Genomic DNA, 72089 nt, shown 5'->3' on the forward strand with positions numbered 1-72089 from the left:
TAGGAAGAAATAGCCTTAATTTAATGCACATAAAACCTCCAATACTAATAATGATACTTATTATCACCTTCATTTACACAGCACTATTCATCTATGATGAAAAAAGGTGTAAAGATCTAAGATGTAAAGCTCGTGATAACACTTTACATAGATTGATAAGCACCATTTTCTATTCCTAAATTCAAGGGTTTTCACTCTTTTGGTTGGCTACCTTTAATCAACTGGAGAGCTTCTTTGGAGCGGTAGACACTGTTGCTGGAATTCTATCTGAAGAACTTAGATCTGAAAATCAGGTCTTAAACTAGTTGCAGTGATTAGAGAACTCTCCTGGTGACTGGAACAACATTGGACATAGAGGGAAAGCCTTGAAATGGCTTCCTGAGTGCCCTGGGACTAAGCACCTAGCAAGAGGTACCTTACTGAAAGGTTTTTCATACAGTTCCCTGAAAGTTTTGCCTGTGTGAAGACAGTGGGACTTTCCACAGAATGACTGCGGTGAAACAGATAATCTAATGATATCCTCAATCTATTTCACCAAGGAAGCCTATTGAATTAGAGACTGGCACAAGCTCACTGTTCTGTATGGTCCTAATGGCTCTGTTTAAGCACGAGAGGTCTTGGAACTTGATTTTGTGGTACGAGAAATTATAAAATGCTTTAGTTCGAATTGACTTGTCCCATCAAAGTTGGTCCAGATGGCAAAAATACTACCTGGCTTTGTTTGAGGTAGTCTTGGGGCGCAAACAAAACCTGATGCTCAGTTTGTGCTGGCTTACTGCTTAGTTCCATTTCCAGATGAGGTCGAGCAGCTCTTGCAGGCAGCTTCACTGTCAAACTCATCAGGGCTTTCTGGCTGAACTCCATGCTGGTGTAGTCACTCAGGAGTGGTACTGTAATGGAAATCATTCCTTCTTCTTCACTTGTAACTGCTTTTTCAGGGATTTCTTCGTGCCTTAGGCTTATGTCTGTGTTATTGCTAGGTTCTTCTGACTGGTCAGTGTCACTTGCTGACTTGCTGTCTTCCCCACCATCTGTAAAGAGGTCTAGCTTCAAAGGAGCCTTTGAATCATGCTCTATGACATAAAGGCTGGTGGTATCATTGTCTGACAGGGCCTGAAGCAGTGACCTTGAAACAGGTTTCCAATTAGTCTGCAAGGCAAAACAAGGAGAAAGAGTAATTTTAGTATCATGCTTTTGTGAAGTGCAATTGTGAAATAAATAACAGAAGAATAAAGCCAGGAGACAGACAGCTTGGTATTGCCTATATAATACTCTAATTAATTAATTTTATCCCACCTTCATTGGTTTTATTAACATAAATGAAAATATCTATTTCCCTAATTCAGAGGACCATCTTCTCCTCTCCTATAGTATTTAGGCAAAGTTTTTCTTGCCTTTATGTGTGCTTGGGACAAAGCATAGTGGTGACAAAAGGTAGGCTTCACAATGTGCTGTTCTGAGACTCACAGCTTTCAAAAAGTTTAACAAATGTGTTACTATAAATAGGCAGCAGCTTGAATTGAACAGCAGCCAAACAAGCTTTAGCTGCCAGCTACTGCAAGCAGTTTGTTATTCAACCTACTGCCATGTTGTGATTCATAGATTCATAGATTGGTCCAGGTCAGAAGGGACCTCCAAAGGTCATCTATTCCAACCTTCCCACAGTCAGCAGGGACACCCCCAACTAGACCAGGTTGCCCAGGGCCTCGTCGAGCTTCACCTTGAATATCTCAAGGGAAGGGGCCTCAACTACCTCCCTGGGCAACCTGTTCCAGTGTTCCACCACCCTCAGAGTAAAGAACTTTTTCCTAATATCCAATCTAAATCTCCCCTTCTCCAACTTAAAGCCATTGCCCCTCGTCCTGTCACTGCAGGCCTTTGTAAACAGACCCTCCCCAGCCTTCCTGTAGGCCCCCCTCAGGTACTGGAAGGTTGCTATTAGGTCTCCCTGGAGCCTCCTCTTCTCCAGGCTGAACAACCCCAGCTCCCTCAGCCTGTCCTCAGAGCAGAGGTGCTCCAACCCCCTGATCATTTTGGTGGCCCTCCTCTGGACCCACTCCATCAGGTTCATGTCCTTTCTATATTGAGGGCTCCAGACCTGCACACAGTACTCCAGGTGAGGTCTCACCGGAGCAGAGCAAAGTGGCAGAATCACCTCTCTGGATCTGCTGGCAACACTTCTTTTCATGCAGCCCAGGTTGCGATTGGCCTTCTGGGCTGCAAGTGCACATTGCCTGCTCATGTCCAGCTTCTCGTCCATCAGCACCCCCAAGTCCCTTTCCTCAGGGCTGCTTTCTAATACCTCATCCCCCAGTCTGTATTTATACTGAGGATTGTTTCTTCCCAGGTGCAGAACCCTGCACTTGCTTTTGTTGAACCTCATGAGGTTCATCTGGGCCCACCTCTCCAGCCTGTCCAGGTCCCTCTGAATGACATCCCGTCCCTCTGGTGTATCGACAACACCACACAGCTTGATGTCATCTGAAAACTTGCTGATGGTACTCTCAATCCCTCTGTCTGTGTCATTGATAAAAATGTTAAACAGTACCAGTCCCAGCACGGACCCTTGAGGGACACCACTTGTCACTGCTCTCCATCTGGACTTCAAGCCATTGAGTACCACCCTCTGGGTGCAACCATCCAGATCTAAGCGTACCTTGCGTTACAAGTTTTTGCAAATTCTGGATGATTAAATGGGGAACAGTTTGTAACACCAGGCATATGTCTTACCCACTTAGATTGTCTGCTGAGTTTGTCTACTTTTGCCATAGCATTTTTTTAATTATGGCCAGGCTGGTATGTTCTCCGGTATAACTGTTAGCTTCCCCCCACCTCCCTCCACATTTTTTTTTTTTTTTCTTTCTAAATGTATGGTGGGTAAGAAGCAAGAGGATTAGGTAGAGTTAGTTTAACCGGAGTGGTCAGTGAGGGACATCTGAACCCCAGCGCTGAGAACTGGAAGTTGCCTGGTGCTTGTAGGCAGGTCAATTGCTTTAACTGAAGAAAACCTTCCAACAACATCACTTTTGAAACTGACTTTGTACAACTGTACATTTGTACATCTGATCCTCCTTTGTTCAGTCTTATCTGGCTTTTGCAAAATGACTCTCTGGTACTACCTCTGAGCTTACCACTTCTATATCTACATTTGGGTGGAAGAATGGAAAAAAGAATGCAAGGGAGTCCTGATCTGGAATATAGAAAATCATATGTGCTCTGTTGAAGGAAGAAGTGCTGATGCTCAGCAAAACCTTTGATCACCAGCAGCTTGTCAGGGTCTTCTGATGATTTCAATGTGTGTCCTAGATTTGGACAACGTCTGGGTTGTAGATACCTTCCAGCTTTTGCCTGATCTTTGACTAAATAGATTGAAGTCTGCTTTGTTAAATCTCACAAGTTGGCTTGAGAAACGAGATCTATGAGTGCCAAATTAAGTTCAGGTCCACCAGAAAAATCAAAAAGACCTAAAAAGGAAAGAAGTTACTGTTCCAAAAACTTAACGGTTGGTGGTCTGAGACTTGGAAGATAAACTGAGGTCTCCTAGAGGACGGACTTTTAGTACCAGCAAAACTGGAGCAGAAGCTTGTTTAAAAGGGAGGAGATGAGGAGACGAAGATGCAAATAAGTCCACTAATAAGCAAAAGCGAATAAGATGGTCTCTAGCAGCCTCATCCTAAGAGCTGAGTTTCAGGCACTGCTTCAGTCCTGAAATACAGATATCCTTAGCAAAGCATATGGGAAAGCTGTGGGCAGGATTTGAATGTGCTGCTGAACCTTGGTGCCTGTTTACTAGTAGGTGCTCCTCAGCCACCTACCAGCTGACCAGCCACAGAGCACCTGGATTGCTCTGGAGGGGGTTAGACTGCGGGGTGAAGAGCAGATTTCAGAAAACACTATATACATGCCATCTATCATACCAGTTCTGCGGAATTAGGCCACGATGTGTTACTTTGTATTTTGACTAACTTGTACTTCATAATCAGTTCCAGTTGGTGAAAACTGAATGGGTATAAAATCTGAATTTCTCTCTTTAGACTCCATTCCCCCTATTCAGCTTTGCTTTGTTAATTTAACAACTGTACCTTTAAATAGGCTCTATAGTGTTCTCAAAAAAGTTTGAGAATATTTGTTACATTAAAAAGTGTATACAGCCTTTGTCTAAACAACAACCCTCCCCCATCCTTTATTTGTAATATTACACTAACTTCCCAGCTGTTGATACTAAACATTTACTAGGGTGAAGTGTGAAAAAACTAATAACTGACATTACTGATGAATCAGTAGGAAAGATTTCCCTTGTGTTAAAGGAGAAGTCACTGCCTGAGCATTCACATACCATTTAAGGAGTTGCACACACAACACCTGAGTCTTACTGATAACTAGCATTGCTGATTAGTCAGTAGGAAAGATGTCCCCTGTGTATTCTTTCACACCATCAGAAGAGTACTTGCCATATCTTGGAGTGCACTGCTGTCTCTTGGACTTGGTACACTGGGCCAGCATGATATTTTCAGCCTGTAAAGAAACATTCTAAATTTATTGTTAGGTTAAATGACTGACATTCCCTATGCATTTAAATTAACTACCATTTATAATTAACATTTTATTAGTATTTTCATGACCATCAAAACAAGATGTTCTACAATGACTATTAAGCATAATGCCAATTAAAAACTGAAGACCAAGCTTGGTAGTCTACACTGAAATGCTGAGTTAGTGGTGATTAGCATCTTTGTTTAAGAACAAAGGAGCTGTGACAGGAGCTGGTAATGTTGTCTCTTTTTACATGTGTAACCATTATATATTCATAATCCGCTATCATTTCCACAAAGCCTCCATCTTCCTTGAGGACTCTTGGACACATAGGAGGTAATTTGGTTTAGTAAGTATTTGCTCCTGAGCTTCCCCTTAGAAGTTTACTTTCCCTCAAACAAAGATCAAGCTATTGCTGTTTTAACTTCTGTGCAATGACACCAGAGGCCTGGAAGTAACTCTCCCTGGGAACTGCAGACCAGAATAGGGGGACAACATAGCTTCTGCTCTTTGCTGATTATTTTGAGTTTGGGTCTTTCTGGGAGCTATTCTGTACAGTATCTCACAATTTGACCTAACAAGAACCTAAACACACCCTTACAAAAAATTCACACCAGCTGCTTCTGCTGTAGAGGAAGAGGTTTGGAAGGTAGAATTGAGTTTGCTAGTTGAGCGGTTCAAATGGGTTTCAGTTGGCTACTTGTCCACAGACGTCTCATCAGAGCCCTTTTTTTCAAGCTCCTTCCTTGCACCCAGGGCCTCAGAAACAACAAAACTGGCAATAAGCTGCTATGCTCTCTAACGTCCCTGGTCCACCCCACATGAGCAACACCTCAGGCATTGTCCTCCATGGCCCTTCCTGAGAGGACAGGCTGTAATGGTGGTCTTTCCATCCCTCCTGCCACCCTGAGATGCTGGTGCTGGCCCCACGCTGGCTGAGGTCAGCTGTGATTTCCCTGCAGAGGTGCAGAAGTGGGGTGGGATTGCAATTTCAAAAGGAGTTTCGGCTGAGCTGACTGATCCCATTGGCATCAGTCACCCCCAAGTGCTCATCCACTAGTTCATGTGGGAGCAGGAGACCATCTCTCAGGCATTTTTGAGCTGATCACCTCCCTGTCAGCAGCTGCTCTCAGAGCAACCCTGGAGAGCTTTGGGCAATGACTCACTTCCATAGGAAAAAAACACAGCTGTGAAAGACTGTGGGAGGTTATGTAGCCCATCACTCTGCCTTAGTGTTGGTTTCAGTGTTGTCTGGTTTTCAAATCAAATCTAGACTTCATTAGCTGTAAAGCACTTTGACTCTGCTTAGGCTGTGGTTTGAGGTGAAGCCTGAGGCTGTAGAGTTACTGGATATCCTTGATGATCCTGTGAGGCTGGGTGTTTGGCTGGCTGGTGAGTCCTTTTTTGTAAACCAGGCAGGCAACTGAGATGAGGGGGAATCCTTTGGACCCTTCATCTCAATTCCAGCTGCTCAATATTACTACATATTTGATTGCTATTTTGTAGTGCTACACCTGGCTTCTGTGTGTTGTTTTTTTCAGTTTTTCAAAAGTTCTTTCCTAATGAGCTCAGACAATGAAGTCTGATCTTATCTTTAACACAGCGAAGTTTGCTTTAGGTCAAGACTTCTCAGAAGTTCTTGTCAAAAAGACTGGATCAGATATAGAGTAACTCAAAGTAAAATCTAAAAAGGAAAGTGCGCAGGAGCCTCAATGTGGAGTGCAGTCTGTTTCCCAAAAGCAAGGGCAGGAGTTTAGCCTCATGCATAAGCTAAATTGAGCTATGTCATGCCGTACAGCTTTCAAGCCACGGGTTGTACTGTCTATCTGTTCTGTCCTTCAGCAGCTGGTGCTTTCATATTCTGAGGCTGGTGCTTTGTAAAAAAGGAGAAAAAGGGAGGGTAGCGTTCTAGGACTTCAAAATAACAGTATGAACGGTTGTATGCAACTAGATTAATATTAGAACCCATTACTATGCAAGCCTTTTTTTTTGGTGGTAACGTATGCCTCTAATATTGTACCTCAGATTAATTTGGGAAGGGTGTACTTTATAACTGCAGAGAACAATTTCTGCTAAAATTAGAGGACCTCATCCATATCTCATGGGCTCTCTTGTTATTCTCTCTCCTTCCTACTCATCCATCCATTACTCCTTCTCATTATGTGCTTATGTGCATAATTTATACAGTTAACATCCAAATGTGCTTGCAGGAAACTGCTTGGATGGCAACATCAATTTGCGTATGCTGCTGGAGTTTATTTTTGTATTTCAATAGGAGAGACATGATTATCAGTTGGGAATGAAAGAGCAAAATAATCAGATGCATGCTTTTCCCATACATATATAACCTATTTTCCACTGTGAGAAATGGTCCTTGCTCTTTTCAAGTGTGTTTGAGACAGGAGGTAGTCAGATAACTGTAGCAAAAGCAAAAGATTATAGATTTTTTTGAAAAACAGTTTTAATCAGTTCTATACTGGTTTGTAATTGCTCTCCCTGTGTAAATGAGTGGGGTGGCTTTTGTGTTGGGTGCTTTTTGAGTTGTGTTGCTTTTAACTAGGCCCAGTGCTATGAAGCTTGGCATTAAGGAAAATGGAAGTGCTGCTAACAACTTCTGCCAATATTCCCTTCTTACCTTTTAAACATCAGAGAACAAGTGACAGGCGCAAAAATCAGAATGAACAGCATGCTGAAGCAAAGGACAGTCACAAAACCTTCAAATTCTCCTTTATCTGATGGGGAATAGAGAGACTGAATCAGACTTACAGTATCAAGTATAGAAAAGCTGTATTTGCTCCCCGAGAGAAATATTTTGAACAGAAGTCAAACTTCACACATGTTCTGTGATTCCCGTAAGTGAAATCTAGTTCAAAAAGGACCTGGGATTTCTGAGGGTCTGAGGTTTTCAGGTTTGTATTTTTAAGATACCTAGACATATGTGCTAAATTCTTAAATCTAACATCCAAACACTTTATAATAAAAGAAGTATTCCTACTCTCCATGCTATTATGTGAGCTCGAGCCGGCTTAATGGGTCAGGACCCTGATGCAGGTCTGACTTCATAAGAAACTATTTGAGTGGAAGTGGCTTTTAATCATTTTCAGGATTCACTAGTAGGGTTTGGGGTTTTTTTTGGTGACATCCCACTTGGTCCTGATAACAATAACATGGTTTGTGAATTTGGTAGGTGCCATGCTTCACCTGTTAGGGATGTTAAGACAGTTATATCAGCAGTCAGCCATTTGTCAGCCCTTCCTGCAAACCTACACCTCTTATTGCTTATGTTAATACCTGCTCGATGTACTTTCCACCACCAACAACCCTCTTGAAGGAGATAAGGTGCTTGAAAGGTTAATAAAGTTCTCAGGCAGTGAGAGCAGTGCTGCTAACACAGGAACCAAAGCAGCCTGTGATGTGAATTGTGGGTCAGGGTTGATGTGTTCCTTAGAGATAGCTAAATCAAAAGTTTCAAAATAGCGCCAGGAAAGTGTGGTCAGTACATGATTGTGTTGCTGATACTGACAAACCATATTTGCAAAAAGGCCGCTTGCTTTTTCTACCCATCCAGCAACAAACTTTTCTTTTTTTCAAAAATCAAACAGCTACTTAATTCTGCTTGTAAAGGTTTTTGAAAAGCTGCAAATTGCTTTGTTGCTGAAAAAGGCTTTTATGACAAAGAAATCTGAGGTTCTTCTAACAGATTAAGTAACTTGTGAAATGGGGGGGGGGAGAATAGTAAACATAATGTTTAAATTCAATGCAATTACTTGATTTTTTTAAATGTTGCATTGAATTAACTATGTATTTTTGTTATTTTCCTGAAAAATTCAATCTAATCCAAATATATGTTCAGTAAGATGCGTGGAATAAAGTCCTGCAGAAGAGCTCCAATGGAGACACTCTAATTTCTTGTGTTGAGAGGAGAAAGGAATTTGGTATGGGAGAGAAGGATGCAGAAACCCTGTTAGTTTGAAGGAAGATTTTTAATTTCTTTCCTTTTTCTTTCTGCTTCACAGTTTTGACTATTCAGTTGTTTGTTTTTATACCTCCTTCCTTAATGCAAAAAAGCTGTAGTGAGGAGAAGCCATTGCATATACTGTCTGAATTTCACAGGTTACTTTTCCTGTGGCTGATACCATCTTAGCCTGTTCTTTTCTTTCTTTATTTAGAAAGCTTCAATTAAGTAAAGCTCTGGTCAAACAAAAAAAAAAAAAAAAAAAAAGGGTCTTCTGCTGTGTTAGATTTAGTTTAACTGATAAGGTGTTAAAAATGTTTGAGACCATGCTTAGCCAACCCTATATGATTACAATATACCAGACTTTATAAATGTAACTGTATTGATCTTCTTAGCCCATCCAGGCACCTTTGGAGAAAGCAAACTTTTGCCAGTGTTATGTAATCATTAGAAAACAAAATAATTTGATTAGTTGTCACCCACAATAGGAGCAATTTTATTTTATTTTTTTTTTTACAGTTAATGGTTCAGGGGTCTAATAGGAAACCAGTTTACATGATTGCTCAGGATTTTGCCAAGAGCACAGAATACTGAATTTAACTAGTCATAGGCAGAACATTTAAACTGTTGAAATCTATGACAGAAATCAGCAATAGAAAAGATATGTGCATAAAGCTTGCATAAAAAGATCAAAAAATGTTTAAGAGATGAGGAACCCTAGCTAAGTATTTGCTGCATGTTAGGTAATGAAATAAAGGCAGAATTGTAGTGTGATGAATTGTTTACCTCTAACAAAGGAACATTTTTATGTGTTTCCTATCAGTAACTGAGGATTGAATAATGAATCTTGTGATGAGCTCTTTGTTATTCCTTGAAAAGCAGGAAAGGGTAAAGAATAATGCCACATACAGTGCTTAAAGCAGGGATTGATGTTGAGTAATGCATGCACAGGATTTCCACAGTACCATATTTTGGAGTGGTGAAAGGTTGTGAAAGAGTCAGAGGTCCTTCACCAGCATTAGTGAATCCTGAGATCTGCACTCGGTAGATGGTTTTTTCCTTTAGCGTGGTAAGATGGTAACTTGTGGTAGAAGAATTGAGAGTAACAGCTGAAATGCAAGAGGGGTTGGGGAAGGAAATGATTAGACAAACTCTGATGGCTGAGTCTGTATCAGCGTGGCTGACTGGGGAAAATGCAAAATTTCTCTGCCCTAATCCACAACTGCAGGAAGCCGCATTGTGCAGATGCTCTTTGGATGGGTACAAGATTTCTCCAAAATACTTATGTACATTTTAAATCCAGAGGTAAAAAGCACAACCTTTTAACACACCAAGGATGTTTAGGTGGTGGGTGCAGAAGGTTGGTATGCTGCATGATGGGAAAAAACCACCTAATTTGTTGAACAGTGGTTTTCAAGTTGGCTGTAACAGTTGACATAAGGACTAGACCCTGTCACATACTTTACCCTCACTACAGTAGTTAGTCACCTCAATTAATACCAGTGCTCTTACTCATCATTCAATACAGAAAAAGGGCTGTGCATTCTGCTTCACCTACTTTGTCGGGCTTTCAGCTCAACCTTTCTTTTCTGATGGTGCAGTGACTTTTCTCCTGGCCAGAATAATGCAATCAATGGTGCTGTAGTATGCCTTCAACAGGGCAAAAATGACTTTTCAAGTTTGCCACTGCCAATTTAAGATCTTCATAGAAGTGGAAATTGTGCTTTAGCCTATAGGCTTCCTTACCCCAAATTCTCCAATAAAATTATTCTTGCTGCCTGGAAAACATGCCAATCACGTATCGCATCACTGTTATATTGACTGATTAGGGCAGGGTCAAAACAAAAGAATTAAGTTCAGTCCTGGACACTCCCATTCTGTCTCCTCTTGCACTTTATGACAGGTGTTTGGGGTGGAATAGAGCCCCCTGAAGACAGTGCCAAACCTGCTGTTAACGCTGCATACTTGAAGTTCTTGTTACTTTTTATTGACCTGTGAAGGCATAGACCAGCATGAATTACAGAACCCTTGCTATTCTCCTTCATCAGGTCTTAGGTGCTATTTGTCTTCCATAGCATGTCTTTAATTTTATTTGAAAGGCAGTATGTGCAAAGTTAATGTATTATTATTTATGGCAAGGAGACTTTCCACTGCAGACCAGAAGAAAAATATTTATCAAAAGAAGTATGGGGATATTTTTTTGAAAACTCAAGTGGTTTGAACTCACAACTATTAATTTATTTCAATGTGTAGAGGTTTCACCCCTCGTAGTTAAACACAAAAGCTATCAATTTAAGAAAATATTTTTAAAAATGAAACAGGTAAGAAATATAAACTGTATTCCCTGCTAATTGAGTTTAAAAAAAATAAAATATATAATTTCTTAAGCCCTGTAGAAAGGCTTAGAGTCAAGGTTGGCTGAGCTGCAATGAAACATACATAGTACTGTGACTGAAATCTTAACTCCTCAGAAATACTGAGAGCATACAACTTCCTTTCAGTGTTACCAGAGAATTCTGCAGTAGTCTTAGAACTGTAAGTTTTAAGGAAATATTTTCTTACCAATATTTAATTTGAGATGATATCTAGAACATTCTAGGTGTTTGTAGGATGATCTAGAGCATTAAAACTCTAACCAGGAGCTGACCTTTGAGAGTGTTCAGTTCCCACAGAAATTTAAGTAACTAGTAGAGCGCTGCAGCAGCACTTAATGGTCTATATGAAGCTTTTCTGCCATGGCTCTGAGCTGCTGCTTTGTTCTGTGCAATGGGACTTACCCAGAGACTTTTTCCCCGATGAATCTGTGTAGCTGATCCTGTATCCCTGGAGAAAGCCCAAACAATCTTCGGCAGCTATTTTGGTCCACTTCACAAATGCAGAATGCTTTGTGACATTCAGAATTGTCACGTTAGCAGGACCTGTCCTAGGAACTTTAAAATTGGATAATAATTAAAGTTCTGCATTAATGCTTGTGCAATAGACTTACAAGATTGAAACCTAGCTGCTTCCTAGAGAGCTTATTTCCTAATTCTAGTTGTCATAAATATAACATAAAGGGTGAAAGAGAAAGTAGAAATCCCATAAAGTGAAAACCCCTCATCTTAAGCAATACCAAAGGAGGTAGAAATTACGAATACTTCTACTCCAAAAGCCACAGCTGTACTCATTTCAGGTCGTGATATAAGACACTACTGAATTGGGATTGGAAAATCTGACTTTGGCCACAGCTAAATTTGAGCTACACAGAGTAATAACTCCAAGACTCTCTTTCTTTTTATTTTGGTAATATCATTTGTAATAATAATATTCCTGTGGACCTGTCAGCAAAGAACAACATTGAGTTGTTCACTCAACTGCCAGTTGCATAAATGCTAGGACCAAAGGCAATGCTAACTGAGAATGCTGTTAAATCACCTGGAAAAGAAACTTCATGTAGGATTTCTTTTATTGCTGCAGGTAGGAACCAAGAAGAAATAAAAGGGATGAGGTTACATAAAGGGGAGGAATACCTCCTTCAACTGAGTAAAAGTGGGTCACTCCAAAAGTCTTTTCATCTCTTGTGAAACTCTCACACTGACACACATCAGATGCATGTACCATTATTTTGTACAATTTATACGGCTGAAAATTGTCTGGAAAACAAATAAAGGCACATCAGGGTTTACTGAAAAGTTATAAATTATAAAAAAAAGGGGAGGAGAGACAATAACTTTATAGCTTTTCTGTATAAATCTTACTAGCTGTGACTCAAAGCATAGTGTAAGTTTACAGTGCTTTACGTTGAGTACAAAATATGTGCACCTTTCTTCATTGTCTCTAGACACTTAATACAAACTACCTCAGAAGCAGAACAAGACGTAACATGGGTTTGCTTTTAAAAGATGCCAGATCTTCTTATAGTCTCCCACTGGAAGGCTTGAGCTGCTGAAGGAGAAGTAGGGAACTAAAATGGCTGTAGATATCTTAGCTCATGGACAGATATTTCCCCCTCAGCTTGCACATTTAAAACCAAGCAAAACAACTAGGTGTAAAGCGCAGGCAGCGCAGATGTTGCAGAAGGACGAAGGAAAACAGTGCATTCATTTATAGAACTCAATGTTCTCTACTGTACATAAAAGCCAGTTCTGAATGGCCTTTGCAAGAGTCACCTAAATGATTTTAATCATTTGGTTTGATGTAAAATGATCCCTGACTGCAGCTCATCATGCCTAGTTCGGTAAGCAGAATACTGGAGTTGAGAACTTAGGGTTTGACAAGGACAGCAATTGGGATGAAAAAAATTATCTAAGAGAGACTGTAACAGAGCATTTTAAAGTTAAGTTTACCTAGGAACAAGGGAAACTTTTTTTTTTTTTTTAAAAACCAGTAGTGTATAGGTCTGCCTGGAATGTGCGTAAGGAGAGACAACATGCCAGCAACAGCAGCTTAGCTGCTTTTCTTGCCCAACTGTGACCAGAAGAACCCTACTGAAAACTCTACTTTTTATCTGCCTCAGTATTGCTAAAAATTAGTTGATGTCTCAGCACTGGACAAAAATAAGAGTTGCACTTACCTGGTTCTTCAGTTTGCTCTTAAAAACAGGATGAAAATCCTACCACCCCCAACCAAAAATAACCAATAAATGAAATGGTGCCTCCATAAGTAGATGTGGTGGTGGTTGTTACCTAGCGTGAAATTTCCAGCAGCTGTAGTTACTATTTTCATGCGCATATCCCCTTTACCAGTGCCCCAGTCAACCACAAAACATTTTGGATTGTATTCTGGAGTCCAGGTGACAACTGCATTAGTTCCCTGGTGTTTGACATGGATCTGGCCAGGCAAGTCTGTGAACAAATACACCATCGGAAATCAACAAACAGGAAGGCAATTTTCTCCTCTCTTGCTTGCTTTCTCTCGCTTGCTCTTTTCTGAAGATTATTCATTAAGTAATTATCATTGCAGGTGACCAGTATACAGTAAGGTTTACACTAGTATGTCAATAAAGGAAACTTAGCATCTAGTACTTTGCAATGGTCTGTGAGAGCTCCAGTATTAATTGTTGTTCATGACCTTTAATTTCCCACAATCGGAAAAGGGGAAATGGCTGTTCCAAGCCTCAGGAAGAGGAAGCCTGATGTTGCTAAATAACCTCCTGCAGCTATTAACTGCTATACGTAGAGCAACTGCGAGGTAGTGCTTACCAGGGGGAGGAGGAGAAGGGGCTAATTATGGATTATAGCTATATAATTTCATATACTTTGCATTACCTGCAAGGATCTTAAAAATTTTGTCATTTTTAAAGACAGATTATCAAACTAGGAAAGACCTTCTGACTGAAACTAGGCGGGGGAGAAGAGCAGCTTGCCATTTTGGGGTAAGAAGTGGATCTTGTGGCAGACAGACAAAATATTCATTTCTACCACTCTAATGAAAGAAAGAAAAGGTGAGTACCTGCTGCAGAGAAGTCTGGAACAATGTAGATGGCTTGGGGAGATTCTCCTGCTTTGTTATAGGCGGAAATATTAACACTGTAATAAGCCATGGATAGATTTAGGAGAACATTTCTGTCCTTTAGAAAGATGTGATTTGGTGAATCCCTGCAACTATTGGGTATTCTTTCCACCTTAACGTAATACCCAAGGATGTTCTTGCTTTGTGTTACCTAGTAAGAGGAAAATAATTATTATTCTATAAGTGTTATTACGTCCTGTGCAGAAAATCAAGAGGAATTAAATTGTATAAACAAAATGTCACCTTTAATGATGGGGATAAAATCATACTGTTTTAATTAGGTTATTAGGAATCAATGAAGCAAAGCATTTCCTTAAAATTAAGAGCATGCTTAAAATTGAGAGGATTTAAGCACAGGATTAAGTGTTTTGCTTAATTGGGATCTTAGTTATGTGTATCCAATTAGTAATAACGGCAGTGAAGCAGCTGTAACATTCTCTACATTTCACTGGAACATACTCCTCATAATTAGGAGCTTGAAAGTTAATGAGAGGTGTTTAATTGCAATTTATGCCTCTGGGAATCTTCATCTACTAGGCTCTGTTAGGCATCTGGTCTCTTTGAGGATAAATGCTAGTAATTATTCTACAACTTTGGAACATGTTATATATCTTTTGATACAAATTTTTACGTGGTGATAGTTCACTCATTATTTTACTGTATTAATCTTCATGAGAGACTGGAAAATAAGTGCACAGAAATGGAATTACTGCGATCTAGATGGAAATGGAACTCAATACATGAAGGCCTGTGAACGCTGCAAGGATTACTTCTGATATCAAGCTTCTCTGTTATTTCTTGGCACAAAATAATTAGTGTGAAGATACCACAAAGCTGGGAGATTGGGTTATTTTAATGAAATAATTGGATACTTCTGGAGTAATATAGACAGGATGACATTCATTAATTTTAAAGGCAGAGACACATGTTGAGAGGAATTTCTGGTAAAACTGGAAGCTCTTAAAATTAAAGCAGATGGATTTCCCAGGATAGGGAGAGAAGAATCAGTGCCATTATTTTAATCTCTGGTAAAGCAGCTGGGGAATAGTCTTATGGTTCTCTCAACAGGTTTTCTAACTGGAAAAGGTTTCTGTGTAGGAGAAATAATTCCTAGAATATGTGAAATATGAGGTCTATCACAGAAGAAGAAACTAGTTGAACTTAGCTTTCTTAGCTAAGCAAAAAGAGCAGTGCTAGCCTTTTCCAGTCTCAATCTTGTGCATTCCTGCAGGAGGTCCTGTGTTATCTGCAGCCATGAAAGCAATATGTGTTGCCCGGTTGGGTGTTTAGAGCTGAGGCCAGCTATCTTGTGCCCATTGGTCCAAACTGTGTAGAGGTTACTCACTGAATGGTAGCAAAGGCAGAGGAACTATGGCTAGCCTCTAACATCTTTTAAGCTGTTTACTTTGTTTCAAATCAGCTTAAACAAGTATGTCAGCAAAGGCAAAGATTATAATTTTTTTTCTCTACATTTAATGGGTAATTATTGAGTGCAGTTCTTCCCCTGTCTCTTTGGTGTTCGTTGAAGCCATCTGGACTGGAATCTTGTTTTGTATAATAGACTAGTGTACGTGTTATCCTGAATGAAGGTCCTAGACCTGATCCCATATTTAATATCACCCTTTTTTTTTTAACTAAGGCATTTAGATGGAGAATAATTTCTTCTCCTAGCTTAACATTCAAATTGACATATATGGTCTATTGCTTTATTACAAAACGAATCATTTAATATGCAGCTTTACCTTCTTCTCGGGAGATAAGGGGAACAGGGGACCTCTCCTCCTTATCAAGAGATGTCTATTTCCTCTGTTGTCTTTTCTTTCCCTTAGCCAAAATGCAATCCATAACTCCAAAATGTTCCACATTTTCTGATATTTCAAAGCTCTGCCAGACTCTGTCTTTTCTGCCAGAGATTTCCTGTACGGCATTTCTCTCAGAATCTAAATAGAATTAATTAGTTTCCATACAAACACCTCCAGTAACCCCTTGCTCATTGAAATTGCCTATGGGTCCCTTGCACTTCTGAATTAGTAACTCAGTAGATTTACCAGGCTTTTCTAAAAGGTTTTGGTCTCTCAAGAATATGGATGCTCCTTAGGAACGTATGAAATACAAAGTGTGTCACTTGTATGTCCTAAAGATTTATGAGGATCTGTCAAGGTAAGCTTCATTCTAAGAGACGAATTTGAGGCGTGTCAATTTTTTTTTTAATGCAAGCTGGAAAGAATCTTTGTGCTAGCCAATTATTTTGAGCCCAAATATTTCTGTTTTAATAATTTTTCAAATTTCTAAATTGGTGTAGTTTTTCCTTGCTGGTTTCTAGCACCTAAAACATCACCATACAAATGCAGCGAACCCTGAAGCAAAAGTAGAATATTCAATGTCTTTTGCTTATACAGTGTAGCCTCAATTCAATGAGAAAGTCTATTTTTTTCCTACAAAGTAATAAATTAATAGCATGGACATGCCAGAAGGTACTCAGACTCAAAGTGAACATTACCTCCCACTTCAGAAGAACACTTCTTCTGCCTGGAGAGATTTCTGTAGTTTCATTATATGAGATCCTTGGCTTTTTTGTGAGTTCTGGTAAACATGGAAAAAGATGGAGACATGAACTCATATGAATCAGTTTGATCTTCATATTTTCAACAGTATCTGATAATGCTATTCCATATGACAGAAAATTTGAAAAGACTTTTACATTTATGCATATTCCCAGTAGGACAAAACTATATTTCACTTACTGTGAGGGACCAAAATCTCTTTACTCCAAATGCAAACACAGTGGAGCCCATCCTTGGCTATGCATCTGAGCTGAACAATGTATGAAGACATAGCATTTAAATTTGAAATGGTGACATTGACAGCATTGCTTTCTACAGGAACCTAAAAACAAATGATGTTTAATTTATGTGACAGCAATGAAACATAATCTAATATTAACTATTTTCTCAGCCAAGTCTTCTGACTGCAGTTGAAACTAGGGGTTCCTATCATCAAAAAGGAATTACTAGACATTTTAGCCAACATCTCTTCATTCTTTCAAGGCAATATCTTCTTTTTCATGAAGTTGATCTGCTCAGTCAGGACACGTAAGCAAGAGTTTAGGTCCAAATATTGCTTTTAAAATCAATTAGGCAATATATATACCTAATAATCACTTACTTAACTCTAAGCCTTGTTGGCATTCTGAGGAACAAGATGTCAAGGTCAAATCTAATATAATTTTTTTTTACAAAATTCCCTTATGCTCAAATATTACAGTATGTCTGAATAGATCCATGTGACTGATGTGGTAAGGAGCATGGCTGGATTGAAGATGTGGCTGCCTGTGCCTTAGCACCACAGAAATAATTTGCATCTGCAGGTGATGATGGCACTGGGGCTCCAGTGACTGTACAGGGAATGGAGATTGTCTTGAAAAAAAGACACCACCTGTGTCTAAGGAAATCCCTGAGCTGAAAACTGTAGGAGAAAATACGATAGAAAACTGTTGCTATATGCTTGAACTATTTTACACTCTTCCCCAGATGTCCATCATTGGCCACTATTGGAACATAGTATCCTGCATTAAATGGACCTTTGATCTGATCAGTTCTAGGTGTTATGATTTTTTTGGTAGAATTGCTATAGCAGACTGAACTATTTGTTTTAGCATTGGTCTTCCGTGAAGTTTTGGTTTCTTAAATACATGTATTTCCTAAAAAAAAAAAGAAAAGAACAAAAACAACCCAAACGAAAACCAACAAAACCCCACCCAAATCCCCCACTATTACGTAACCAGCTCTTCTCTGTGGTTTTCTGCAGCTTTTTGTTTTCTTATTAAAGTTGATTATATATTATTATATATATGATTATATATTATATATGACTTTGCAAATAAAACCATCCTGGTCACAGAAAGACTCCAAACCTCCTATAGAACAAGAAGGAGGTGAAATGGATTTAAGATCCAAGTGTTAAATTATATTACATGTACATTAATCATACACTTGATAACACTGTTTCTCAGCTAGTTTTATGTATCTTCTGGGCTTGTATGCCCACACTCACCCTTTCCTGCCATTCCCATTGTAAATGCAGCCCACATTCATGTGGTTATGAAGAGCTGACAGCCTAAGTTCACGGGATCAGCTGGGACATGGGAGGCAATGAATATTCGTGGCCCGCAGTCTTTCAGTACTCTGTCATTCTTATCACCCAGTGTGGCTTTCTCTACCAGTCCTTCACACTACTGCCTTGAATCTGCTATCTCCCCTGCCTCCAGAACCTGTAGGACATACGTTTTTGCTGCTCTTAACTCTGTTCTTCCACATGCTGCATACTGTCTGCACATGTTTATTTATCTATTGCACTACTGGTATCTGGCTGTCCTAGAATGGTCTAGGACTTGTACATCAATGAACAAGGGGACCCTTCCAAGACTTGCACATTCTTTGTACCAAGATGAAACCTTTCTTACATGGGCCTCTCATAGTACTGCTTCTGAAATGGCTAAACAAAGTGGCAGCCAGCTACAAGAGAAAGGGAAAAAGTATTATAGGACTGCTGGTATAAAGGGAAGAACACAGGACATTCTGGTGGTACAAAAGAAGCAAAGAGACTCCTAGGAGAGGAGAGGTGCCCAAAAAGTGGGACAGTTTTCTTCTTGGAGTTCTGTTCTACTTGATAAACACTTATTCTTCATCCAACTACAGATAACAGAGCTTGAAAAACAGATAATTTCAGGGACCAGGCGATAAAAATCACAAGTGTGTGCATACTGTTGGTGAAGCCTTTGCATGATATACTGGATCTGTATGCAGATCTTACTGAAATTGTGACTTGTTTTCTGTCTCTTTCTTAGTCCCTTTAGTTTTAGGTACTGCCCTCTTGCTGCACCACAGTCTCACTGTTGCACATCCCAAAATGCATCTAGAACTGATGTTGTATCTCAGAGAAATTATTTCCCTTCTTATCCAAGAAAGAAATCTGCAAAAGTGGTGCAAAACAGAAGTGTGTAAGGTATGAATTGTTACCTTAAAAAACACAGCAACCTGATCTCTAATCAGTTTATTTTAATCATACCAGCCAAAAAAAAAAAGCAATATTGCCCATCATCTAAAGTGTAATCAGGATTTGAGTTTGTATGGCATTTCTGATATCCTCTCCAGCTTTTGCATCACTGATGGTTGTAGTGTCTCATTGACGGATTAAAGAACCAGCTGTATGAAACAATCTTTCTTTCCCAAACAGCTTTGGATCTTTTAGAACAAGACTAAGAGACCTTTGTGACATTTGCCAACAACTTGTCTGCATGCTGTGCCTCCTTGCTATCCATGTTGTGTATGCTCTTCAGTAGCCTCCTGTTGGTGTCCTGCCGTACGTGCTATGAACTGCTGAGCTGATAGTAAGGCACCTCACGTTCTCAAGTGATTGTCATCTGGAAGTACTTACCAGCACCCACCGAGTGGATTCTGTGAATGCCTCTCTGTATCTCAGCTCATATGGTGCAGGAGTTGCAGGCAGGTCCCACTTTATTATTAACTGGTTTGTGATCTGATGAGCATTTATGTTAGATGGTGTTAAGCACTTTCCTAAAATGGGGAACATGCAGCTGTCATAAATGCAAGAGAAGCAGGAAAGCTTTGGTAATTATGTCTGTCAGGTGTGGTTTATGAAAAATTAATGACTTGGCATAGAATGCTGAACACTGATGAACTTTAAAAAGACTGGAAATAAATAATTGTCAAATCTTTATGGTATCAACAAAATGAGGTTGTTCCTCTTGCCTCTCTTTTATGAATGTTTCTACTGATTTCAGGAAGACCCCTTTTTCTAAGCAGGTGTTATTCTGAGTGAGTCTGAAAGGCAAAATCAAAATATCAAGAGTACCTACAATTGTGAATTCTATAAAAAATTTCCAGAATGTCCTCCAATTTCAGCAACTGTCTTTAACTATATAATTGTAAGTGTAAGTATGTTTTTTGTTTTCTCTCTAACAAATAAAAAGTGGCCAAGAGCCTCCAAAGGAGGTCATAGTGATAATTTGGGTTGTACTGGTAATGTCCACCAGCAGTGAGAAGCACTGTGTTTTTTCTTGGACCATGATTACTCTGAGAAGGGGAAGTTTTGGAAAGCTCTTAACATTATCTTCATGATCAGACAGTGTACGGAATATTTAAATAAACATCTGAAGGTCATAGCTTATAGGACTTCTTTTTTCATATCTCCCCTGCAGCATTGTGGAATGGGTAAGTGGCCTTTGAAAAGATGTGAAATTCAAAAAGGTTTCTCAAAATGCTAATGCTCTGTAATGAAGACTCCTTAAGTGCATGGTGCTGAGTCAGCCTGCTCTTTGTAAACCAGTAAAGAAGTTCAGAAAAACCATCAAAGAGAGCACAGGAAGCTGTAAGTACTGTCCACAAGTATCCCTATATATTTTCCTCAATATGACTATTTTATAGTCTAGCAAATGATTTAAAGCAAAACCCTTTCCCAATAAAGACTTCTGCTAATGACTTCAGTAAATATTTCCTCCAAGGAAGCCAAACTGCAGCTTAGGTCTTTGAAGCAGTAAAAATAACAAGTGTATATTGGGAGTTACAATTTTGGAAATAATCTTTAATAAAATGCTACCACAGCTTCAGCTGGACATTGTAGTAACAAAACTCACGAGGACGCTGTACCTGCTTTGCCCGGTACAACTGAGATCTTCTTTCCTATCACGCAGCTGTCATGGGCATAATGCACTCCTATCCAAACAGATGCAGATCGCTCCATGAAAAGATCTTTTCGTGCTATTGTGATGGAAGATGATGATGTGTTTCGCTGAAAAAGTTTTTGTATTCTGTTCCTTTGGAGAAGAGGAAGTAGAGTTAAAAATAAACATTTTATTGCATTATAGTTACTCTTTCTTTCCCCTAGCCCAGAAAGCTGCATCATTGCAGTAATAGATAGTTTTCCAGGTACCTATGTACAAAATTCACCATCTTGAACTTTTGAAGGTGAGGCCTGAGCAGCTTGAAACAGAAAGTGTAATTCCAATACCCTGTAACTCTAGCAAATTTAAACATGCAAGTCCAAGTTGTGTGGTGGAGAACTGTTAAATCCCTTAAACTTGTGAGGCACAACATAATACAAGACGAAATCCATATGGCCTTCTTTCATACTTACAGTGGGATATAAAAAAACATTTAGAAGATATAATATTGGGTTAGAAATTGCTTCAGAAAGTCTACTTGCCAACTACCATAGAGACACCTTTTTCGATTCCTTTGGGGCAGAAAATTTCCCAGTTACCTGAATCTAGATTACCACAAAGGTATGAAAAACCTCTTACAAGTTACATGACTGTTTTCTGCTCTAGGTGAACCTGCTTTGGCAGGGGAGTTGGACTAGATGATCTCCGAAAGTCCCTTCCAACCCCTACCATCCTGTGATTCTGACTTTTTTCTTGCAAAGCATCAGAGTTTGATATAGATGTTTAAATGCCACCCCAGTCCTCAGCCCTGTAGACTTCTCCTATCTAATGCACACAGCACAGAAAGTCCAAGAGGTTTAAGGCATTATACAGGAGGCTGTTCCTGTTCTGCCTAGGATTTTTTTCCCCAACTCTCTCTCATTTACTCTCTGCCACATGCAGAACAGTGTTTTTTTCAAGGTTAAAGCCGTACCAGTTCAATGTTCTTAAAGAAATGGGCTGGCATACTAATTGCCTATCTACATATTTCAAGTATTAAATGTGCTGATCATGATACAATATTTAATAACTGAATAAAACCACTTGAAGGTTCCCCTGTCTTCTGCTTCAGACTAGTTGTGAATCTGCCATTAATATTTCAAAGCATGATTTCCAATGCTTGGTTGGAACTTCTCTGTGGGAGTGTTTTTCTTTAATCCTTTTCTTCCTGACAACTAAATCATAAGGAGCAAGCATAAGGAGTAATTTCAATGTCAAACTGGTGATACTTGCAGAAAGGGGTGATGTCCTCTTCTAGGCAAGCAAAAAGCCCTTTCAAACATTTTTTGTTTTCCTTTCAACCCAATAAAAAAGGATAAAGGAAGTTTTTCTTTAAAATCACTGGGTTGAAGCCTAGAAGACTCAGGTTAAAATCCTGGCTCTGGCTTGGGAAAATCAACATCTCCATGAGGCAAATGCCTCTCTCCTTCCCCACCCACCTCCTCTTTCATTCTTTTTTCTGCCTTCTCTGCCTTCATCAACCCTGCAGCCCAGGAACAACAGCCTGATTTTGGCAGAGGACTCTAAAAGCAAGTAGCTTACAAGTATTTCAGCTGATAGCATCTCTACAGAAGCAGAGCCATTTCACGGGTGCTTCTCCCCTTCCAAGAAATTGGGGCTCCTGAGAGGCTAAGAGGCAACAGAGCAAACGCGGTGGGGTTTGATGCTTATTGCATATCAGCATCAGCTGCTGCCTCCAGTGGGAAAATATTGAAGGTGATGGGGGGAGTAACTTCAGCCTTGTGGTGGTTGCTTTGCTCCTCTGCAACACGTAGATCGCCCTGGGGAATTTCCCAGTGTAGGGACATTTCCTTCACTTTAGGAGATGCTCCTAACCACATTTCTTTTTTAATGCAGAGTGGTGGGTTATGTGGCAAAATAATCAACAATGAGTATCAGAATTTGCCAATGCCATAAGGTGTTGTACCCTGTGTACCCCATGATATGATCTCATGCCAAAGATCACGTCTTCTGATCTCACTTTTCTCTGCCTAAACATACCCTTAATCTCATGGGGGATCCCAAATATGAAAATATAAAGTGAGGAAAATCCATTATGTAATGAAGGTACTGAGACAGAAATCTGCTTTCTTTCTTTTTTTTTTTTTTTTTCAAATCAATATGTATTGGTGAGATGTGAAGAAAGATTTTGACCAGTATTGTGTAACAACCTACAATATGATGAAATATATTGGAGAAAAACTCTGGCAGGTAGGAATCACGCCAAACAGCAATGACAGCTTTTCATTTTCTGAAACGCCTTTCAGACTTACCATTTTAAGAATACAGTATAATTAATCGTATTTGGAGCACTGGGTACCGGCAGCCAGGTGCAAGTTAGATCCTCACTTAATTCTCTGTAGCATACCAGTTCATTGTCCCAATCTGCAAGATGAAAACGTGGACTGGAAAAGACCCATCACAGGCAACTGCTTACCATTAACAGGTGCGAGGTTACTATGAGAAGCAAAACCAAATACAAAATAGGCTAAACCCTTCCGTGCAACAAAGTAAGAGCTAGCTGTGTGAGTCCTTATGCCATGTTTACTTTCAAGGCAAGCAGTTCACTAAAGCTTAGCACAAGGGACAGAGAGATTTAGAAAGATTAAACCTTATCAGTACTAGTGTTTCCAAGTGAAAGCTAATTTTCCCACATGAAGGTAGGAAAGAATAATTCTGCTTGTGTTTTATGATGCTATTATCAGCTGTTTTGTATCCATGAATACAGTGCTGAAATGCTTGCTATGGTGTTTCCTGCAGCTTTGATGTCATTAAACCTTTGAACTGTGCTTCTCTCCTATAATAGAGACATCTTGGTTGCTGCTTGCCTCTGTACTTACTCAAAGCTTGTTAGTTTATTGATGTATTTATTTTCAACTCTGAATGAAAGATCTGTCGTACTTCTGGAAACTGTGCTGCATTCTTAGGCACAAAAATTGAAGAAATAATTGCATTATTTTCATTTTTGCATATATTTTCAAGGAAGCATTACTAACTTTTGGCCCTCTGCTTTGAAGAAAGCTATTGCAAGGTAATGTCCTTAAAGCAGATGACAAAATTACTGTGGACCTCTGTCGTAAGAGACCTTAGATTTTTATTTAGATTTTTGTTTCCCAGTTCTGCTCTGGTTTCACACTGTTCCTATCTGACAGACAGTACCTGTCTTGCCGCTGTGTTTCTGGAAATGCTCAATTGTTTGCTGAAATCTGTACAAACCATTGGCTTCTGGTGGCTTACTCTGGATCTGGGGAGCAAGCCCCTTCCCTGGTGGAGCTGCTGTGACTTGGGAACCCTGGAGAACCAGCACCATCTGCCTTGCATGGGAGGAAGGCACTGTTCACCCACAGGATTATACACCAGAGTTGGCAACAGCTCTGCCTGGGATATTGACTCTTAAACACAAATTTATAGACATTTTTGAAAGTACAGGCTAGAACTGACCACATGCACCCTTGTGAAACATCTTGGAAATGAATGTCATGCAATGAATTTGGGGAAAAAACGGAGAGGTACTACATTTTAGTGAGTGACACCAAGGGCCAATCTGATGTTTCCATAATTTCCAACTGGCAAGAGTTGCTGTGGAGTTTCTTGCAAAGCGTTATACACTGCAGTGCAGGGCTAATTATCAACAGTAGAACTGATTGACTAGATTCCAGAATTACTCCAAAGCCATCAGTCTTCTCTCTCTGTAGTTCAGAATAATGCACTATTCCTGGAGAAAAACAGTATGTTGCTTATACTACCAGCTTTATAAACATCACATTATAAAGCAGGAGGAGCATAAGTTTATGTACAAAATGATTTGTGCTCAATTTTTGGAAAGAAAAATATGAGGGGTTTTTTGTAGCTGAACATACAAATTTTTCAGCTGAAGGGAAATTAAACACTGATGACATTCTTAAAGAAACTAATTTTTAGTCTCTAGTGGTTAAACTTATTTCAGTATTTCAAAAGTCTCTTACCAGAAATGGTAGTGATAAAATATGACTGTTCTCCTTTTGTTTGGTATCTTACTGTCTGAACTATTAGTTCAGAAGAATCAGCCATGATGTCTCAACGTACCACCCACACTTTTCAAAAAAGACCCAGAAATATTTTCCTTCTGTTCAGAAAAGTAGATAAGGATCTCGACAGGTACAGGATATTTAAGGTGATAAAAATGATTTTTTCATGATGAGTAGAGTCACATGTTCCTTATATCTATTAGGTTTAATGAGTTGCTAATGGGCCTATCAATCTTGAATAAGAAATGTTTTCCTATTTGTTAAGAAAACACATGTATCTCTGGAGTTGGCATTACAGCATGGTTATGGTAAAAGGTTAGTCCTTCTCTTTTCCTTATTCAGAGCTATTTCTTCCTACAATCTGAGTTACAGATTATCCCTGGTATTCTTTTCATCATTCAGATAGCAGCTGTGTCTTTAAATTAAAAGTTGATTTGGACCAAAAAGTGTGTCAGATAAGCACAGCTCAAACTTTAATACCCTCATTCTATGACACTTCCTTGCTCCTACTAAAAGAAATGTGCTTTTCTAATAAATTTATGCTGCATCAGTTTAGGTATGTGCAGCTTCCTTTTGGGTAGGTGGAGATCAGGTCTTCCTTGTTTCTACAGTGATGTGAATAATTGTTGAATTCTTTGCTTTCTTAGTCTGACCACCAGACCAAATCTTGTCCACTTCACTCATGGACATGGTGCTCTAACAACTGGGGAACACAGCAACTGGTCTCACATTTTTCTCTTCTTTTACTCTGACTTAGGCCTTTCATTTACTTGGTGTTTCTTTGTTGTTGTTTTTGTTTTAAAGAAACACCTGAAAACAAAATCTTTTTGGAACTGCAGTAACACTTCATGTCAATACGTTTGTAACATACTGTTTCTGAAACTACTTGAAATAACAGTTATTGAGAGAGTGACAAGAAGGAAACACATTCAGTCTTCTACTAAATTTCTACTAACTTCTTCCCCAGATTTCTATTAACTGAGATCCAAATGGTGACCGTGGTATTGCAGACCTGCCTCTGCTTATCGAAGAATAGGGGGCTGTATTGTTCCTCATGCTTTCAGTCTTGCAAAAGCACTCTTGCTTTCTCTGTGGCATGATGGCAATTGAACAAAGAAAAAATAGTAGATTTTACGTGTGGAAATAGTGTATTAGCTCAATTAATACCCCAGTGCACCACCTCACTGCCAACAACTCAAGTTCTATGTTACAGTCCCCGGATGAACATAATGAATGTTACACACTATGTTTTTTTTCACTTGTCCTGTTTATGGGTCTTAGTGTCCACATGCACGTTCAGTTTTATCCTAGTGCTTTTTTGTAGTAACAGCTGTAGGCCAGCTTGCCCTTTAAGAACATGCATATTTTGTCCCAGAATACAATTAGTACCATACCATGACTGCGCTCCAAGAGCAATACAAAGAAAGAAAAAAAAAATATTTCTCTGCTCTAAAGACGTCAAAACCCACTTTCTTCTTAAAAAAAATGAAACTAACCAAACAAAAAGAGCTGTTTTTTTTTTTTCTTTTTTTCACTCTAGAACTTTTTGGTTTTCTTCTTGTGTATTTGGTGTTCTCAGCAATGCTTCAGTAGAATTTAGTTGGATTGGCAAACAGCAAGGACTAGAAAATTATCCATGGCTAATTTCAAGAAAAATATAGTCTTCCTGATGATCCAGTGCCACCGTGTACCCAAAAACCTGTTTTCTCTGCCATGGCACTTAGTAAGTAAGGTATTTCTGCCTACAGTAAATTCAGCATGAAGCACATCAGATGGCCACCAGCTGCTGTGAAACACCCTCTATTGAAAGGCATTGGACCAGTCATTTATTCCATTAGCAGAAATCTATCACTTAAATGTAAAGCCTAAACAATTGTCATACATAAACATTACATATCCTGTTGTCTTTTGAAACCGTGGCAGTTTGTGCAGAGACTCTGCACCAGAGGATTTGTTCACCGCTCGGTGGCCACCAGGGGGCGCCTGGGTGGGGCAGGCGGGGGTGGAGCCAGCTGCTGGTGCAGGCTCCGCCCACCAGCCCCCTGCCCACTGAAGGGCCTGGTGCCAGCGGTGCCCACCAACATCACTTTGGCGGGGGGGTTCCCTTCAACGATGATGTTCATCTTTGCCATTAAGTAGGTGTTACTTGAGAAATATTTACCCACCTGGGAGATGCTGGCAAAATGGCAAATCCTGGTTTGCACAGTTGCAGGAATCTAGGGAATAAAAAGGAGTCGTTTAACAAGGCGATTGTGAAAGAAATAGGAAAAAATGTTACTGGCTGTTGTTTCTCCTACCCACATAACTTAATTTGGCCGAAGTTTTGGTAATACAGCCTTGTCTTTGAGAAATGTTAAGAATTTTTACTATTTATAAACAGTAGTAAGTTATGCAGCAAAAAACTCACCTGTTGCAAACAAAAAGATAGCTGCGAGCAGAGAGTTCTTCATCTTTTCTGTAAAGAAGTATAATGATTACCATCAACATTACACTGTCTTCAGTCTATTTTTCACACTTCCTCTTCAAACTTCCTATTCATTCCACTACCTACCCTGCTACTGGCTGAACACAAGTAATAGGTTTATTAGTGACAATGTGAGGGACACTTGAGCTCCAAGTTTTTAATTGTAATCCTAGTAACCCTTCTGAAAAACAGAAACTTTCCCCCTTTGTGTTTGTAAGAAGTCATAGTGAGATTCTTAATGGTGTCTGAGATAACAGCAGTGTGAACCAAATTAGGTTTATTATAGGTACTTCAAACTCCTTTGAAAATTCTAGCCTAAATGTCAATTAGAGATATTGATATAAATAAAAAGTAAGTCAAGGTGTTTGAGTTACTTTAATACAAATGCTTGGATAGAAATAATAGCAGCAGAAGACCCTGCCTGTCTTCACTTTCTCACTTCTTCCCCCATTCAAAATAATTTCACTACTGCAAAGGTGCTGTATCTTCATTGTTGGTACCAAAATTGCCATAGCTGTAAATCGGGTGTGACTATAAACTTCACATCCACTATGTCTGGTCAGAGAACCTTTAAAATAACTCAGAAGCCACCAGAGCCACCATAGCTGTTGCTTCTAAAGCAGTAAAGGGAAATTTTCTGAAAATTTCGCTACTGTGGGAAATTTCCCTTCTGGGCTTAAATAGCTGCAGTCAGAGACTAGGTTCAGACCTACCTGGTGATAGGCAAATTATTAACTTATCTTGACAACCATGGCATATTTCAGGTTGAGTATTGAATAGCAAAAAAGAAATCAGTTTAAAATGAATCACTTTTTTAAAAAGAGGGTGTTACAGGCATGATTCTAAGCCTGGTCTACAGTGGGAGTGGGTGACTAATACACCAACTATATCTTATCAGATTTTCTGAAGGGCACAGTCATGAAATGCAAGTGAACAAGGAATTCTACTGAGTGTTACAGGGGGTTTCCTAGTGATGAAATCATTTGGGCTTGGGAGTAGGTTCCAAAATGCTGAAGGGTAGTGTATACAGTGTGTGTGTGTGTGTGTGCGGGTTCAAACCCCCTCCTATCTGAGTGACCCAAAACTCAGCCTTGACAGTGCTTCTCACAAAGAATAGCCAAGAGGCTAGTGTTGATTTATAAGCAGTAAGGAAAAGCTAACAAACAGAAAGTGTAAGTCATATGTGAGGGAGATTTTGACATTGGGGGCTGAAGAGTTAGAGACTCTGAGTAGTGTAGAAGTTAAGAGATAGAGAAAACTATATGAACTACATGTATTCGTTTGATGGGATCAGGATAATCACATTTAAAATAATATAACCCAAATGAAAACCATCTAAGTAATTCAATGCAAGAGCAGGAAACTGGATTCAGCATGCACAGAATTAGGACAGAGCATACTGGAGAGAAATAAACCCAATAAGGCAAGTCCCTATTTTTTTTGCTGGAGCTCTAGGTATCAGTATGAATGTTACTGTCACTTAAAGAAAAAAGTCAACTGTAACAAGTACAGACAATACATTGCTAATCAAAAAAGCAGAGGAACTAGAATTGGGAAAGCTGAAATTTCTCATAGGAATAAGAACCCATTTTTAATTATAGCTCAGCTATCAAGTTGCCATAGAAACCTTTTAATGTATAGCAAAAGCTGAATTATTATTTTTGAGGTAAGTTTTGCACAGAACCACTTTTTCAGATGTTTAGTATTTCAGCTCTTTCCCCACTATGGACTTGTATCAGAATTGTAAATGCCTTAGGTTCTCCTGTTATTCAGGTGAGGATAGATTATGCCATCTTCTGTGATATGCTCAAAAGTGAAAAATGACTGGAGGATACCACCAACTTTGCTTCATTTGTGACCTAAATGGTTTCTCACACCTAGGTTTATGTATTATTATAGATGTGGTTTCCTCTGAATGCTTTTCCTTATCATTTGCTTATTTAAGTTCTGCAGTAAAAGATGCGGCAGGCTCTTGGTCTCCCCAGAATGAAATCTTGAAATAAATGAACTCTTTTACTTAGACTGGATTGCATCATGAAAATTACTTGAAAACCCACAGCATCCTTCTCTGTTCCCTGTCCCAACTTTATCTGTTAGCTGTTACACTTCAAAGGAAAAATAATCTCTGAAGACAGGTGGGCACAGCAAGGAACATGCTGCCGGTTCCCTTGCCCTGCTCCGTACCTATGGAGCTCCGTCTCCTGTAGCCTTGCACATCACAGGAGGACTGCTCAGGCCAGGAGCTTGCGATTACATTTCCTGCAGGTCACCCTTGTGCCCGTGAATGCTAATGAACCAGAAGGGGTCTGAAATCTTGTTTGCTCAGAGTCCTAAGTATGTCCCAGGAGAGTTTGGGTTGTGTGGGACCAGCAGCCTCCTTAAAGCACACTCAGAACCCTGTGGCAGCCAAAGGAGAATATAGACTGCAGAGATAAGGCATTAGGAAAGAAATATTGCATTTCTACTTGAAGTCTTACCTTGTCTGAAGTGCAGATAGTTGAGGTCTTCATTTTCTCCTGGTTGAATCTGTATGTATTTTTGCTAGCTCACTGTTTCTCCGGTGAAATGTTCAGTTCCAATTGACTACAGTTGATCTGTTTCAGGCATATTGTAACAAATTCAATATTGTTGCAAATTCAAATTCAGTTTTGGCCTATTAGTAGTACATAACTCTTGTTATGTACTGAAGTCCTGTATCTTGAAGTCCTATATCTTTCCTCTATGGATCTAAAGTAGAGCTACACTATTTTTCAAAAGTTATTTTCATATAACTCTGCTTCTGATAAGCAGAGCTCCAAGTCTGTAAAAGATCTGACAGATTCTTACACTGGATTTTTTTGACAGATAAATACATGAGTATCTGAATTCAGAGAGCAATTCTCATATGGCCTTTGAAAAAAAAATAAAACAAAAAAACCCACTCAGCCCTCAGCCACACCCCCGGGGGGAAATTTGCTGTGATAAGCAGTCTCCATCACACACTCTTTCATCCTTTCTGAGTTCAAGTTACACTGTGAAGCAGCTTATCATTCAAGCAGTTCTATGTTATCTTAATGAAAATCACAATCTTCACCCTAACACATCGGCTGAGCAGAGACCATCAAAAAATTTATATAAGAGGTCTGCCCCGGAGGTTTAAAGATATCCGAGTACAGACGAAACATAAACGTCACTCAAAAACTTGACAGACAACACAGAATGCAGTAGAACCAGAGATGTATTTATTTGGGTGAAGATTCCTTTGAAGAAAAAAAAAATAATGGAGGAAACAAAATTAATTTCATTAAGACTAACTGTGGGCTAAATTCTGCTTACACTAGACCAGATCTGGGTCTCACCAGTGACAGTGGTGTGACGCTAGATCTGCCTAAGTGTAGACACAGAGTTTTGCCTAGTGTGCAAGCTAGGCGAAATATTTGCAAGACTTGAGGCAGTATGATTAGATGAGACAGGCAACTTCTTTTTACTGTAACACCACAGTTAGTGCTACAGGCTTATTTGTGGGATAATGGGAGGAAATTCTGCCTGGGTAGCTCAGACCAGTGGTTTGAAAACAGAGTTCAACAGATACCCGTTGGCTGAGCTGTGTGCAGAATCAGAATCTTAAGTGTTGTGATTTGAATTGGAAACGCGATCTTTACCTCTGCTAGATCACCTTTGAGCACATCTTACTTACCAGTTTTACTAAGTTGTAGTCTCTGATTGCTCTGAAAATCTAATGTAAACGTCTGCTTAAATTTGTGTTCATTATGTCTTCCTCTGCAGCCAAGGGAAGAATCGGGGATCACCCTTAGCTTTCTCCATCACATTTAAGACTTTAATAAAAGGGAACACTGCATTTAATACACAAGCAGATGAGCAAGAAAATAAGCCTTCTTCCTTGCCACTATGTTTCTCTTACCCAGTGGGCCTGCATCTGCTATAGGGAGTTATTTTGGCATATGTGGTGTGGAAACAAAGAACATCTGACAAAAGCTTGTCTATGGTTTCCCCATGTCCATATGTGGGAGTAAGCTTCACCTTTTTGAAGTTAAAGGAAAGTTTTGTGCGTTTTTAATAGGTTTGTTTGTTTATTTGTTTGGTTTTTAAGGACTGCTTTTTTTATTCCTGAGGCAAGTGGGAGGAGATATAAATACCTGAGTCACGGAGGTTTTTTCCGCTGGGTTTTCGTTTGGTTTGTTTTTGTTTTTTTTCTTCTGGGATTGCTTCTGGACAAAGAAATGCTTTCTAGTGAAAGACGGCTGTTGTAGAAAATATGTTTGAAGAAAGCCCAAGAAAGCAGAATGAAGAAGTTCACTTAGTACAAGGCAGAAGATGAACTTTTTTAACATATTGTTCTGTGTTCATAGTATATTACCCTGCCCTTTACACTTCAGAAAGAGCGCATGCTTTTGTGCTGTTAACATAACTGTTTCAAAATCAGCTCTTCTCTATGGTAACGTTTGTCTCAGAATTTTATTCAGCATAACTGGGCTATCAAGTCATTACCTTTTCTTAATTCAAATCTTTCCAAGCATCTTTTCTGTCTTGGAACAAAGTGATTTAAAAATAGTAATTATGGTTAACTGAGTCATTAGGGTTTGTATACATGCTCACTTGTGGCTTTATTACTCTTGGCCATTTTCTTTTTCCTTCCCCTATTATTACCCAAAAGATAATCTAGGGGAAATATTTTTTGAGAAATACTTTAATTAGCTTTATCAAAAATTACTTTAGTCATAAAATAATTCACAAATGGCTCTTTGTCATCCTATGTAGAATAGAGAGCCAGAAGGGGCTAGATTTGCCAAACTGGAGTAACAGGATCATGATTTTCATTATTCCCTGTGTCTTCCGGAGCTCAGTGACTGGAACGATTGCTCAGAAGGTGGGATGAGTTAAACTTACTTTGACTGCATGACGGCTTTGCATAGGGGTCTAACCACTCTGCTTTAAGACATCCTGACATGGCCTGTTTAGAATCTCCCCTTCAAGATTGCTCTGCTTAATATCAATAATAATTCACAAAAAACCCTCAAGCAAGGATTAGTGAGTGACGTCCCATTTAAGCATTTTAACTGTTAACCTAGAGCATCACATCAAAGCAAGAATGACCAAAGAGTGCCCCTACCTAAAATACCCAGCTATACTAGTGGTTAGGGTATTTATCTGACAGCTGACAAATCCAGATTTCTTGTATGCCTCGATAAGAATACAGATCCAAACCAGACATTTTTGCAACTTTTGTTTTTTATTTGACTGCCAATAGATTATTCACACATCCTTGATTATGGCCCTTTTAGAGAAAAAAACCTGTCTGTCCATAAACTCTGTGAACTTGTGAATTTCTTGGCTTTTTTATAACGCAGTGTGAATGTTCACACTCACTCTTAGTTTCCAGCTTCGGTTTGCTGCTAGGAACACAAAAATATTAGGGGTGTCGTGGCTGCCTTAAATTTCTGCCCTGCTACCTAGGGTAACAACTTCTCGCATTCTCTGTTGTGAACTGAACTAGTTCCATCTTACGAGTAGTGGGGTTTTTTGTCCTCATCCCTCATACTGCTGGCTGTTCCTGAATTTAACAATTCCTGGTGAGACTTCCTTCTAGCTTCCAGCTTTATATTTATTCCTGGCTGGATTATATTTCTAGGTTTTTTTGCCTACTTTACTCTAAAATTTTTCTTTCATCCCTCGTACTGATTACCAGCCTGTGGTTTGCTAGGTTTAAACAAGTCATTCTTTTTTAGCCTACTATCACATGAAAAATATGTTATTTTCCCGGTTATCTCATTACCCTATCTCCGTACAGTCCTGAGATTTTGCTGATAATGAAACAGTGCTGAAGAAAAACACATGCTTAGGCTGTTGCTGCTGTTGCCCCTATTTTATCTCCCATTTGGCTAGGAGTGCTGTCAGGGTGGAGTCTTCCTGCTGACCACAAGGGTCATGCTTTCATTTCTGAGTTGGTGAAGGGTGGTTCAGTGGTCAGTTGAGGAGTGTAACAGCCTAGGTCCAAACTGGCAGGGTTTTTTTATTTTAAGAATTTTATGACATCCCATCACAAAGAGGCTGATTTGGATGCTGAAGAGTGGAACAGCACTGAGAGGTCATAATTTGGGCTTGTCTCCAAATGTGCGGCAGGGACCTGTGGAGGAGAGAGGGCTTGCACTGGCACACAGCATTTTGCAGCAAAGCGTCCTCCACTTGCAAGCCAAGAGCGTGATGCAGCACGATGTACCTCTGTTGTTGCATCCATCTGCAGCAGGAACCCGAACAAAGCGGTGTAGGCATGGTCCTGCTGTTTAGCCAATGTATATAAAATACATTGTGATTAAAACAATAAGAAACATAATGATAAAGATCTCAAGGGATATCTTTGATAAAAAAGAAACATTTCAAGCAAAGCTAGCAATGATGCCTTGTGTAACGCCAAACTGTGCTCTGCAAATTTCCCTCTCCTGCTTTGAAGAATACAAGAACTACTCAGCTCTCTCCAGTTAAAAAAGTTTACTTTAAAAACTTTCGTAGGATTTTCTTCTGTTTTCTGAGGCAAAAAAGATGAATTTAGATTTGTCAAGTGGTGGTGGCTTTACTTAATGAGTTCTCAGCAAGAGCCTTAAAGCAATGTGATAGCAGACATGAGGTGAAAATGACTGCATGAGATGGTGGAAGTCGGCATAATTACCATGATTTCAAGCTCCTTTTTTCGTAAAGGGAGGGGAAGGCCGTGGAGGGGACATGACAGGAAAATAGGAATCATATTAAGAGTGAAATGTCATGTCAAAGAGTAAAACTGAACTGAAGAGGGTATAAGCAACCCTGAAATTGGGGAAGTTTGGATCTAATCTTTGTGGCTTGTTTCTAATTTACATAACGAATTAACATCAATGGTTTAGTGTTCAGTTTCCTCCTCAGGCACTGGTACTTGGCAACAAAACAGTATCTGGTCAATATGTAGACTCCAGAGCTCAGCTGAGAAGGATATGAGAAACATGTGAAGGACAGGCCTCCCAGGGTACAGAAAGGGTTGAGGTGGAACTGCACTCAAGAGAAAATGCTTAAAGGTAGTTTGCAACTCCCAGACCTCTATCTACTATGGGCAAAGTAAGAGCTCGAGTGAGAGGTGAGCTGGACTGCCTGTGGGTCTTTCACTTGATTTTCCCGTTCTTCCTGAATGCTTAAAGACAGATGAATATAAAACATGAAGTTTAAGCACACAGAAAAGAGATATTTTTTTCCCTTTAAAACAATGCAAATATTGAAGAATGGAGTTCTGTGCTGTGTATGGCTATACAAAGGCAAAACAAGCACTGCCTCTCTGGGACAATACACTTTGCAGTGATTCAGGGCAAGGGACAATGTTCCTTGAGATTGACTTGTTTGAGAGATTTGCTTTGGCTGTGTGGTTATAAGAGCATGCAAAGGCAATCTGATATCTCTATATACCACCCTGTTTTTTTTAGAAAAGTGAGGCCAGGACAAACAGGGGAGTGTGCCTGATAGCTGAGAAAAGCAGTCTCTGACCATCAGTTAGTGTCAGGTCATGTAAACAGCCTGGCGGTGTCCTGCCCCACCTAACACAGGAGCTTATGCTGCCATGGGAAGGAGACACATTGACTCTGAATGGTGGAAAGCTAGAGATAGTTTATGAAAGATATCTTGCTTTTATTCTAAAAGAGAGAAGCTGTGGTCTGGCTTGTCTGACCCAACTGGCTTTGAGCATCACTTCAGTTGTAAAAGAAGGTGGAGAACTAATTCCATGCTTAGCCATAAATTCATCTTTTTAGATGTGAAACAAAGTGAAAAAGCTCTCTCTTACAGGAAGGAACAACACTGCAACAAATGGGGAACAATTTTTATTTCGTTTATCCCTTCTGCCTCAGGCTCTTAAATGAAAGACGGGAGCTTCTGAGTCACCAGTTTCAGTCCTGTTGAAGGCATTTGCAGTTGCCTTGTTTGTAAATTGGTCAGGCTCCAACTTAAAATTGGTTGTTTCTGATTCCCACTACTCCTTACAGAAAGTTATTCCAGAATGGTGCATCTCTCAGAGCTATTTGGGAGAAAGTATCTGAGTGTCTAGTGTGTTCTCCCTGTTGGAATAATTTGGAGACAGAATTATAAAGAAATACTACAAACCACTTTTCATTCTCCCTTTCCAGTATTCATTAGAGGGGAATACAGTCTTGCAAGACACTGCTATGTTGAGTCTCTTGTCTTTGGAGTCATTGGGATAATGGCCCTCTAGTTCTGTGTTTAATGGCAGCTTGGAGGTTAGCAGTATTCTCTCCAAACACAATGGACTTTCTGTACAATAAAAAGAACTTGATGCAAGAATTCCCTCAGCTCAGTAAAGGAGGTCTGAATTTCCTTAATTTTATTTTACTATATTACAAGTGGCATCACAAATGCATGGCACAAGAGGCATTCATAATTCAATAATTTTTACTATGTGAAATGGTCTTTAATGATATCTCTTAGCCAGTAAGTGTGGATATGTAGTGAAATGCAAAATCTAACTTATGCCCAATATTTCAAACTAGCTCTTGATGGTTCTGTGTTCATTGTTTTCCTCAGTTCCTCCCAATCTGTGGTTATCGAAGTACCTACAATTTTCCACTGACTAGGAAAACATTAGCATTAAAACTAAACATGATTCCAGCAGTACCCATGGTCCTATATATTCTACAGTGAATGGGACAGAGTATTCTCATCTGGGTCTAAAAAGCCATGCCTCAAGCACTGCACATGGGCTAGTTGTGGAGCTGGGGCTGTTGCTGACAGGCTAAAGTTTGAATAATCAAGTGGCTCAGCCCTTTTGCAACAATCCCCCTTTGGGTGGAAAGGAGATGACCTTGTGCCTCTATCTTTCCCTTCACTGATTTTTTCCGTATAAAACCTGGCTATAGTTTTGTGAAGACTGCTTAAACTTGGCAGTGCCTCACGCTGACACAAATCCAGTAATGTCTTTTTTCTTAACTGCGTTTCTGAATCATGAAGAGTAAGAAAAAAATAACACACACATCACAGATCTGAAACTTTGATAAGTTTCTGAGTAGTGTTGTGTAGGCTTTGTACATCAAGTTCTCACTCATGGTACTGGATAAGCTTAGCACAAGAAAAGAAGTAGTTAATAGAGGGAAAAATCCAAGAAAGGTCACATTTCTTTACATTACTTTCTTACAACTTATTTAAAGGAGAGGGTTTTTTCATTAAAAGTAATTTAAAAAGTGAAAACTATAGGGCAGGCCGGAAGCAATTAATGCGCATCCTGTACTAGTTAATCTGCTCACCTCAAGGAAGTTTATCTTCAGAGATCGAAAGACAAAAGTCAGACTCAGAAATATGTTCTCTCACGTCACCTTCCATGTTTTAAAGAGCAAAACTTAAAGTTGAAAGACATTCTGATGCTTATGTTGAAATATCTCTTAGGGGCTCTAGGGAGTTTGATGGACCCAGCATTGTCTTTGTGAAAGTAGAGGTACAGGGTGCCAGAGCTGAAATTCATTGTAGCTTCAAACGTGCAAATCATACCAAGAAAGTTTTCCTATTTGTTATTAACACTTGACAAAAGGGCAAAGTCTACTGAGCCAATTCTAAATTAATGACAAATACCACAAATCTGTTGTTTGAGAATGTCTTTTCAGGGAATAGTGCACAATGAAGTTGCGTAATTTTAAGTGCTACTAGTAAATAAAGGCAATTGACTCCCATTGCATGTAACAGGCCATAATTCACAGCAGCAGTTACAGGAACCAGCAGTGTCTTGAATAGTCAAGTTATAATTTAAACACCTTGTTCTCATCTGAAATTGTTTTATCTGCAAAAGTCTTGTTTGTGTAACCCTTATGCCTACATAATATTGTTGGTCTTGACAGAATGTGTAGGTTGAAGAGTTACTTGACAGTAGTTCTTTTTTGATAGAAAAAATTACATTAAGCTTCTCTTTCCATAAGATCTACTAGAAAATCATTTATTGAAATAGAACAAAATAAACCCCTAGACTTTTCTGAGACATATGTCCTTAAACAAAAAAACATATTTGCTTTTTCAGTAGAGATGAAGGGAGAATTATTTATATTCATGGAAATATTCCCATTTATAACTGGTACAAAAAAAAAAAGAGCATTTGAAAGTTCTTACAGAAAACGTAAAATGAGACAATGCTCCAGTACACAGGCATTTTATGGTCCTGGCACTCTGAAAAACGACAGCAAAGAGTCAGAGTCAAGTGTGGTTTGGAGTGGGGAGCAGGTGACACAGAGCCCAGCACAGACTGCCCTCCTCATCAGCTTTTGGATACTCTTATTTTCTGTGCTCCTGTCCTGCTTCACTTCCTTCTAAAGGAAGGTTAAGCAAAGATGGTTCCACAAAATGTTCTTAGGTGTTAAACATTTTTCAGAGAAAAATTGCTGTCAAAAATTCCTCATATAAGTCTACTGGTGGTTTATATTGTATAACAATAAAGTAATAATTTACATAATTTAATCACTCATAAAGGCCATTATGACTGAATTTCCCAGACACATGGATATTGAATTGTTACAACAGCAAAAAACATAAAACCACTACAGAGACTAATAAAGCTATCAAACCTGAGCTGGAGTTCTGCAGCCAATCAAATTTTTCAATTTGGCCACAACAAAACATGAAATTTGGCTGACATTTTCAAATCTGGCTTCCTGACCCCAGTCATCCAGTCCTTAGGTAGACAGCTGTACAGTCATGGCCTTGAGCGACTTTACTGCTTCGTAAAATCAGTTATCAAATTCTACAGTTATCAAATTAAGGGCTTCATGACACTGCAGAAACCCAAGCTTGAAAATGTAGGCTCAGCTACTGAAGCCTGCAAGAGTTCATCCTGCGCAGGCCTTTAGGTATTTTACACTCAAAAAGTAGGTGCTCCACTGCTGGTGAATTTTGAGTGGCCCCCTCCACCCTTTCCACCCAGTTCGTGGACATACTGGAGGGTGAGGGCATGGCCCAGACGAGGCAAAACCTACAAGCCTCCTCCACCAGGAGCTGGACAAGGCCTATGTCTGCCTCTTCCAGACCCTTTTTTTGGCAGCCTGTGGTATGTGTCGGGGTGAGGAAACAGCCAGGGCTCCTCAGCCTGAGGGTGCCAAGCCATGGGCCCTTCACCCGGCTAGGCTATGGGTGTCCTGCATCCCACCGAGCTCCCCACACCCCAATATGGGACTTGGATTTTGTGTTTATTACCTCACAGTGACACCTGCTGGAAAAGGACCTTCATTTAGGCAGGGCAGATTTATTTTTAGCATAAATTAAACTTTAACTGGATGCCAGAAACAGGACATTATTTGTGGCAAGGACCATAGAAAAGACTAGTGCAAGTGAAAAAAAACAGAAGACTATTCAAAAACCTTCTGAGAACCACCACAACCCCGTAAAGCAGCCTGTTGCTTATTTCTGAAGACATCTACTCATTGACCGCAGTTTTACATCCAAAGTCTGGCACCACTTGGGTCCCAGACCAGCCCTCAGAGGAATGCACTGTGTTTCTCTGCACAGCACTTCCCAGGATGCTGAGGTCCTCTGCCAGACATCTGGACAGGGGGAGAGAAAGGGGGGGGATCTGATCCATGGATCATTTTTCTCCCATTCCCATATTTTATGAAACTGCTCTTTCATTTATGAAGTGTGTAGTTCTTACTGGCAATCCTTACGGACTGTCTCAGCTTCCCGTTGGAATCAGACAGCAAGAAGAAGATAGGGAGGAAATCTGCCACAGGGCATTCAGAGGAGCTATTCCCCTAACATAGGCGTCTAGCGTTTAACAAATTAACACTGGATGGGCTTTTCCTAGTCAATGAAGTACCACTAGGTGTCAGTAAATGCCAGGGATTATCAGTCCCGGTGTCATAGGACGTACCTGAAGGCAGTAACAGCATGCGTATTTCATAGGTACACCCTGTTTGTAACTATGGCTTTTTGCAATGACCAAAGTGTCAGGTCATTTTAGCTTTTAGCAAGATTTGCATTTGTTTTGGGAAATACTTCTGGCTTCCAAGCTGTACATGTAAACACTCAGCTTTCTAATTTTAATGGAAATATCTTCTTTTATGTACAACGTGGGTGAAATAAACTTGGTTTGTAGAAGCTGTTAAATTACATATGTTTGCATTTGAGAGCAGCTCCTTTGGTCTCAGGATTAAAATAATGGTGGTGTTTCACATGTAGTTTTTGAGTATATTCTGTGGGGTTGCACTCAGTGGAACTCTCCTCATCATATCATGTAGATACAGTAAACCTCCCCCAACTGTATTTGCTTTGAGAATATTTTTGTACATGCACATTCAGCCCGTATGCCAGTATTAAAACTGAGGCTGACAATGTAGCTTCAACCTCAGCTTTGTCCAACCCTCCTTTAATTTGCAGAGCAAGCATCATATGGACCATTTTTTTTCTAAGTGTGGTTTCTTTCTCAGACTGAGTCATCTTTTCCTTTGTGGGCATGGAGGGCACAGAGAGGAAGAAGGTTTTGAGTACAGTGGCTGAGCTGGTTTTGAGAGGTGGATCAGAGGTCTTCCAGCAACCTCTTAAATCAAACCCTGCTCCCTTCCCTGCCCCAGTGTCTGGGCTTTCTTCATAAAGGAAGGAAGAAGAGTCAGGATGTAATCATGCACGCCCAGACAGCAGGACTAAGGGTTGTTCTGCACCACAGCATGGATGCAGCCGCAGAGTATGTGGCTACATCTGCCTCTAGCAAAGCGTCTCAAGTAACTGGTATCTGTGCTGGAGATACTGGTGCTGGGCTCTGACCCCTGGCCCCAGGCATATCTCCCTAAGGCACGGCTTCCTTTAACTGGCAGTGCTGAGGACCTCCTGGGAAAACCCCTGAAGATATTTGTATTTCCTCAGTGGAATATTTGGCACAAAAGGCAGGATGGAAATGTAGACTGGAGAAGGAAATAACAAAGTGAATACCGAATAACCATTCCTTCTACTGAAGGAACAGAAGCTCTGCAGAATAAAAAGTAGTTTTGTGCCTACTGGTAATGACTGCTTCATAAAGCATGCAAGGAAACTGCGCTGAGACTATTGGCTCAAGTTTTGTTCTTTATCACATTATAGGAATATTCTCTGAATTTTTCCTTTGCCAAATTTGCATTCCTTTTAATAGTTATTTCAATATATATTCAGTTCAACTTCTCCTCCTCTGAGGAAAAAAAGCCCCCTTCTAGCACCCCAGATTTTATAATTACAATTTTCACTGACGGGGAATAATAAGAAGCCTCTCGCTGCTCTGATTGTTTAGCTTGCCTGTACTTCTCTTCCCTACTCAGACAAACTGTTGGTAGTTCTGATCATCAATGTAGTCTTCTCATGCATAGAGCAGTAAAATTCTCTCTGGCACAGATTTTTCCACATAGAAAATGAAAATGACCTTTTCTTATGTACTTCACAAGAATGTTTTAAGGTTTAATACATGCATGTTTGCAGAACTTATTGAAGATGAAAAGCAATATATGATAAATATTACTCTATACTACTTTGATCATAAAAGGTGCACTAGTGTTTTTCCTCATCTCTCAAATAAGCAGCAATGCTGTCCTTTCCAAGACATCCATCAAAAATATATCTATAAAACAGGAAGAAAAATAATTAGAAGATAAAGACTTATAAATAAACAAATACAGAAGTAATTTATTTCAAGATGACAATTGGAATCTCTCTCACTTGGTTCTTTTGATCTCATTGAGGCTCATTAAATTGTGGATGGCAGACCCTGCTTCCATGTTTGAGAAAGAAGCTAGAGCACTGCTTAAGTGCAAGCAAAAGTTTCAAAGGTAATGAGGCTTGGGACCTATGGACCAGAAAGTATAGGTTGATTTGCATGCATTTTCAACCTCCCCTGCTGCTTATTTGCATTGTTCTTCATTTTCCAGCTAGCTCAGAAATCCTCAGCTGATTTCTTAATATTTGCACAGTGGCCATAAGTATTACCAATACTCTTCAGGTAGGCAGGGAGGGAAAAGCACTGCCCCAGTGAGCTTCCAATCAAATGACTTGAGTTTTGACACTCACACTTTAATCTGCTACCTATCCTAGAGGAGCAGCAAGGATTTTCCATGGCAACTGTGAGCGATAAATTCACAAAAGTACGTTCTTAATTGAAATCCTATAATTGAAAGGAAGGGGTGAAAAACCATTTCCTTGGGTTCCACTTGTAAGGCATATAGACATTCTGTCTTTTCTGTGTGTACCCGGTTTTATTTTTCTTTCTGATGGTTTTGCTGTTGTGGCTGTTTTTTTTTTATATTCCTTTGCTGGTAAGGGTTGAGGTATGCTGCAAAACAAAGATCCGTGTAAGGAGTGATGTGGAACTGTCTCAGCAGAGACGCTGAAAGCAAAACAGCTCTTTGGCTCCTGGTTTACTGCCTTTACGCAGTTTGTGCCTCATGCTGTGCTAGTTATTTTTGTAGACCCATGCTGCACGTAGGGACAGAGGGCAATGAGACCCTCTGCACCAGGAGTGGCCTCCCACGGCAGGCAAGGCTTGAAAACTTGAGCCCAGTATCAGGGACAAGAAGTAGTGTCCTAATGCCCTACAAAAACAATGGAAGTGCAGCATCATAAAAGGGGAAGAAAAGAGTTTCAAACATCTTTTGTAAGGTAAAATAGACAAGCAGATTCTAAATCCATAAACAGCCTACATTGCAGTCAATTTTATTACCAAAATGCTCTGTAATAGACTCTTCCCTTTGTTTTGATGCCTGACAGTTCTCCTTTTTCATGCCAGTTGACTTAGATAAGGACACCCCAGCATAGTATGCTACTATACAAAGTACTTGAAAGACAAAAAGAGCTACAGAAGCATGCTTCTACATCTACCGATTGTACACTGCACATGCTACTGCATGTCTGTGACATCTCCAAGCGCAGAGCACGAGAACTTGCTACTGCAGTGAGCAGCCGTGACCGTGTCTGCCCACTTTGCTGCATGGCACCAGGACGGCTCGCTGCCCCCAGATACACGGCAAGAGGTGATGCATACTGCAACCTGAAACGAATTCTCACCGTGCTGCTTTGTTACTTCGGCATAGTAAAGAGATCCAGAAATGTGGCAATGAAGATAAATTTAGCGCTTGTTTTTATTGCAAGTGACCTTTCACGCACCGTTGAAAGTCTCTGAAGGAGTTTTAAAGGCAGAAGGAGTTACAGCAAGACAGAAAAGGGTGAAGAGAACTGTCCACCCCTACAAGGCAATACTATTATGGAAGCTTTTTGCGTAAACTGCATCATCTCTTTGTATATAAGCCCCTGCTGAGACTGAATCTTAACTGGGACAAAAGCACAGCACAAGGAAGCTGATACTGCTTAAATATGCGCTAGATTACTTTCTCCTTCTTTCCTGTGTGGTTTAGGGAGTGAACAGCAAGCATATCATGTTCCCAGTATGCAGCACTTTTATAATGCAAACAAAATTTCCTTAAAAACTACAAAGGAGCTCCTGAGCATATGTTGTTATCGACAAAGTTTTTGACAGTAGACAAGAATAAAATAGAAAATACATTTTTGAGTAGCACTCCTATAGGTTCATTGAAGGTTGATTGTGAAACTACAGTACCTTTTATTAAACCAAATCACGAAGAAACCATGAAATCAAAGGCACAGCTATGAAACATATAATCAGCTGTTAAAATAGAAAAAGTAAATCTTGTTCAGAGAAGAACATTTTGCACTATAAAGACACCAACCAGAAGCTACAAATAGGGAAGCAAAAAGGCATTCTCTTCTGTTTCCAAACAATATTCATGCACAGGGGCCTGAGATCTGAAAAGATTTACAGCTTCCCTTTCTATGTCAAAACTACTATGTTTTGACGCAACATACAGATTAAAAATAGTATGTGGGTAATGGCTGGAAGATTTTAACAGTGAGATGTTGTGACCGTTTCCTAACCTCCTTGACAGTAGCTATTGCTGGAGAGGAGCGCGTGGTTTGCTGAATGACATTGTGGGATGTCAGCTGGTTTTGTCTTCGGTGTTAGCCCACTCAGTGATGAGCCCGGGCAATAAGAAGCCTGCTTGAACAGAGGAAAAGAAGAATATCAAAAGGCAGATTGGAATTGGTGTTCAAATGAATAGTGTGAAATCTCAAAGTGAGATTACCAGGGTAATGATAACACAGTCATCTCAAAAAGAAGGCTGTTATTTTAAGAAATAGAATTTCACCGAAGAAGAGAAAAGAGAATAAAGAGATCAGCACCACTGAAAGTGTGACTGTCAGATCAAAGGTAAATCTTTAATATGAAACACTTCTTTACCTACTGTCATGACATTGGCAAATATGTATATGTTACAGATTTTTATCTTTTCCCCATTTTTTTCACAATTTTGTGTTTTCCCCAGAATCTAAGATAAAGACACCAAAGGGAATTTTTTGATTAATAATGTTACTTATGCTAATTTTAGATTTATCCTTGCAGAATAAAAACTACAAGAAGCATGTGTTGTTACTAAGCAAGATGGTTGGTTTAACATCTTTGCTATTTGGTTATAAAAAGATTTGAGTACTTATTTGTACCTATTTCAAATAAGATGCTATCTATTTTTCTCTGGTTTGCAACGGAGACTAAGGGGCTCTGGAGGGAGAGTGAGAGAACAAATGTGAGAGGCATTATTGCCTAACACAACGTGTCTGAGGCTTCTATGAAGGTGACCAGAACATAAGGACCTATATGGATCTAAAACATATGGAACTAATCTGTAATATTCCTTTGCCACAATATTGGTACCATGCTGTTTTACAGTCAAAAGTTATGAGCCAACAAGACTGTTATCGTTCGCATAGGTCTCTGTAATTTCACCTTTCTTGCACACAATATAAGTGTGCTTTCAGTTGTCTTCAATATTTTTTTTCCCTTGATAGATATTTAACTTTGAAAATACCTTTGTCCATCAATTTTGGGTTTTGGTAGAAAATTGCAGGCTTCTTTTGAATATTCAGTGGTGAGTGAACGCCAACAAATTCCTCAAATTCCATGAGAGAGCTGGGCATTGATTATACCTGCCAGTAGGCACAGTCACATGCCTGCTGCATGGGAATACGTGTATGTAGTGTTAGTTTTTTGTTTTTCATAAAGCAAAATGCCAAATCTTGTTGAATTAAGTAAAAAAATTTTATTAAATGCTGATATTAAATGTTGAATAGTGAAAATAGATATTTTGAAAAATATTTTCAAAATATATAGAAAATATCAAAAAAGACATTTTGATATATTGAAAATATTGAATAGATGTTTTATATATTGATATTGAAAAAAAAAAACCTTTTTGTTTGATTGATACTGATATTGAAAAGAGATAATTTTTTTTGTTTGTCTTAAAAGATGTCTGTTAGGTGACATCAAATAAATACTTTTATGTTTTTAATTAAATCTGACCCAGAAAGAGCTTGTGCTGAGTTGCAGGCAGGCTGTGGAGTTTTTTTCAGAAGGAATCCTCTTGCTTTCTCTGCCACTCCCCAACCTGCTCTGTTTGAACAGAACAGCCTGTGTACTTGCTCTCAGAGCCAGACACACAGTCATGTTTTGCCAAACACAGAGAAACATAGTTTTCCAATAGGATTCTTTATTTTTCTAAGCATCAGTTGGTTGTCAGTGTTCTTTCTCCAGCGGAAAATTCAGCCTGTTTTTCTGTTCTAACCAATTTCTTTTACTGAAAGGAAAAAAAAGACCAACGTTTTTGCTCCTTTTGAAGTTGCCCTCAGAGCAAAATGCCACCTCCCACCTCACGAGCAGAACGTCTGACAAGCTTCCCCCATTGATGTTAGTGCAGAAAGCATATCTCAGTGACTAGATGAGCTGTCTCAGACTGACACGTGTTTCTGCTTCTGCCTGCAATTTACTCCCCGTTTATCCAGAGGGATATTCCATATCAGCATTGATGCCTTTTTTGTCTCACATGGTACCTTCCTGCTCCACAACAAAGACATTTCTGCTGCATTGCTCCATTCCTGACAGGTCGCACATCTACCCGAAGAACCTCACCCATCATACAGCTGTATGTCTGTGCAAATTCCAAGGCTAGCTAAGATATGGGTGAGATCCAAATTTATTCTTAAAAAAGAAATTCATGTGTGTCCCCTGCTGCAAGTTCCTCTACCTCTTTATGCCTCATATGTTGTTTGTCCTCTCTCCCCTGCATATATCCTACCCACATCCTACTTTCCAGCACAACAAGGCATATTGCAAACAAAGCACAGGACTGGCAGGGTTATTTCTGTGCAGCAGTGAAAGAGCTGAATGTCTGCCCTTCCCTTGCTCTGCAAGAAGAAAGCATTTTCTGTCGAAGTCCCCCAGGCCTGGTAGACTGTCTTGTGTTCCATTTGGTAGATTAGAAAGAGGTAATATATGTGTAACTGTAAAGAAAAGGTAAATGTAAGGACACTAGTTACAAAACTGTAATGATTTCACTATTTTAATTGCAAATATCTTGATGAGGTGCTGACAGAATTCAGGAATCGGCTCCTCACCATGTTTACCAGCAGACTCTGTTGAACCCTGGCTAACTGCATGGGAATGTGTACCTTTTGGGCTTCTCTCTAACCAAACTGTGCAGCTGTGCATCCCCTGACCCGCTGCAGGAGGGTGGCAGTTCACAGGCCATGGGCTGAACAGCGCAGAGGAGGACACAGCTCAGAGTGATGTGATCTTGAGAAAGTGCTAAGTATGTGTTCATTTCTGTGCTCAATGACTCTTTCACTCATACAAATAAATGGAATATTCTGAACTTGTAGTCATAATGTCTCAGCTTTCATTATTTTCTTGCTGCCTGTGGGTTATTGCTGCGGATATGACCAGAGGCTTTTGTATCTTTGCATATTTGCATGCAAGCAAGCACCTGGACCTTATTAAATAGAGATGAAAAGAAGGTGTTGCAAAAAATTGAAGGAGCCTTCATATATTACTGCTATAGACAGTTTTGTTCAATGTACAAAGTTATTGTGCAAAATCCACATCCTGAAAAACACTGTCAAGGAAGTACCCTCACACAATGATTTGAATGGATCAGCTCTGCTTGCTCCTGTGAGCTGATCCAGCTGACACAAGCAAATGGACTGAAAACCCAACTTTGTAATGCAGGCAGGATATTGAGAATTGTGAATAAAACAAGAGAGATTCTGCAATCATTAGACTTTCAGAAAGATGCAGCTAATTTGCATCACATTTACTGAATATAAGTCTTGCCTTCTTCATGTAGTATTAAATCAACAGCTTGCTCAGAAATAATAGCTGAGACAGGGAATGAGTAAATCCCCTGTGTGCACCCAGCGCTGGTTACCTGAGTGACGCTTAGGCTAATGCATATCTCCTGGAGCAGAACATTTTGCCTTCTTTTGCAGAAGACAAACAAGTGTCTTCATCTTAATTCTTTGGGGTCATAGGGTTTTTTTGCCTGACTTTCATCCAGTCAGAGAAGTATGGTTAATAGACAGATTATTAATTTGAATCAAATTAATCAGATGAATAACTTGCTGTCCAACTGTTCTATATTCTGTAAAGACCATGATTATCTTTGGTAGTGCAAACAGTCCTGGAGGGTCACTTTGCCCTTCAGTTGTAACTTTGACAAAACTTGCAGTACCATCTAAATAAATAAATGGTATTAGACCTCTCTGGCTGCATTTGCTTTTAAAAAACCCCATGTCTGCAAAACACCACTATACAATAGACTGTTCTGATAAACTGCTACACCTGCTTTGGAAATTTTAAAATATATCTTTGATCTGCTGTGGCTGATTCATGTACCTTTCACAGGGTACTTGGCAACAGAGTAAAGCAATTTGTAATAAGGCACCACTGCAATATTAGTACAGAGACACACATTAGAAAAACATCATAAAGCATATAACAGGTAGGCTTCAGTCACTAATTCTTAATTGCTACCTGCGGAAAAAAAAATCAATTTTTTGTAAACTTGCAGTAAACTTGATGTCCGACATATGAAATTTAATTAAATAAGCTGCATAAGCAAATAAGTGCACCAGAAATGCTGATGATCTTAAATCTTTCTTCTGTATATATCACACTGCCTATATTAGGAAGTGTGAGTGCTGAAACATACTGCACTCGCTATCTTAGCAAAGATTTAGCCCTGCTGAGCCACCTTTCCAGGGAGACTCAGTGCTGCACCTCTAATCACATGGCAGTATCTCACCAGTGAGACTTTCTCAGGTAAACAAGTGTCAGCAGCTGATCTTTGCTGTGCCATACTCTGCCTTTGGAGGTTTCACACTGCTAAAAGCTCTGAGCCACATTCTGTGGACTTGGCATGATCAGAAATGGGAGGGCTGGCCACAACTTGGGAGATGCATAAGCATGTGCTCAGGTCCTTCTGAAGTCGGTAGAGTCTCAATGTGTGTTAAAGTGCTTTGCACAAGAGGTATGGTATTAGTTCTACAGTTAAAGTTGAACAACAACAAACAAGTAAAGTATTGTTACTTAAAGTAACAATAAAAAGAGTTTCTACAAGTATATTAGTAACAAAAGGAGGACTAAGGAGAATCTCCATCCTATAACAGATGAAGGTGGTAACATGGCGACAAAGGATGAGGAAAAGGCTGAGGTACTTAAGGCCTTCTTTGCCTCAGTCTTTAGCAGTAGAGTCAGTTGTTCCCCTAGTACACAGACCCCTGAGCTAGCAGATAGGTGCAGGGAGCAGAATGAAGCTCCTGTAATCCAAAGAGAGATGGTCAGGGACCTACTCCAACACCTGGACTTACATGAGTCTATGGGGCCGGATGGGATCCACCTGAGGGTATTGAGGGAGCTGGCGGAAGTGCTCACTGAGCCACTTTCTATCGTTTACCAGCAGTCCTGGCAAACCCAGAAGGTCCCAGTTGACTGGCACCTAGCAAATGTGATATCCACCCCCAAGAAGGGCCAGAAGGATGATCTGGGGAACCACAAGCCTGTCAGTCTGACGTCAGTGCCAGGGAAAGGTTATGGAGCAGATCATCTTCAGTACCATCACACAGCACATACAGGACAACCAGGTGATTGGAACCAGTCGGCATGGGTTCATGAAAGGCAGGTCCTGCTTGACTAACCTGATTTCCTTCTATGACAAAGTGACCCACCTAGTCGATGAGGGAAAGGCTGTGGATGCTTTTTATTTACTTTATATTTACTTTAGTAAACTCTTTGACACCGTTTCCCACAGCATTGTCCTGGAGAAACTTGCTGCCCATGGCTTGGATGGGCGTACTCTTCACTGGGTAAAAAACTGGATGGATGGATGGCCCCAAAGAGTGGTGCTGAATGGAGTTAAATCCAGTCGGTGGCCAGTCACAAGTGGTGTTCCCCTGGGCTTGGTATTGGGGCCAGTCCTCTTTAATATCTTTATCAATGATCTCGATGAGGAGATCAAGTGCACCCTCGTAAATTTGCAGACAACAGCAAGCTGGGTGGGAGTATCATAGAATCATAGAATCATAAAATCATTCAGGTTGGAAAAGACCCTTGGGATCATCGAGTCCAACCATCTTCCCTACTCTACAAAGTTTTTCCCTACACCATATCCCCCAACAACACATCTAAACGACTCTTAAACACATTCAGGGATGGTGACTCAACCACCTCCCTGGGCAGCCTGTTCCAGTGTCTGATCACTCTTACTGTGAAGAATTTCTTCCTAATGTCTAGTCTAAACCTACCCTGTTGCAACTCGAAGCCATTCCCTCTTGTTCTATCGCCGTTTGCTTGTGTAGAGAGCACCAACCTCTCTACAATGCCCTTTCAAGTAGTTATAGAGAGTGATGAGGTCTCCCCTCAGTCTCCTCTTCCTCAAACTAAACAGTCCCAGCTCCCTCAATTGTTATTCATATGACTTATGCTGCAGGTTCTTCACCAGCTTCGTTGCCCTCCTCTGTACCTCCTCCAGCACCTCGATATCTCTCTTGTGTTGAGGTGCCCAAAACTGGACACAATACTCCAGGTGTGGCCTCACCAGTGCTGAGTACAGGGGGACAATCACCTCCCTACTTCTGCTGATCACACTATTTCTAATAGAAGCCAAGATGCCATTGGCTTTCTTGGCCACCTGGGCACACTGCTGGCTCATATTCAGCTGCTTGTCAATCAGAACCCCCAAGTCCTTTTCTGCCAGGCATCTTTCCAGCCACACTTCCCCAAGCCTGTACCGATGCATGGGGTTGTTGTGGCCCAAGTGCAGGACCTGGCACTTGGTCTTGTTGAATTTCATACCATTAAGGTTCGCCCATCAATCCAACCTATCTAGGTCTCTCTGTAGAGCCTCCCTGTCCATGTGCAGATCAACGATCCTGGTTAACTTGGTGTCATCTGCGAACTTGCCAACCTGCTTGAGGTTTGGAAGGCTCTACAGAGGGACCTGGACAGGCTGGATCGATGGGCTGAGGCCAATGGGATGAATTTCAACAAGGCCAAGTGCCAGGTCCTGCACTTGGGCCACAACAACCCCATGCAGCACTACAGGGTTGGGGAAGAGTGGCTGGAAAGCTGCCTGGCAGAAAAGGACTTGGGGAACGTTGGTCAACAGCCAGCTGAATATGAGCCAGCAGTGTGCCCAGGTGGCCAAGAAGGCCAACAGCATCCTGGTGTGTGTCAGGAACAACGTGGTGAGTAGGACTTGGGAGGTCATCATCCCCTGGGAGGTGATCATCCCCCTGTACTTGGCACTGGTGTGGCCCCATCTCGAGTATTGTCCAGTTTTGGGCCCTTCACTACAGGAAAGACATTGAGGTGCTGAAGTGTGTCCAGAGAAGGGCAATGAAGCTGGTGAAGTGTCTAGAGCACAAGTCTTATGAGGAGCAGCTGAGGGAACTGGGATTGTTTAGTCTGGAGAAAAGGAGGCTGAGAGGAGACCTTATCGCTGTCTACAACTACCTGAAAGGAGGTTGTAGCGAGGAGAGGGTCAGTCTCTTTTCCCAAGTCACAGGCCATAAGACAAGAGGAAATTGCCTCAAGTTGCACCAGAGGAGTTTTAGATTGGATATTATGAAAATTTTTTACACTGAAAGGGTTGTTAAGCATTGGAATGGGCTGCCCAGGGAAGTGGTTGAGTCACCATCCCCGGGGGTATTTAAAAGACAGGTAGACATAGGGCTTAGAGATATGGTTTAGTGATAGTTTTTGTCAGTGTTAGGTTGACAGTTGAACTAGATGATCTGAAAGGTCCCTTCCAACCTAGGTGATTATATGATTCTATGGAAGTTCTTTACTGAATTATTAAAAGGAGCTTCTGTAAGCAGGTTATTTACCCTAAGTGTAAGCTGAGGTAGCCTTTACAGCAATACTTGCACAGGGATGATTCTGCTAATGATTCTCATGGCACCAAGCTGAGGTCCACGAGACCACAGCTCAGTTGATTTTGGTACCTGAAGCAGCTGCCATCACACTTTTGACTGCAGAGAAACAAGATTCATAACCATAAAATCATAGACTCAGAATGGTTTGGTTTAGAAGGGACCTTTAAAGGTCATCTAGTCCAACCCCTCTCCAATGTGCAGGGACATCTTCAATTAGATCAGGTCACTCAGAGCCCCAGCCAACCTGACCTTGAATTTTTGCAGGGATGGGGCATCTTCCACCTCTCTGGGAAACCTGTTCCAGTGTTTCACCACCCTCATTGTAAAAAAAAATCTCCCTTCATTTCAATGGCCAGTCTGGCCCAAACCATTACACTTATATCTAGTCTAAATTTACCCTCTTTTAGTTTAGAACCTTTAGCTCTTGACCTGTCACAACAGGCCCTACTTAAAAGTGTATGCCCATCTTTCGTATAAGCCCCCTTTAAGTATTGAAAGGCCACAATAAGGTCTCACCCAAGCCTTCTCTTCTCCAGGCTGAACAACCCCAACTCTCTCAGCCTGTCTTCATAGGAGAGGTGCTCCAGCCCTCTGATCATTTTTGTGGCCCTCCTCTGGACCTGTTCCAACAGGTCCATGTCTTTGCTGTGCTGAGGGCTCCAGAGCTGGACACGGTACTCCAGTCTCACCAGAGTGGAGCAGAGGGGCAGAATCACCTTCCTCAACCTGCTGGCCACATTTTCTTTGATGCAGACCAGGATACAGTTGGCTTTCTGGGCTGTGAGAGCACATTGCCAGCTCATATCCAGCTTTTCATCCACCAGTACCCCCAAGTCGTTCTTGGCAGAGATGTTCTCAATTCCCTCATCCCCCAGCCTGTATTGGTACTAGGTCCTGATGCATGTGCAGGACCCTGCACTTGGTTTGTTGAACCTCATGAGGTTCACATGGGCCCACTTCTCACACTTGTCCGGGTCCTTCTGAATTGCATCCCATCCCTCAGATGGGTCAACCACGCCACTCAGCTTGGTGCCATCCACAAACATGCTGAGGTTGCACTCAATCCCACTGTCTATGTCACTGATGAAGACATTAAACGGTACTGATCCAAGACCAACAACAAGACAGGAAAGCTCTGTAACAGTAGATACAACTGTATCAAATAATTCCTAGCTACTTCTACTAAATGAAGCTAGAAGATTCTTCTAGTGCCATGTCTCCTAGCTTATATCTCAAAAGATAAAAATGTCAGTGGACTCCATAGTGTTTACTCTATATAACCAGGCTAATACCTGCCCTTCTGGAGAAGGAAGGTCACTGCATGACTATCTGCCAGTGTGATAGTATCCCATTTGATCTCATCAGAAAAGATTACAGGTGAGCAAGATTACATGAAATCGTGCTTTAGCACTGCTGGTATTTTAGTGACTCTCAAAGATGCCTGAAGCCTGATGTTGTTACCAGCCTTTCTTTAACTTTCAAACAATGATGATTCCATTGAGCATTCCAAATTCTCAAGTGTAAGCAGTATTTGTCTTATCTCTAGTTTATGTGCACATGGCATATTCCCTTTTTCTTTCTTTCCCTTGAATGGATTTCCCTAACTGATCATGTGGAGCAGAGATTACTCCATAGCAGACCTCTCCTTCTCCACCATTGTCATGAATAAATTGAAGGGAGTGACTGGGATACTCTGCTGATTACCAATGAAGGAAAGGAGTTTTATTGGCAAATCTAATTTTGAAAGCCATGTCTTCTAAGAACAGAATATTCAACAGGATAGATTTTTACATAAATAATATGTTGCATCCATTACATATATTCTTTCAGAGAGCCACAGGGGATTTCCCACTTAGAATCACAATGCGAGTTATAAGATATGGAGAACTGAACTATGCTAGCATTTCTGTTTGGAAGATGCTATTTTCCGAGGCCCTGCAGTGTGAGCTATATGTATTCTATATATATTATTATGTAGTAGTCTTCAGCTGCAAAAATAAAACCTTGTATTCCAGCACCTATCCTGGAGCTTGTTATTTTAGTTAATTTTGAAAATGGGTTGAAGGAGGAAATCACATATCAAGGAGATAGAATAGCTTTTATATGACTCACAATGTGGAAAAAAGCAAACCTATCGTAACAAGCAGGTGTACATCTATTTTCAAGGACAGGTTTTGTAAAAAGATAGTTTTGATTTTGTTGTTTCTAACAAAGGAACCCACATGCCTCTCTTAGATGTGTTTTAAAAATGGCGTTTCATTGCAAATGTTATTGCTGTGCACATGTGTGAATCAGCATCCCCTTGTTTTCACTGTGATTTTTACTTTTCACAAAGGTGGTAATAAGGTAGTGACTGCTTATCTTCTTCATCGCTACTTCTGCAACCCTCCTGATGGTAGGGTCTAGTCCTTGACTTGGGCTCTTCTGTGCTTCTGCCATACTAGTAATTTCCAATGTTAAACTGAAGCAGCAATTGTGGGAGCTTTGTAGGTCTGTGTTGCTTATTTAAACCCACTGACTGCAACTTCATATTTCCTTTCCAAGCAGTGGAGTTCCGTGTTCTTGCCAAGACTCACTACAGCTGTGTTTTTGATGACCAGAAAAGGATAACAAGACACTTGAAATAGCAGTCTCCACGTCTGATACACACAAATGCCCTTTGAAAGAGATGACTCACCTGGCAGTTGGCTGTTTGACCCTCTTCTGCTAAGAGCAAAACAGCCAATAGCTCCAGCCCTCCTGTTCAAAAGCCTGTTTTCTGTCTGAATCCATATACAGGGTAAGTATCTGCATAAAGTGCTCATGAACTGTGTGGTTTTGTACATTAGAACATCTGTGAATAGTGTTTTATGTTCAAGTATCCAAATCCGCAGGAGTGAACCCAGGAGTATGGAATATAACCCCCAGACTACCCCCAAACGAAACAAATGATGGCTAGGTAATATGAACTGCCTCCAAGGTAGAAGCAGAAGAGACATTATCTCCATATAAAAATAGCTCTTTCATTTGTGAATAGCACCATGTTGCTAAACCTTTTGCTTCAGGCTGTGTAGCGTAGTGTCACAACTATTTTTTTACCCCAGTAATTTGCCAGCATCCTTTAGCCATATGTGGTCAGTTGCACAATGTGTTCAAGTGACCTACGAGGCTTTTCAAGGTAATGACCTGCTTTGCATTAAAGAAAGATGAAAGTATAGTCTTGAGAGCACTAGGGAAAGACTGTCAGATGGAGAGGAAACTGCAGCACAGAGGCATGAGGTGAACAAAGGCGTTTAAGCATATGCGTAACTGGGACAGCAAGAACTGCTAATGCTGACACAAGTTGTCTGGGGAGGATTTAGTGTATCTTCTACTAAATCTGTCTTCTGTAGTATTAATATCATGGATGGTCTGCAACAAGAACTGGAGGTGACCAAGAGATTGCAAGACTGATAAGTGACTCTATGGTGAACACATTTTATCATATTCAAAGTATAAAATACTGTTACAGCCTTGAAAATATTGCAATCCCCAGAGAGTCCATGTAATCTGGAAATGCAGAATATCATAGGACTGCAATCTCAGAAAAGCCCTTAGGAAGAGCTAAGGACCCTAGTAAACACAGCTGCATTTTGCAACTCAACCCAGAGAAGCAGTGGGGGAAGAGGCTGAATTTCAGAAAAAAAGGGAAGAAGAGGAGTGAGTTTTCATAGCTACATTTGGTATTCATACACCTAAGTCTGAGTGCCTAAGGCTTCATATTTCTAAAGCAGAGGGCCATGGACAGAGGAGTTGTCTTACCCCTATTTTTAGTATTGAAAGTGATGGAAAATCTATGGGACTGCATTTCTTACAGACCTAGAAACAATTTGTGGGCTGATATTGTCAAGTGCTAGGACAAGGGGGAGATCTTACTAAATTGGTGCCCAGTTGGCAAGTGCTGAGCACTTTAGAGCCAGCTCATGAATTTTGGAAACCCTGTTTTGTCACAATAAGTTAAAACTCGATATCATATCATATAATATCATATAGAATTCTATAGACTTCAGCAGAGGCATGAACATCCATAAAATTGCACAACTGTTTAGGGAAACTATAAACCTGATCTGTTTGTAATCTAGAAAGACAGAGATGTAGGATTTAACTGCTACATATCCACCCCTCATAAGACCAGGCCAGTTACGTACAGCTGATGCAAGGTCTGTAATTGCTTCTGTGGCTGTATTAGAACACAGACATACCCAAGACAGCTTTAAATTAATGAGTTTGGAAAGTGCTAGAGATATTGCTAATCATTCAAGTACTTCTCTGCTTTCATAGGTGGGTTTTATATCCTTTGCTGAGCTCTCTGCTACAAGAACCTGAATTACCTGCTATAAAACTGATTTAGATAGGACTACACTAAGTGGTAGTTACTGTGGTGCAGCCTTGTTCAAAACATCACTGCTTAGAGAAGCTTTTAAAACTGATGCACCTGAGAAATTGCTCTTCCTCTCAGGCTGTGTTTGCGTGGTGCAGAAGCATCAATTCATTTGCCTGCTCCAAGAACCGCACTTCAGCTATCTTGAACTGATGTGTACTTCATATCACTTTGTCATGCCAGTTTATGGTTAATAATGACAATTGGATAGCCTTGCCCTTGTTTGAAAGAACTATTCAGCACTTCAACCATATATCCCAGCACACAGCCAGCAGGGACTGGCAGGACAGGGTATGTTTGCGGGAGTGTGATAACCAGCAATGGCAGCTGAGCTGTGGGAAGACAGAAGCAATTTCTCTAAAAATCTTCACTGAGCCACAGCAATGGTCACTGATATGAGAACTCCTCTTCTCTAGCTGCAGCCACCACACCTGGGAACATGCAGCACCCAGGAGCATTCAGGTAATACTCAACAGTTTCTGGTGGAGAAATCAGCTTCTGGTATATTCTGCCATTAAAGATGTGTTGCATTTTCCCCATTCCCTCCCCACATTCCCTTCCCACCTTTCAAGGATTCCATTCCCTTCTCCTTTTCAAGCCTACCCCTCCCCTTGAGTCACCCCTAGCACAGGCATCCTGCAGCAAAGGCTGTATGTTTGAGGCTGAAATTGCATTTTCTTTTTAGTTGGAGGCATTTAATGTGCTTGTGTTTTACATAACCATTTTATACAACTCAGTGATTAGATCCAGACTGGACCAGGGTTAGATATAACAACTGCTATAGGTAACAGAATTAAGACTATGAAACGCTAAGGAAAGATGGGACTGTGATCACAGTCTGCTTTAAAAGTTGGGGTATTAGAAAGTGCCATTACAAAATAGGGTTCAGGACAGAGAATGAGATGTAGTGGGAACAAATCTGATCTGGAGCACTTGGAAGTATTTAGCAGGACAGAGCAAGAACCTGGAGCAACAGTGAGTGGCCAAGAGAACAGCACAGAGCAGCTCCTAGTTGTTGGAGGCTGCTTTAGATACCCAACCACACTATCACATACCAGCCGGGTTCACGAGTCAATCCTTGGCTGTCCCCATCTTGATCAGATGAGTAAACTGCTGTTCCTACAGGGGTAGGAACTGGCTGCAGGGGCCACTGCCGACACTGGTCCCCGTGCCAGGCAGCTGGCAGAGCAGAGAGAAAGCAAGGGCAGTGCCTGTGCACATGGACAGGCTTTAAGTGGCCACTGAGCTGCAGGAGTGACCTGTTTGAAAAGGTAGGGAGGGAACCTATGTAATGCTACCTTTCAGAGACTTCTCAGGTGGCGTAGGAAGGGAAGGAAATAGCAGCCACTGTGGCCCTCCTGAGTAAATTGCTTTGCTATACAAGTTCAAGTTAGAATTAAAAGCCTATCTTTGCTCCAATTTCTTTCATATAATACTTATAAATCAGCATAAAGAGAGCTGCATTATTAGTCGAATTCTGTTGCAATTGTTACAGAGGTGAGAATGCAATCATGCCTTAAAAGAGCGATGATTTCTGACACGTCTCTATAGTCTGATTTGAGCCATTTATCTCTTGAAATCTCGACTTTAGGGAAGGTTGAGTGCACTCTCAAAGCTGTAAGTTAGGGTATCTTTTCTATCAGTCTTTTTTTTTTTTTCAGCTTTCTGTGCCTGAAGTCAAAATGCACAATGTGTGCCTCTGTGTAGACATATAAAGATCTGATTGCATTTTATTTTTTAACGCATCTGGTGCCAGCATTTTGTAGTTGTACAAAGGCTGCTGAAGTGCAAAAGGACAGAAAGCTGAGAGTAACCCAGGAAGGAGCTGGTTAACAATAGCAGGCAATGCCCATGGGATTTCACAGTACAGAGAAATTCAGTGAAAAAATTACCAGCTGTACCAGCTGTGTTGTGCGAAGGGAGGTCAGTGACACTCAGGCAGAAACTCTTAGCTCTGCCATACTTAGGACAACCCAGCTCATGCCCTTCCTTCCCTCCTTGATCTGTAATGTGATGTGTCACACTGTCCTCCACAGCAGAGCTGGTGTGGCTGTTTTCATAGGGTTTTAGAGCAGGATCCAGATCTCTGGAATGTAAATTTGTTGGTTACTCCAGTGACTCCCCTCCTGGTGAAATCCCGTGAAGCATCTGAAGTTAGAAATTGAGCTCCTGGGGGAAATGGGTTGAGTGTGATTTATTTTCCCATGTCTCTTCACCCACCAAGACTGAATATGAGGCCTTGGTGCTGTGTAAGGCAATACAACAAAGGCCAGGTCCTGTGTCAGGAATACAGAGAGCCAGAAACGTCATTACTGAAAGGGGGACTTCTGGCTGCCCGCCATAATTAGACAAGTGACACCCAGTCAGTATAATTCCACAACCAAGAATCAATGCAATTAAAAACATGAATGTGGGCAAAGGACACTTTTCAAGTAAATTAACTACTCCTATAGCTTGGTACCATCTTATGCAGACTGGTTCTGGTGATCCCACTGGCCCTGGTAGTAACTAGAAGAAGAACTGTCCTGTGTCTTAAAAGTGTCTTTTAAAAATCATTTTAAAATGTTGTGTTGGTTTTCCTAAAATTCTCCTAAATTTCCTAAATTCTCCAGTCCCAAATCAAGTGATATATTTCTAAGTATGGAAGCTGCTGAGCAATCCTTCCAAGATGTTACATCAGCTGATTTCCAAATACCACTCAGGTTGGGATACCTAGTCATCGCCTAGACCCACAATTTGCCTCAAATAATCTAGTCCCATTTAATATGCCTGCTCTTATTCCAGCTGCCCCTGCACTACAAAGAAGCTTCTCTCCAGTCCTGACATTGGATGTAATATTTTCATCTGAATGAAAACGTACCTGCTAGCTAGAGCAAGGCTCTAATTCACATAGGTTTAAAAGAAGAGATATCCTGTAGGTTGCCAGGCTGCCTTTTTCCTTCAGTTCATGAGGTCTCTGCTCTCGTTGATTTCAGGAAAAGCAAGGAAACTACACTACGTATAAGAACATTGATTGGTCTGATGATTTTTTTTATATTATGCTTAAGAGCTGCTGACATGTGAAAAAACATTTCACTAGGTGTGATCAGGAGGTAAATTGTCCCTGCCCTCCAGCATGCTCCAGCAATTACCTCCAATAGCAAAAACTGTAAGTTAATCACAGTATTTGCAAACTCAATCTCATTGTTCATATGCTGAATCCTTTCCAGCAGAGTGTTATTCATTGAAATTGAGAGTTTACAGGAAGTTCATTTGAGTCAGGAATTTCTTACTGGTAAGAATACTCTAATTATTTAATATTCTAATTAAATTAGGCTTTTTAAAAAGGTTAACCATGACATTTTAATAGCTTCAGCTCATATTGATATTCTGAGGACACACTTCAGCCCAGCCACTTGTGACTGAAAAGGATGTTTTTCCAATTAAGAAATCTCTTTTTAAGGGCTTCTCCTAAATGACATCTATTTTACAGAGGGATGTGGACTAGAATATAATTTGTTTCCCTGGCTGCACAGTCTCATAGTTCAGCAGGTAGCCCTTTCAAATATTTTTATTACAAAACTTTAGCCTTAATGGCATAACAAGTTTATAGTGTCCAACACTCAAAAAAAAAGAATTAAAAAATATATTGTCGGTAGTTAGTTGTAGTCAACTCATGCAATTTTCCTTCTAATGCATCAGGACAAATCCTAAAAAAATTAACTGAAAATTTATAGACATACCAGATCCATTAAGCAGAGCATCTGATACTTCAAAATGTTCCATGCAGAAAGTGTAATTCTGCTGGATTACAGCTAGAGTTTTATTTCATCTGCCTTTACTCTGAAATTGTACCTGGGGACCTTTACATGGATTTGGACTTCATTCTGTTAGGTATTGTCCAGACTAAAAAAGAAGACAGGAGCTATCTCATGTGGCCTACAAATTAATATACATCAAAACTGTCTATGAAAAAACAACCAGAGGAGGGGGTAAAAAAAAAGCAATGAAACCATATTAGTTGTGTTGATAGCCAGCGATCTCAACACAGGGAAAGCCAAATAATTATTTCATTCTTTGGACATTTCCCAGTGAGTTTGAAAAAGGAATCTTAATGGGAATGATTCAGTACTTCTGTGAATGTGTCCAGTGGATTTCTATCAAGTACAAGGAACATAAAAAGAGGAGGAAGAAAACATTTAAAGAGTCAGGGGACAATATGGGCTATTTGGTAATGGGAGCTAACTTCTCAACACAGGATGGCAATAGGGTTGTGATTATTCATGAGGGATCTTGAAGATGAGGCCAAGTAGTTAATCTTTGTTGAAATAGATTTGGAGAAATGCAGAACAAGGAGTAGTGTTAACTAGTATCAGACCAAAAATAAAAAGATTTTGTGGCTGTATTCAGTCTTCACTTGGTAATTGATGGCAATTATCAGGCCAAAATTAATTTGAATAATACTGATTCCAAACAAGCTTTGAAAGGTGAAAATCTGAAAGAAGTATTTTGATTGCATTGAATGTTTCTGTCTGAAGCTATGCTTTTGTTAGTTTAATCTTGTAATATACCTTGAAGTTTTTTGTCTTCATTTCAGTTCACAGCAAAAATGAAAGTCAATTTATGAATTAGGTTTCCAAAAAACAGTCAGGTGTTATGAGAAAAGCAACATCCTTACATTTAGATAAGAAAAAACCCTAGACAATGTCTTAGCCTAGGACTAGGCAAAGGGCTTCTGTATCTAAAATGTACTCCAGAACAGACCTGTAACACGCCATTGGACAGTACAGGGAGTTTGGGCTGTGACTATACAGATTGTATATATATGTCACTTGTGAAATTTTCATGAATGCTGGCTTTGGTGACAAAAACCCCAAATGATTCACATCGCTTACATTAACTAACTCAACTATAAAGCACAATATAGTTTTGAAGAACCATTTGTTTCTTTAACCAAGATTAAGGAAAATAGATACTGCATTTACATCAGTTTATCTTACATTTTAAAAGGTTCTAAATAACAAATTGCTCCATATTGAAATATTTATGAAACAACTGTACTTTGGAAGGAAATGTTTTGAGATAGATTAACTAGTACAAGGAACAATAAACGAGCAGAGAGTTTTATTTCATTGCATCTGTGTGTGATTTGGTTTTGTACCACTGCTCAAACTGTGTTTCAGTAGAAAGGGAAGAGAAAGGAGGAACTTTTTGACAGGACAAAAGGAGAAAAAAACACTGTCCAAAAGTCTCCATTAGCCTAAAAAGCATAAAATGATCAGAATCTTGAGATACTTGTTAGCTGACTTCGGAAACAGCAGTGCCTGGAGCTGATTATTTCTGGCTCTGTCAGAAGGTCTAGCTGTAGTGAACTGAATTACTGTAGATGGTTTCAAGGGATAAGGAAAGATAAATGAGCCAAACAAAAAAGGCCTGAAGAAAATTAAATGAAAACACAGACTATGTGTTCTAATACAAGATCACTGCTAAAACTGACTGCAAAGGAAATAATGAATTTGTTAGAACAAACACAGGGGCACTAAATGTTATTGCATCCAAATAATGTTTACATAATTTTCTTCTATAGAATAAAAAGAGGTGGTGACACCATGCATACAAACTATGTTCCTGTTTCTACTTTGAAGGGTATTTAATCTTTTGTTCTGTTAATCAGACAAGATTAAAGCAATTGCACATTGTACTGCAAAGACAGTCATGCAATGATTTCTGAATTATGCAGTTGTTTATAGCTTTTTGTAATAAGCGGTGTTGATTTTTTTGTGTCACATAACAGAAAATCTGAGTACAAATTCCTGTAAAGGATGGAAGAAATTTGGTTGAAAATACTGGCAATAAATGGCAATTGCAAATCCAAGACAAGATATGCATGAAAAGAATACTAAAATAAAAGACACACAAGCAAAAGACCCACAAGCTCAAAATAAACTGTTAAAATGGTAAAGACACATAAGCCAGAGCATGTAAAGCCTATTATCTAACCATCTAGTAAAAAATCCACGTAAAAGAGTTGGAGGTCAAAATACCTAACGTCACTAAGCCTTCTGCAACCTGGCAATATGAGATGAATGGTGAGAAGGGAGCTTGGTGACACCCTGGTCTCTTCATTTAAACTAAAAGTTCTAGAATTGTAGAATTGTAGAATCATTTAGGTTGGAAAAGACCTTTAATATGATGAAATCCAACCATGAACCCAACACTGCCAAGTCCACCACTAAACCATGTCCCTAAGTACCACACCTACATGTCTTTTAAGTACCTCTAGGGATGGTAACTCAACCACTTCCCTAGGAAGCCTGTTCTAATGCTTAAGAACTCTTTCAGTGAAAAAAACTTTCCTAATAACACTTTTTTTCAGCTTTTTTTCTCACTTCTGGGAGAAGCGACCGACACACACCTTGCTGCAACCTCCTTCAGGTAGTTGTAGACAGCGATAAGGTCTCCTCTCAGCCTCCTTTTCTCCAGACTAAACAATCCCAGTTCCCTCAGCTGCTCCTCATAAGACTTGTGCTCTAGACACTTCACCAGCTTCGTTGCCCTTCTCTGGACACACTTCAGCACCTCAATGTCTTTCCTGTAGTGAAGGGCCCAAAACTGGACAATACTCGAGATGGGGCCACACCAGTGCCAAGTACAGGGGGATGATCACCTCCCAGGGGATGATGACCTCCCAAGTCCTACTCACCACGTTGTTCCTGACACACACCAGGATGCTGTTGGCCTTCTTGGCCACCTGGGCACACTGCTGGCTCATATTCAGCTGGCTGTTGACCAACGTTCCCCAAGTCCTTTTCTGCCAGGCAGCTTTCCAGCCACTCTTCCCCAACCCTGTAGTGCTGCATGGGGTTGCTGTGACCCAAGTGCAGGACCTGGCACTTGGCCTTGTTGAAATTCATCCCATTGGCCTCAGCCCATCGATCCAGCCTGTCCAGGTCCCTCTGTAGAGCCTTCCAAACCTCAAGCAGGTTGACACTCCCACCCAGCTTGCTGTTGTCTGCAACTTTACAAGGGTGCACTCGATCTCCTCATCGAGATCATTGATAAAGATATTAAAGAGGACTGGCCCCAATACCAAGCCCAGGGGAACACCACTTGTGACTGGCCACCGACTGGATTTAACTCCATTCAGCACCACTCTTTGGGGCCATCCATCCATCCAGTTTTTTACCCAGTGAAGAGTACGCCCATCCAAGCCATGGGCAGCAAGTTTCTCCAGGACAATGCTGTGGGAAACAGTGTCAAAGAGTTTACTAAAGTAAATATAAAGTAAATAAAAAGCATCCACAGCCTTTCCCTCATCGACTAGGTGGGTCACTTTGTCATAGAAGGAAATCAGGTTAGTCAAGCAGGACCTGCCTTTCATAAATCCATGCCGACTGGTTCCAATCACCTGGTTGTCCTTTATGTGCCATGTGATGGTACTCAAGATGATCTGCTCTATAATCTTTCTGCACCACTGAAGTCCGACTACAGTTCTGTAGTTACCTGGGTCCTCCTTCTGGTCCTTGTAGGTGGGCATCACACTTGCCAACTTCCAGTCAACCAGGACCTCTCCAGTTAGCCACAACTGCTGATAAATGATAAAAAGAGGCTTGGTGAACACTTTCACCAGCTGCCTCAGTACCCTTGGGTGGATCCCATCAGGGCCCATAGATTTATTTGTGTCTAAGTGCTAGAACAGGTCACTCATCATTTCCCTGTGGTTTATAGGGGCTTCATTCTGCTCCTCATCCCTGTCTTCCAGCTCAGGGCACTGGCTACCTAGAGAACAACTGGTCTTACTATTAAAGACTGAGGCAAGGAAGACACTAAGTACCTCAGCCTTTTCCTTATCCTTTGTCACTATGTTTCCCCCTGCATCCAATAAAGGACGGAGATTCTCCTTAGCCCTCTTTTTGATGCTAATATATTTGTAGAAACATTTTTATTGTTTTTTACAGGAGTAGCCAGATTAAGTTCTAGTTGGGCTTTGGTCCTTCTAATTTTCTCCCTGCATAACCTCACAACAGCCTTGAAGTCCTCCTGAGTTGCCTGCCCCTTCTTCCAAAGGTAATAAACTCCCTTCTTTTTCCCTTAATTTGAACCAAAGCTCTCTGTCCAGCTAGGCCAGTCTTCTTCCTCACCAGCTCATCTTTCAGCACATGGGACCAGCCTGCTCCTACACCTTTACAGTTTCTTTCTCAAAGAATGTCCAGCCTTCCTGGACCCCTTGCCCTTCAGGACTGTGTCCCAAGGAACTCTGCCAACCAGGCTCCTTAATAGGCCATTGTCTGCCCTTTGGAAGTTGGAAGTAGCAGTTCTACTAACCCCCCTCCATACTATTCCAAGAATTCAGAACTCTATCATTTCATGATCACTGTGCCCAAGATGGCCTCCAACTGTCACATCACCCACGAGTTCTTCTCTGTTTGTGAACAACAGGTCTAGCAGGGCACCTTCCCTTATTGGCTCGCTCACCTGTGACTACCTGACTCCTGTACCAGGAGGTTATCTTCCACACACACTACCGGAACCTCCCAGGCTGTCTCCTCTCCACTGTATTATATTTCCAGCAGACCTGCTATGTTTAAGTCCCGCATACAAAAAAGTTCTAGAGATTGTGAGACTTCTCCCAGCTAGAAATAGAATATTTTGTCTGCCTCTTCATCTTGGTTGGATGGTCTATAACAGAATCCCACCGTGATATCTACCTTGTTGGCCTTCCCCCTGGTTCTCACCGAACGCTCAACCCTATCGTCACCATCATCAAGCTCTAGACAGTCAAAACACTCCCTGACATACAGGGGCACCACACCGCCTCTCCTTCCTTGCTTATCCCTTTTGAAGAGTTTATAGCCATCCATTGCAGCACTGCAGTGGGAGTCATCCCACCATGTTTCTGTGATGGCAACTGTATCATAGTTTTCCAACTACACAACAGCTTCCAACTCCTCCTATTTGTTGCCCATGTTGTGTGCATTGGTGTAAATGCTCTTCAGTGGGGCTATTGATTCTGCCACCTTTTTGGGGGAGAAGCCCTAATTCCTACGTGACCATTCTCAGGCACTTCCATGGTTTCTAATACACCAATAAGCCTTGCATTTTTGCTGCCACATGGTTGTCCATTCCCTACCTCCACTGACACAGCAGACCAAAGGACACCATCCATCACACATTGGCATGCTGCCTCCAGATTTATCTCTAGCAAGCCTGGTTTTACCCCTTTCCCCCCTCCATACCTAGTTTAAAGCCTTTTCAATGAACCCTGCTAACTCCTGCACAAAGAGTTTTGCTTGTTTGTTTTCAGACACGCACAATACATGAAAATCTCCTTTTGGAGCTCACTAGTTAGTCTAGCAAGAACTTAGGCACCCCAAATTTTATAATGGACTCATTAACTTGCTTACCAATGGTTCAGCTTTTATTGGTAATAAAAATATATTTAAACATATTTATGACCTTTGCACTCGTCTTGCTCAGTCCTCCTGCATTGTGTGCCCCAGTGACTCAAGGCAAAAGCAAGGATTTCACGGGTAGCAGCAAGATGATGAGAATAATCTGTGGAACTGACCCCCTTCCTCCTCCCAGCTGTCTAATGCTCAGCTGTCTGCTCTGCACAGAAGACACAGACCAAAGACAAATTATACCATATAAGAGGGATGAATAAATGTATCTCTTTTTTCATAATTTTAAGTAATTTGCAAGAAACAGATCTCATACCCCAAGAATGTTTGGTTGGTTGGTTTGGTTGTGTTTGTTTTTTGTTTTGTTTTGTTTGGGTTTGCTTTTTTTTCCCTCCCCTCTCTCCCGTTTCTTTGGCTTAAAGCAGCAAGAAATGTGGGGATCCAATCGAGGACTTTGGACAAGATGACCCACAGAGGTCCCCTACACCCCAAGCTGTTCTGGGAATCTGTGACTTTCTCTAGCAGGGAGAACTGCATCTTTGTGTTATGGCCCCAGGCAGAGGGATAGAAGAAAGAGAAAATGACATGAGTGGGTGTCGTGTCTGCTGTGCCAACTCTGATTTACCTCAGGTGCTGGTGGTACAGAAGTATCCCAGGCTTGGGAGCTGTATAGCACTCATTTGCACCTACTCTACACCTCTTGCCAGCTGGATTTAGCTGAACTAGATTGAGGAGAGAGCAGTTAATCTCATATAATAAATTTCTGATGAGAAATATTTCCAGTGTCAAAAAAGGTTTGGGAATTTGGGAGACGTGGGTGAAGGGAAGGACAAGACAAACACAGAGAATAGAAAAATTATTTTTCCCTCAGAGTTTCTGCACCTACAAGAGTCCCTTTTCAGTGTCTTTCAAAGACTGTGCCTTTATACTGCTTCCATTTAAAAGGCTAAATGAGCATTTTTTTTTGTCCTTATGCTAAGCCTGAGGTAAAATTGATTGTCCAAATCCGCCACAAACATCTTATGTCTTCTACCAGACATAAAGTGGTTCTCCTGCATTCAACACTTTAACATATCACTCTTTTTTCTGTGAGTAATTGAGGGAAGGAACGATTATGAACTCTTGGTGAAATTGTGATGATGATAAATGATGATCACTAATTATGATGGGGCTTTCCATGAACAGATCTATTAATGCTAATATGACTTCCCTCTATTTCCAGCAAAGGAAATCCATCTCCTTCTATCAAAAAGTCATCTGCTAATTTCCTATATCAGGAGCCTAACAAGAGCCTCCTGTTCCTCCCCTTAGTGTATGTATGAGGGAGTTATTCTGACCCTTTATATTGCTTAGGTGATTAACTGGAAAACGAAAAAAGGGGATGGACTCCTAAATGTCTAATTAGCTTGCACTGCTCAGCAATTCTGAACAAGTCCATTTGCAGCATATTTAGCATACAGCAGCTGTTGTTCAAGGATGGTTATTTGAATGCGTCAAGCAAGCCTATACGTCATTCACTTGTTTTGTGAGGTGGTTTTTCTTCTAAGTGTTACTGGGATCTTTTAGCATTTGCGTGATTCCCATTGTGGTGTTGAGGGTTATAGAAATCTCTCAGATAAAGGCATTGTTTCCTTTTTTTGTGGGCTGATTTTCGTGTATTATTTTCCTTTCTCTCAAACTGCTGTTTAAACTCAAGTACATGAAGTAGCTGGAGGTGCTAGGAATAGCTGTAAGTTTGCTATTTGGAAATCATAGAATCATAGAATCATTCAGGTTGGAAAAGACCCTTGGGATCATCGAGTCCAACCATCTTCCCTACTCTACAAAGTTTTTCCCTACACCATATCCCCCAACAACACATCTAAACGACTCTTAAACACATTCAGGGATGGTGACTCAACCACCTTCCTGGGCAGCCTGTTCCAGTGTCTGATCACTCTTACTGTGAAGAATTTCTTCCTAATGTCTAGTCTAAACCTACCCTGTTGCAACTCGAAGCCATTCCCTCTTGTTCTATCGCCGTTTGCTTGTGTAGAGAGCACCAACCTCTCTACAATGCCCTTTCAAGTAGTTATAGAGAGTGATGAGGTCTCCCCTCAGTCTCCTCTTCCTCAAACTAAACAGTCCCAGCTCCCTCAATTGTTATTCATATGACTTATGCTGCAGGTTCTTCACCAGCTTCGTTGCCCTCCTCTGTACCTCCTCCAGCACCTCGATATCTCTCTTGTGTTGAGGTGCCCAAAACTGGACACAATACTCCAGGTGTGGCCTCACCAGTGCTGAGTACAGGGGGACAATCACCTCCCTACTTCTGCTGATCACACTATTTCTAATACAAGCCAAGATGCCATTGGCTTTCTTGGCCACCTGGGCACACAGCCGGCTCATATTCAGCCGCTTGTCAATTAGAACCCTAATTAGAAATTAGGAACAGTTGTCTGTTCCTTTTCACTAAATAAATAGCAACTAAAGACGCAAATATCAAAATGCAATAGACACCTTTCAAAGATTTAAATTCCATTTGAGATCACATTTGTCTAAATTTAGGAATTGTATCAGTTGAAGAAAAATTAGTAGAGATTTGATTTTTTTGAAAAGCTGAGCATCTCCAGGTCCGGAAGAAGAGGGAATAGGATTTAGCAACACTGAGCTTGCCTGTAGCACTGAGCAATTACATTAGCCAGCCTGTGAGTGCCTAAAAAGCTGGCATTTCCATGCAGAGTGACTTTCTCAAGACTTTATGTTGTTGAAATTCCCCTATTCTTTATTGCTTTGATGGGAGGGGAAAAGGCAGCACTGGCAAGGCTTGTTTCAGTTACTGCTTTCTGTCAGGGCTGAGGGCAAAATGGACATTAGCTTGCCATTGTAGTCATAGTAAGATGAAATTTTAGTCTGTTTGGGCTTCCCTGGACCAGAGGCTGTGAGCTCCCAAAGGGGACTCAGGTTCTTTCCCAGCCCTGATGGAACCGGTGACTCCAGAACAAGTCACATCTGGCATCCTTGGCCACCTCCATAGCCAGCAGGCAACCACAGCCCTTTCTGTAGTGTGAAAGTTCTGGGACTCTCTTCCTCTGGTAAGGATTTAGCTGCCTACTGTGTGGAGTGTCTGCACTTTCTCCATTTTGAGCAAGCAGTTCCAACGGGCGTTCAGAGGCAGCTGGCAGGTTGCCTGAAGGGAAGTAGCGGGTGATCTCCCTGGACATTCCTTCCCAATGGGACCTTACTGGTATGAGAAGAGAGCAGCTGGGCATGCCTGGGGTGGTGAGGGCGATTCAGTAAGGAAGATGGACAAAACATTTTGACACTGGCCTTGGGATTTCCTTCAAAGGCAGCATAGACATAAGCCATCTTCCAGGAGACCTGTGTTGAATTCTTGAGGACAAATGTCCTCAAAGTCCATTTGATTGTTTGTTGCTGTTTTAAAGTGTTGCAGAAAAGCACGTATCTTATTCCTACAATTTAGCAAGGTCATAAAAGCGCTGTAATCTCAAGGGGTCTCCAAAAATGAAAGAAATGAGGGCATGCTTATTAGATTTGCTAATGACACTAATCTGCAAGGGACTGTGAGTATGTTGGAGGACAGGATTAGAATTTAAAGTGATCTTGACAAATTGAAGGTATGGTCTGAAATAAATAGGATGCTATTCACTGGGGAGAGATATAAGGAACTGCATTTAGGCAGGAATAATCAGCTCCGTGAATAAAAGAGGAGAACAATTATTCAAGTAGCAGATCCTTATTTGTAGGTTTTATGGTTCACAAACCAAGTGCAAGTCAACATTATGCCCTGCCTTTCCCTATCAGCCAAACAAACCTGAGAAGAGATACCCTGCAGTGAATAATGAAAACTTCAGCCTGTGAGGGTGTACAAAGTTATACTCCTTTCTGTGGGGCCACCAATGCCTCAAACGGACTGCTGTGTCCCACTGGAGTACTGCCTCAGTCCAGTAAAATATTTGGATTGAGAGTGGATGAGATTCAAAGGGATTCAGATGTTTGATGGTCTAGAAATGTTACTTAAGAGGAAATAGCTTAAATTAATTGTTTTTAGTCTTTGCATATGTCGAAAGTTGATATGTGGCTTGCCTTAAAATGGTTTGTGACAAGTAATTAAGAGAAGCAACCCATGGTGCATGGTTTCATTTGACTGGATCCTGCACCTTCAATCAGAAATGTCTGAAGGTATAGCCGTTTTGAAAGGTAAAGTTCTAAAACCACTGAGTTAGAGACTAGAAGCTGTTTGCAAGGGTTTGGAGCAGGATGCCTGAGGATGATACACTTCTTTAAGGGCAGGTTGGATGAACATCTGCCAGAAATGACACTGACACAGATGTAGCTAATCTTTGCTCAGGTAGGGGCACTTTGGATTGCTTCCTGAGCTTTCTTCCAGCCCTCGCGTGAGCCACACATTTGGGAGATGACAGCAGGAAAAGAGCTCTGAGACAGTGAAGAGCAGCTGAGCTTCTAGCACTTGATGTTGCTTCAGAATATATTGCTTTCAGAGGGATTTCTCACTGTTCTTTCACAGTTCCTTCTGCATCTTCCCTCTTTCCATAAGTCTTTTTTCCCTGCCCATTTTATCATTTCCACTTATGACTTCTTTCTTCCCTTTTTCTCTCTTACCTCAATATACAGGAGCAAATGAGGTTGTCCCTCAACTGAGAATAAATTCAAAATGATGACTTCATTGCTGCTCTAGCAGGTATTGTATTGACCCTCACCTTGACCCCTCTCTAACTACTGGCTCTTCAGGGATGCTTCACCATGCTGCTCAGTGTGTTCTCATCTCCGTGTTTGAGGAGATATGCAAATACTTTGGCTGTACAGGCAAATCAATTGGAGATTGATCGTAGATAAACCATTTTGACCTGACGCAGAATTTATCTGAATATTCAATTACAAAATACTGTCACTGTTAATAAAGCACTACATATAGTTCAGGAAGACACAGGCTGAAGAATAACAGTGTGCAGCTGCACTCATGCAGCTCTTTTTGCCAGAGATTGAATTTTGCACAGAAAAAATCAGAGTTGAGTCACACACAAAATTGGGAGTGCAGGCAAGAGAAAAACCTCATTAGCCAAATTCAGGCATTAGCACCTGGTGCAGAATCATGGCATTTCTTCAGAAGAGACACCTTCCCCTACATTATCACACAAACAGAAGGCACATCATTTAGCTAGGCCAGGGATCTTGAGTCGATTTGGAGCTTTAACACTTAATTGATGTATGGCCTTGGGCAAATTGCTTCTTCACTTTGACCTTTCCAAACTTCTGTTTCTCTTATTTATGCTGTAAATGCTTTGATTTCGACAAAGCCCCATATTACATGCTTACACAGCATCTACTGAAATGGAATCTCATCAATGTCAGCCCTGGTACACATAACTCTAATTCTACTGACGGGAAGAGAATTTAAGGTTTGATACATTTTGCCAGCTCACTAATTATGGGGAAAAAATTGTGTGTTTCAAAGGCAATAAATGTTTGCACAGAACATTTCGCATAGGCCATTTCTCTAGTTGCTAGTTTGATCTGAAATTTAGGACCCAGGAATTTTAGTGAGCTCACTGAAAGACCAAATCATTCTTTTATGGATATAACTGATATATAGATTAAATACATACTAGTGGCACATGTGCTTAGTATTATTTATGTATGTATTTTTTGCAAAGAAAAATCCCATTTGACACAGCTTTAATTATGATGATTCAAATCTCTGGTTTTGTTAGGAATACTACTGCAAGCTGTATTAGCAGAAAATGCCACCTAACAACACTGGGGATTGTAGCCAGAAACAATATACTCCATCTTCATTTTATCTTTCAGTACTGAGTCCTTTTTAAATTATTCAGCTGTGCAAACTGTGGGCAAGAAAAGCAAAACCAACACCCGCCCTCTTGAGAAATAAACCCCAAACCCTCTAGGTAGGGATATAGCTGACATTTACCCAGATGGTGCATGGTAGCTCAAGATTTCTTTTATTTATCTGCTTATGAAAAAACAGAGCAAGGAGATTCCAATGGGGAAAGTTCACTTAATATACCAAAATAATTTTAATAGACTTTAATTTATACTAAAGTATGTAATTTCAGTACATATGAACATGTAAATTCCCAAGTGCACCCTCCCTTGAATATGGAGAATAGATAGAAAAGATTACAAGCCAGCAGCCATGGTAGACAAACAGAAGTGGGATGCATTATTTAAACATACTAGTTCTGAGTCGTAGAGTGAGCTAATTAGATTTCAGTTTTCAGCAATAATTTGGGGCTCTTTTTCATAAACTTCCCACCCCACTAACTACCGCTGAAAGAAATAAAAAGCCAAGTAATTGCAGATTAGCCTAAAAATTAGTCAATTTTTTTTTTTTGTTCATCTAAAAATTGCAATGAATTTAATACTGTGCAAAAAATGAGGAAAACATTGAAGGGCTGGTGAACCTAGATGGTCACTCAAAGCGCTTTTCCCTCCACATGCAGTTTTCCTGTGTATGGTTGTCTAGGACAGATGTTAACTGAGGATGAATAAAAGAGCTTTTTATGCTGCTTATAGGCAGGAATTTCTTTCCAGTACACCTATGCTTGGAGTTCAGCCCTTGGTCTTTTTATGTAGCATTCTTTGTTGCTGGCATAGATATCAACATGTTTATGCAGCTTTAATGATGTGTCCAGCAGGTTTTCGTCTGCAGTTTTTCTTGTGGCCTTCCGATAGGTAGAGTGGAAGCATGGCTTGGAAACAGTCTGAAAAAATCAATACAAAAATAAAGTAAAATTGTGGGATGAAAGGGGTTATACAAATATTCATCAAGCTATCAAGACCTTCTTGCATGCATACTTAGGGCATGAGGATCTGAGTACATTCACATGTCTTCTCTTCACTCTGCTTTTAAGTTTTTTGACAAGAAGAAAAATTTTTTCCTGGTGAAGTGCGATTTGCAGGTGTTTGCTGAAATGAACCCTGGTAGTGACCTACATAATAAAGAGCTCTTTTCGCTGATAGCTGACTCAGGTTATCATCAGCACTGTGTCTCAACTGATGCATAGCCTTTGATGAAGATAGAGCAGTCTAGTCTGCAATGTTATTAGTGCTACTGGTAACATAGGTGATAATGCTACACCTCTTGACATTTACAAGTGAAACAAAGTATTATGTCCTTCATTTATGACTGTGAGGACAATGAGACTTAAAATAGGATATGGAATGGAGCCAAAAAATGGTTTAGATGTCCGTGCAGAGGAATTAGAGTTGATCTTGTACAGAAAGCTGCAAAATGCATAAATGTTGATCCACCTTGACTTAAAAACTGCAATCTTTGCAACTAATAAACCTGTTTATGCAGGTGTCTAGAAATTCTTGTTGTGGTTAGTAAACAAGTGCTTAAAGCTTTGGCATGTGGGAAAGCCGTATGGATACTAGTATACTGACCCAAGCTTCAGACCTTTAAAATAATAGACTGATACTTTGAGAAAAGTCCTTGCAAACAGAACTAGAAAACTAATGCACTGCTCGTATGTGGGAGGTTGTTAGAGGAGGGGAAATGGTGACAAAATCAAATCACATAGGCTGTTTCTGCTTTGTGGTAGCAGAAGTTTTAGACTTCTCTCTCCTACATTTAGATATCCGTGATGAAGACACTGACATCCGGTGGGCCATCTATTTCTGTTTACAGAAAAGGGAGAGAAATAGGGCATTTAAGTCTTGATTCATCTGACCTAGTTTAGATGCCTACTTTAGGAGTAGAGGGTCACGGGTGAGGTGAATTGCAGTCTCAGTATTCTATTCCAGTCCTCCAAGGATGCATTTTCACAAAAATGTAAGAAGCTAGATGCTTGTGACATTGGCTTT

General features: G+C 40.5%; 1 protein-coding gene across 1 annotated transcript; it reads right to left on the reverse strand.

Moving 5' to 3' along the window:
- Positions 1 to 657: 657 nt before the first annotated feature.
- On the reverse strand, positions 658 to 27156 carry LOC141477572 (interleukin-6 receptor subunit beta-like). The gene is made up of 15 exons (XM_074166783.1): positions 27114 to 27156; positions 26872 to 26922; positions 22973 to 23084; positions 20647 to 20813; positions 19415 to 19554; positions 16723 to 16864; positions 16479 to 16561; positions 13919 to 14129; positions 13153 to 13311; positions 11998 to 12120; positions 11266 to 11418; positions 9454 to 9597; positions 7169 to 7265; positions 4452 to 4515; positions 658 to 1149 (listed from the first exon to the last, which is right to left on the reverse strand). The coding sequence occupies exons 1-15, from the start codon at positions 27154 to 27156 to the stop codon at positions 658 to 660; spliced, it is 2181 nt and encodes a 726-aa protein (XP_074022884.1).
- Between the last annotated feature and the right edge of the window lie 44933 nt (positions 27157 to 72089).

The sequence above is a fragment of the Numenius arquata genome, chromosome Z (genome assembly GCF_964106895.1).
Source record: "Numenius arquata chromosome Z, bNumArq3.hap1.1, whole genome shotgun sequence".
Taxonomy (NCBI): Eukaryota; Metazoa; Chordata; class Aves; order Charadriiformes; family Scolopacidae; genus Numenius; species Numenius arquata.

Excerpts from the sequence above, each read along its gene's own strand:
- LOC141477572 (XM_074166783.1), bottom strand. The coding sequence starts at position 27,156 with ATGAAGAACTCTCTGCTCGCAGCTATCTTTTTGTTTGCAACAG. Across the intron at positions 19,555-20,646 it reads AGTTGTACCGGGCAAAGCAG|GAAAGTGCTTAACACCATCT; the intron begins GTACAGCGTCCT and ends TCCCCATTTTAG. Across the intron at positions 4,516-7,168 it reads TGTTCTCTGATGTTTAAAAG|GCTGAAAATATCATGCTGGC; the intron begins GTAAGAAGGGAA and ends GTTTCTTTACAG.